The 58,019-nt window shown below is 35.5% G+C and overlaps 6 protein-coding genes across 6 annotated transcripts; 3 read left to right on the top strand and 3 right to left on the bottom strand.

Moving 5' to 3' along the window:
• Positions 1-4,430: 4,430 nt before the first annotated feature.
• Positions 4,431-19,539, bottom strand: LOC107626959 (uncharacterized). Its single transcript, XM_016329841.2, has 3 exons — positions 18,951-19,539; positions 5,348-6,340; positions 4,431-5,251 (listed from the first exon to the last, which is right to left on the bottom strand). The coding sequence occupies exons 1-3, from the start codon at positions 19,537-19,539 to the stop codon at positions 4,431-4,433; spliced, it is 2,403 nt and encodes an 800-aa protein (XP_016185327.2).
• On the top strand, positions 7,464-11,394 carry LOC107626960 (protein FAR1-RELATED SEQUENCE 5-like). The gene is made up of 5 exons (XM_016329842.2): positions 7,464-7,577; positions 8,694-9,439; positions 9,527-9,924; positions 10,265-11,166; positions 11,263-11,394. Exons 1-5 carry the CDS (start codon positions 7,464-7,466, stop codon positions 11,392-11,394), a joined length of 2,292 nt encoding a protein of 763 aa, XP_016185328.2.
• Positions 19,540-20,491: 952 nt separating the features above from the next.
• LOC107625051 (Zinc finger (CCCH-type/C3HC4-type RING finger) family protein) lies at positions 20,492-25,148 on the top strand. Its single transcript, XM_016327588.3, has 4 exons — positions 20,492-20,753; positions 23,328-23,510; positions 23,623-24,452; positions 24,807-25,148. The coding sequence occupies exons 2-4, from the start codon at positions 23,456-23,458 to the stop codon at positions 24,912-24,914; spliced, it is 993 nt and encodes a 330-aa protein (XP_016183074.1). The 5' UTR covers positions 20,492-20,753; positions 23,328-23,455; the 3' UTR covers positions 24,915-25,148.
• A 1,300-nt stretch (positions 25,149-26,448) lies between these two features.
• Positions 26,449-26,895, bottom strand: LOC107628228 (18.1 kDa class I heat shock protein-like). The gene has a single exon (XM_016330997.3). The coding sequence runs from the start codon at positions 26,893-26,895 to the stop codon at positions 26,449-26,451; it is 447 nt and encodes a 148-aa protein (XP_016186483.2).
• Positions 26,896-34,793: 7,898 nt separating this feature from the next.
• On the top strand, positions 34,794-36,414 carry LOC107626962 (uncharacterized). Its single transcript, XM_016329845.2, has 5 exons — positions 34,794-34,959; positions 35,064-35,320; positions 35,438-35,504; positions 35,591-36,116; positions 36,171-36,414. Exons 1-5 carry the CDS (start codon positions 34,794-34,796, stop codon positions 36,412-36,414), a joined length of 1,260 nt encoding a protein of 419 aa, XP_016185331.2.
• Positions 36,415-36,765: 351 nt separating this feature from the next.
• LOC148573172 (uncharacterized) lies at positions 36,766-37,798 on the bottom strand. The gene is made up of 2 exons (XM_088504040.1): positions 37,021-37,798; positions 36,766-36,917 (listed from the first exon to the last, which is right to left on the bottom strand). The coding sequence occupies exons 1-2, from the start codon at positions 37,796-37,798 to the stop codon at positions 36,766-36,768; spliced, it is 930 nt and encodes a 309-aa protein (XP_088360166.1).
• Positions 37,799-58,019: the final 20,221 nt, after the last annotated feature.

The following is a 58,019-nucleotide window of genomic DNA, read 5'->3' as shown; positions in this document are numbered from 1 at the left end:
ACATGGATGTGGTGTCAGTCCCTACCAGAAATCGGACCGTGCGCCAAGCATAGCGCAAAACGGAGGGTCCAATATGCTTAGTGCATCATGGATTGTGCAAAACGCAGGGTCCGATATGTAGCAGCCAACTCGTAGGGTCCGAGTTGATGCATGGCGGACAGGTGGCGCTCAGCCCTTGCTCCCCAGACGGTGCCCCACAAACCGAGTTGCTGAATGCAACAAAAACCCCACCATCCGAGTTTAACCCTTTCACCCTTCACTTAGAACACCAAAACTCCATTGCCATCCTCATTCCTCTGCTCGTGGTGCATGGTGGAGACTGCAGAAAAATGTCAAAAAAAAATAAAACTAAAGATGTGGATCGTCCTGAGCTTCACATTATGCACTATCTCAGTTTGCCAGATTATGTAAGTTTGCTTAATTTTTTTTAATTTTTATAATTATAGTTATTATTGTTAGAAATTAAGTTGTTAATGTTATTGTCAGTAACTAAGCTTAGAAATATACGGCTATGGTATGGAATGAGTAGGATTCATTTTATAATTTTTTTTATTTTTTTTACTATTTTTGTATGAAAATTGTTTTTGTTAGTGGGTTAAATATTATTATTGTTAAGATTGTTGTTCTTGCAGTTTTAAAAAAAGAAACGCAATTTTTTTTATGTGTTTTATAGTTTTTTTTTATATTCTTTAGAATTTCGGACGAAGAAGTGAAATATTAAAATATTTAGCAAAATAAATTATACAATTAAAATTGAATTGTTATTAATATTTGGATATAATTTGTTTTTTGAAAAATTTTATAAATTCATAACTATTTGTAATTGTTATGATATTATCAAATGTTACTGTGAGTAAAATGAATAGTTGGATATAGTAATAAATAAGAGCTGAGTAGCTGAATGGTTATTAGTATTAATTTAAAAAAGTGTTGTAGTTAATTGTAATTATCATTGTTAGTAAAGTTAATTATTATTGTTATTAGAAAATGAGTTCATGAAGATACTGAGGATATGGATTAATATTTTTAAAAATTTTGGAATATGTGTTTAAATTTATTTAAGTAATATGTAAGAGGTAATTATTTATAATGTTGTTATTTAGGGAAATTATTGATATATCGTAAATTATAAAACCAGCAGCATCTCTAATTTACTGATTTTATTGAGAATTGATCTGGAAACTATGTATATGTGTATATTAGGTTTGTATTTGTATCTATTAGTTAATGTTTTTAATAATTCATTTTGGAACTAGTAATTACTTGTTCCAAAATGTCAAAGTAAGTCAAATAATTTAGAACAGATGTTTGGTTTCAAGTAAAATTTGTTGTTGACTTAGTTGTGAAGATTTTGTTAACAAGTGTCTGTAGTTTAAAAATTATTGCTTTGTAGTAGTAAATTAGCAATAGTTTGTTACTTGACTAATAACTTGTTTTTTTTTTTTTTTTTGGTTGTAGAAACTAAGAATGTTGACTTGTGACTATCCACTTCCGCCGGATCGGTACAACGATCGGGTGGAGGACCATTTACGCTTCACTGGATTCTATCATGCGTCTCAAATTGGTGTCGTACAAAATCAGAAAGCACTCGTCAATGCTCTAATTGAACGGTGGCACCCAAATACACATACGTTTCACCTTCCAATTGGTGAGTGTGCCGTAAGTCTTGAAGATGTGGCTCTAATTCTTGGTCTCCCGACGGATGGTCTTCCAGTGACTGGGATGACAATGAGTAGTTTCTCAGCGTTGGAGGCAGAATGTTTGCTTCAATTTGGCGTGGCACCGAGTAAGTCGGAGTGTCGAGGATGCTGCATAAAACTGACTTGGCTTCGGGAACTAAAAGAAAACATGCAGTTGACTGATGAATTAAGTATACAGAGGTATGTGAAGTGCCATATTATGTTGCTCATCGGGACGATCTTGTTTGGGGATAAATCTGGGGCAGGTGTCCACTGGAAGTTTCTTCCCTTACTTCGTGATTTTGCGAGTATTGGACATTATAGTTGGGGTTTGGTATGCCTAGCTCACCTCTACAGGGGGTTGTGCAGGGCATCTCGTTATAACTGTAAGGAAATAGATGGGCCAATAACACTTCTGCTAGGTTGGGCTTGGATCCGACTGCCATATCTATCGCCGGTACCCAGAGAACCCCACAGTTTTCCACTAGCTAACAGGTAATGTTACGTTACAATGTACCCGTAGCTTCATATTTAAAATTCAGTTTAGCTAATTGAATATATGATATTTGGTGGCGTAATTGGGAGCGCGGTGAGCGAAAATATAGATATTTGAAACTAGCTCACTTTAGGAAGGCCTTTGATGAACTGCAGGAAGGCCAGGCGTGTTTTAATTAAACATTTAAGAGATTTGGCATTTTTATGAGACTTTTTTATTGAATTTGATATTCTGGGTTGTATTCATGAGTTTCTTTTATTTTTCACAGTTTCTGTGGGTTGCATATGCTGTGGATCGCGTGGACCCTAACATAATTCCGCCTGAGATCTATATGCAGTCGGTTGTGTGGTCTGCTACTGTTCCGTTGGTGTCATTTGAATGTGTCGAGTGGCATGCTACCGATAGGTTTAGGCGACAGTTCGGTTTAGTTCAGGGAGTACCTCCGCAGGAGCAGACTCTGGGCAAGGCGCATGGAGAAGTCCTGACTGGTCCTAAGAATCTTAACTGGGCCACAACACCGAGTCATTCAAATTGGGTTATGCATTGGACAAACAGGTATCACTACGTTCTTTCTGAGCTTCCCATGCCTTCACAACATCCATTGGAAACTTATATGTTCTGGTACCGGTCAACATATGGAAACCATTTGATCTTGTCGAATCTTGTGGGTCAAGAAAGTGATGAGGATAATCAGGAAATGGGTGAGGGTAATCAGGATGTGGATGAAAGTGGTGAGGATAATCAGGATGTGGATGAAAGTGGTGAGGGTATGGATGAGGATAGTCAGGATGCGGATACTGACAATGAGGAACTGGGGCCACAGTCGGTGCCACCTCCTACTACGAACCCACTTCCACAAGAACAACCTCAGTTCTCAAGCCAGTATGTACCTCAGACACAGTACTCCCCATCATTTCCAATGCCTCAACCATATTGGGGTATGTCACAGCTTGAACCCGGAGAAGGAGGTTCCTTTAGCCAATTGCTTGAGTTCATGGCTGGAGATGCAGCACCACCACAGTATGGCAACCAGCCTGAGTTCTTGGCAGGTAGGTATTCATTGGATGCCAGGCTCCCGTGCCATACCTCATCGGTCGCTTCCGGAGGGTTCGTCTCTGTTGACTCTAGTAGAAGTGTAGGTGGACGCGGAGTTCTTAATAGTCAAAATCCTAACCGTGTTGACATGGAACCACTACATGAAGATGCTAACCCACTAGAGCAAGAGACTAATGCGTATCTAGTAGATGAACCGGATGACGAGGACGATCATGATGAGGACGAAATAGAGGAGTTTGATGAGGATGAGGAATCCCGCAATGATGGTATCATGCTCGATACTTTGCTTTACATGTTTGATTTGGTATTCATTTTGTGTTCATTAGCGGTATCCATGTTGGTTTGAATTGGTATTCATTTTGTGTTCATTAGCGGTTTCCATGTTGGTTTGGATTGGTTTTCATTTTGTGTTCATTAGCGTTATCCATGTTGGTTTGAATTGGTTTTCATTTTTTGTTCATTAGCGGTGTCCATGTTGGTTTGAATTGGTTTTCATTTTGTTAATTTGTATACAGGGAGGTCACAAACTCCGGAGGACAAAGGCAAAGGTTACAATCTGAGGATTGATCCACCACGTCGCAGCGCTAGCCGCTACACGCCATCTGTGTTCAAAAAGGCTGCAAAAAAATGCAAGAACTTCGTGAAAGACGTTAAGTGGGCAATGAGAAAGTAATTGTGGTGTAATACTCTAATTGATGCTTTAGAAAATGTGGATAATGTTTACAATTCGTTGTATGTGTTGTTGATTACGTATGCAGGACTTGTTCTATTTAGGGTTTAGGGTTATTATGCATTAATAATGATCTGGACTATGCTTTGTATTAGTAGATGGTTTGTATAGGGAATTTATGCATTAATAATGATCTGGACTATGATTTGTAATAGTTGATGGTTTGTATTAGAAAATGTGGACTATTATTAATTTGGACTATGGACTATGTATTAGTAGATGGTTTGTATAGGGAATTTATGTATTAATAATTTGGACTATGGACTATATATCAGTACTTATTATGTTTAGAGAATTTATGTATATTTAAACATATTGCAGCGATTAAATATGTGGATTATGTAGTACTTCATTTCATACTATAAAATGCTACAGATGGAGAGTAATGCTACAGCAACAGGTTACATATATCATACTTGCTTAACTCAAATGGACAACAGATAACAAACCAAATATCTATAAGAGTCTACTACTGATCTCTGTTGGCATTTGCACCACGCTGCTGACGGCATCTGCCACGACTGTGTCCCTCAGCTCCACATATCGTACATCGCCTAGGCCGACGTAGCATTCGCGTGTCCATCTCATTCAAGAAGCGCGTCATTTTTGGCCGACCTTTCCCGACGCGTCTCAGGTATAGATTTGGGATGAACCGAGGACCGTTATAAGCAGGCCACGTAGTGGGGTTACCAAGTGGCCTAAACCTTGCTCGGTACACCCGCCGAACTTGGTCCATCTTATACACATCATGAACATACACTTGCCAATCTAGTCGCTGGTTGGCACAACATGCAAACACATGTCGACAGGGGATCCGGTCCACCTGAAACTCACCACAGTCACATCGAAGGCCACGTAGGTCCACCGCAAACTCCAGTCCACTTGGCATCTCACGCACCTCAAAGACCTCATTCCGCCGATCAAAGCAACTAACCTGAATGTTTCCTGATGCAACTTGATTTGCATGCAACTTCGAGGTCACGACATCAGAAAACACATGGCCAGCATTAATCCGGGCTTCCGCCTCTGCTCTTTTTCGGGTAAACAACTCGTTCAGCCTGTAGAATGTTGCCTTCACAAGGGCAGTCACGGGGAGATTGCGTGCGCCCTTCAAAACTGAGTTGATGCATTCCACCAGATTTGTCGTCATATGACCCCATCGATATCCACCATCAAATGCCAACGCGTACTGTTCCCGGGGGATTCGGTTTAACCAGTCAGTGTATGCCTCTCCCCGTTCTCGTAAACGTTGGTAACGCACCTCGTACTCCCGCACCGTCCTCGAATATCCTGCCGGATATAAAGAAATATTTAAAACAATATAGGTCAACACACGAATTGAATGGAAATCTGATACTAAATAAGTTAAACTTTTATGAGTGTTACCTATGTTGACGACCAGTTTCTGTAAATACGGCGCCTTGAATTTTCTCAGAAAATTCGACTCTATATGCCTGATGCAAAACATATGAAAGGCTCTTGGAGGTGACCAAGCCCCGTTACTCCTTTCCACAGCCGCATTTATGGATTCGTGACGGTCGGATATCAGTCCCACACCATCCCGAGTGACAACATGCTGACGGAGGTTACTCAGAAAAAAGTGCCACGCATCTGAAGTCTCCCCCTCGACAATTGCAAATGCAATTGGGACGATGTTGTTGTTACCATCCTGTGACACCGCCACTAGTAGACAACCCTTGTACTTTCCGTATAAGTGAGTCCCATCCACCTGGACAACTGGCTTACAATGTCTGAAAGCTCTAATGCAAGGGTAATAACTCCAAAAGACACGATGCAATACCCGAATATCAGTCACCAAGTCGTCACCTTGGTATGCAGGCATAGTCTCAAAATGAACAACAGCTGACGGCTCCTTCTGACACATGGCTTCAAACCATATAGGCAACGCTTCGTACGATGCCTCCCAACCTCCGAATATTTGTTCAACCGCCTTTTGCTTAGCCAACCATGCTTTCTGATAACTAACAGTGTAGTTGAACTTCGATTGCGCCTCTGCTATAACTGATTTTACCTTTAAGGCGGGGTCAGCTTCAACCAACGGCTTAATTGCTTCTGCAATCGTGGTCGAATCCAGCTTTGAATGATCCTGAGAAATTGTGGCTCTGGTGCATGTGTGACTGCCATTATACCTCCTTATAACCCAACAGTACTTCCGGCTGATCATGCTAACCCGAATAAGCCAATCACACCCTGACCCATACTGTGTACACTTCGCATAAAATGTCAATGGCTCAGACTCATACACCCGGTAATCTACGCTTCTTCGTATAGTATACTCTTTTATCGCTTTAATAACAGCTTCCCTAGAACTGAATTCCATCCCAACGGCAAATTCACCATCTGCAAGAAAAGGAATTTCTGCCACCCGGACAGCCATGCAACCAAATTAGAAAACACACATATTTAAACATTCGAATATATAGGTAACACGAATTTTTACTGCATCAATTACAATAAAACCCTACAAACTATTCATATTTATGTAATACCCTAACGAAAACCTATTCCAGTTCAACTAATCTACTAACAGATACTAATTTTAATTTAACTAATTTACTAGTTATATTTACTTAATTTACTAATAAATTTCTATTTATCCTGACTTAATTTTAATTTAACTGTATTTAACCAATTTAACAAATTTTAATTTAACTCACTTACTCATATTGAGTTAATAACTTTCAACGTACCCAATTTTAACCAAACTAATTTACTCGTTATATTCACTTAATCAAACAATAAATTCCTATTTAAATTGATTTCATTTTAATATATCTAAATTTAACCAACTTAACATTTTTTAATCTATGGAACTTACTTATACGGACTAAACTTAATAACTTCCAACATAACAAATTTTATTTACACTAATTTGCTACTTATTTATTTACTCAATGTACCGATAAATTCCTCCTTATACTGACTTAATTATAATTTAATTACATTTAACCAACTTAACGATTTTTATTGAAACTAATTTACGTATATTTACTTAATAAAATCCAATTTAACCAATTTCATTTTTATTGATCCACTAATAAATTTCAAGCTATAATTATTTAATCTACTAATGTAACTAATAAATAAAGAGAAAGTATGTGGAACCAAAAGGGGATCAGCCAAAAAATAAACAAAACCACATCATGCTTAATTAATTTAATTTTATTTAATTTTTAATATTTGGAATTAATTGCCGTATCAAATTTGAAACCACCCCTTCACTAACAAGTTGCAACAACCCAAAATACACTCCTGGATATACGGAACATCTCATCAAGCCCGAATCAAGGTTTCTCTTCTCCTTGGTGGTGCAATTCATCGTTACTCCAATGGATCATTGACGGCGCAGATTAGAAAACTTCTTATCGCGGCGGCTACGGTGTATGGTTTGGAATTGGTTACATCAGCTACGTTAACCTCATACAGTCCAACAATCAAATACAAGGCTACATTGGATCACTTCCGTTAGAGAGCATCTTTCATGGCGGTTTCACCCACTGAAGGAGGATCGATTAGTACATTGACTAATCCAACTCAAGGCGATGAACAATTCAGTGCGGGTGTTCCAGTCATTCAAGAACAAGAAGGGTGGAAGGTATACTTCATAAGCTTCTACTTGGTTTTTGTAAATTTTGAAACAGGCTGGTAGTTTAAGCATTGTTATTCATGCTAATTAGAATTTTTTTTACTTCAAAAAGATGTGTGATGCAATGTTCTGTGATGGTTTTCATATGACCCATTCATTATATAGTCAGGAATGTTCTTGGCGTGACCAGGTTTCAATGCACTATCTTGGTTTTCATATGACCCATTCACTGTGTTAATGTTTTAATATGATGATAACATGCTTTGATTTCAAACTTCACTTACTTTTTTAGAGTAGGATACATCAATTTGGCACATAAATCCAATATAGTATAACTTAATTAGTTAGTGCAACAAATTTCTACCATATCTTTTCCTTGAGACTCAACAGGATATTATGAACATAAAACTATATATCTGTGAAAATATTTCACCTAGCAGAAAGTTGCTAAAAAAGATATGGTGCATCCAAGCTTCTTATTAGCATAGGAAAATATACTTGAACAACAAGTGAGAGTTTGGCAACAGCAAGTTCATCGATAAACGATTCCAATGATAACACATATCCTGGAGAGAAGGCGTCTAGTGTAGTAAATTTAATAAAACTTTATTAGTATAAAATTATACTGAAGTCTATACCAAGTAGATTGTTTGTATAAAACTTTATTAGTATAAAATTTAATAAAACTTTATTAGTGTAAAACTTTATTAGTATAAAATTATACTGAAGTCTATATCAAATCCTAAAAGAGGAGACTAAATGGAATGAATTTCGATAGCACAACAATGATTGTTTTTGAAATCAGTAAAATTTTCAAAATGTTATGAACTTATATGGTTGAAAATAGTAGAAGGAAAAAAGTAGATTGATGATTGTACACTTTCTATTAGTTCAAATTTCATCTCTAGTTTTATCATATACATATTTCACTGAAATGATTACCAGGTTAATATATAAAGGTGTTTTACCGATTGTAAACATATCAATTCTGTGTAGATATTTTTTTAAAATTCAAAAAGCTCGTTTAATTGAGATATTGTTATAGTATCCTAAGAATATTTGTTAATTACTTACTGTGTTAGGGCCAGTATAATTCGTATTTAATTTTGTGTATTGACGTTACAGTTGCCAGATCATAGTGGCATAGGCGAAGAGGAGATTCCAGTCGTAGGAATGAATTTTGGTTCGTTGCCTCTCGCACAGAAATTTTATGCAAATTATGCAAAGAAAGTTGGGTTCGTTACTAAAATCAGGAACACGAATTTCGACATGACGCGGAAGGAGTCAAAGATACCGGTTAATCAATCTATCTACTGCACGCGAGAAGGTTATCGAGAGTCTAGGGTGAATGCAGCAACTCGAGCAAACAGGATTACAGCCACGAGATGTAGAGCAAGGATGTATGTTGTCCTGGACAAGGAGAATGAATGTTGGGTTGTGTCTAGATTAGAATTGAGGCATTCTCACCCCTGTTCGTCTAAGAAAGCTGTCCACTATCATGAATACCGAGAGCTGACCATGCATGCTAAGTGTGTCATTACGGATAACGACGAGGCTGGAATAAGGCCCAACAAGACGTATCTAGCACTGGCAAACGAGGTTGGTGGGTCCGCAAACCTGGGTTTTTCTGAAAAGGATGTCAGAAATTACATCACATGCAATCTCCGATGCTCCGATGACAATGAGGACTTCCAGGGGATGATGAATTATTTCGTTCGAATGAAGGAGATCAATCCCAACTTCTTTTATGCAATAGATGTTGACGATGCTAATAAATTTAGAAGCGCACTTTGGGTAGATGCTAGGTGCAGGGCTTCTTATGAATACTACGGAGATGTGGTGTCGTTTGACACCACATACAGAAGAAACAGGTCTGTATTTGTATTTGTGAATTGCAAGAGCAGTTATTTCTTAAATTTCTCTTGTTGGCTCACAGTTGTTTTTTGCTCTTTTCACAGGCATGGTCTGCCGTTTGCATCCTTTGTAGGTGTAAACCACCATGGGAAGTCCACTCTTCTTGGCTGCGCTTTACTTGGCAGCGAGGAGATCCCTAGTTTTGAGTGGGTGTTCACGCAGTGGGTGAGATGCGTCGGGACTGCACCAAAGGGGATTATCACTGACCAGTGCAAGGCGATGACTGGTGCTATTAGGAATGTCCTACCTGACACTGTCCACCGATGGTGCATCTGGCACATGAAGAAATCTCAATTCAAGCTTGGTGGATACGCTAGGTACGGAGAACTGAGTGCAATGATGAGTCACATTGTGTGGAATTCTCCTTCGACTGAATCATTCGAGTCTGATTGGGCTAGTTTCATCAAACATTTTAACTTAGGCAAGAACAGATGGTTAGCAGGTAAGTGATTGTTAACTAAATCCCGAATCTGTTGGTTTCTAGTTATCTATTTATTCACCCCATGTTATTAGTCCCACCTTGATTCCGTTCGTATTGTTTTTATCAGAAATGTAGAATAGTTTTCTAGCTCTAACGACAGTGGATGGTCCTTTCAGTATGTAAACAGATGTTTTTTTTCATAGTGTGTACGGATGTTTTTAGAATTTATGTTATCAACGAGTTAGAAGTGAGCCCATCATGTTGTTCATAAGCAGCACTCTTATGCATTTTTTTTTGGCAGACCTTTACGCAAATCGACGGAAGTAGGTTCCAATTTTTTTCAAGAGTCAATTTTGGGCAGGCATGAGGAGTACACAGCGTAGTGAAAGTATGCATGCATTTTATGGTGGATACCTGCATTGCAAGAGTGGGTTGGTTCAGTTCGTCCATGAATATGACAATGTCCTTGGAACCAAAGAGCAAAAGGAGCTAGAAGATGATGCTGCGGACTCGAAAGGGGTCATCCCATGCATAGGGAGCACGGGCATTGAGAGACAATTTCAGCAGGAATACACCAGTAGTATGTTCAGGAGTCTTCAACTGGAGGTAAGAAAAAAAACTGATTGCGTGGTTCGATCAATTGAACAAAACGGAGATACGATTTCTATTACAGTGGACGAACAAAAGGTATTCTGGGGGAAGCCGGTTTATCATACTTTCAGGGTCGACTTTGACCCTTTGAGTCGAAAGGGTCAGTGTGAGTGCAACAAGTTTGAATCCGTTGGTGTTTTGTGTTGCCACACCCTTGCGGTCTGGTCATACTACAGAGTTGACATTGTACCGAGCTGCTATGTTCTTCCTCGTTGGAGTAAGAATCTCATCCGCAAGCACACTTACATCAAGAGTAGCCATGACGTGGCTCGGAGTGATGAAAGCAACAACTTGTTCAGGCATCTGTGTTCAGAGTTCTATAACGTTGCGCAGGAGTTTGTTGCTTGTGATGAGGAAGCAGCTATCTTGCGAGCTGCCATTTGGGATGCAAAGTCCAAGCTGATTGATTACCGTGCCAGCATCCGGAGGACTATTGTTGCTGCGTCTCAGAATACCGTGCCCACACAGAGCACAGGCGGAGCGATTTTGCATGACATACAGGGACCCTCAAGAGTCAAAACCAAAGGACGGCCTAGGGGTAAGAGACTTGGAGCAGAGTTGGACAAGTCAATTAAGAAATCAATGCAAAAAAGGAATAAGAGATCACACCCGGTATGTGTTAGAAGTGGCTAATATGAAATATTTTTTGTCACGCAATGGTGTTTTTTATTAATTTATGTTGTTTTGTTTGTGTTGTGCATCTTGTAGGATGAGGTTGACCTTCCGTCAGATAATGATCATCATGGGCCCCTTAATAAAGGAATTGAGGATTCTACAATGTGGAACTCATCGGATGGTGGCGGATTCATGCACCTGTTGAATTCTTTTAGGCATATATAGATAGGTTTCTTTTTTTTGCTTTTTGGTCTCATTCTTTACATACAGCGTAATAAACTAGGCAATTTAAATCTGCCGTGAAAATGTAGCAAGAGAATTTAAAAAAAAAAGGACACAAATGCATTAATATATCAATGCAGTGCACGCAGTCGGTAATGTACAACGAAATCATACACAAAACCATCCATTTTACAATGAGAAGAAACATCCGAGTCCCTACAATAGACAACATCCACCTAAAATTGTAACTACTGTAGCCTTATCAAGACATTAGTTCGTGCAATGCATTAATTTCCAGCAATTTCACGATTCAAGCATTACAAAACAGTGAGAAACAATTAAAGAACACCTACATTTAGTTAACACCACGCGAGTTAATACACATAACTGCCACTTAAGCATAGACATGACCAGAAGGGTTATGTACAACGATTAGAGTTCAGTCATTATTATCAATGTCCAATGACTTGCTTAATGAACTAGTGACAACACTAACTTGGAAAAACATTGCTTGAGAATCCTGAAATGACTGATATATGAGACCTGCTAACGAGTAACTAACAAAACATGAGCCACTCACTCATCAACGAAATACTAACAAGTTCAAATGCGTTGAACATGACAAAACATAAAACAAATCCAATACCATCCAATTTACAATGAGAAGAAACATCCGAGTCCCTACCTAAGACACCATCCACTTAAAATCACAACCAATGTTGAGGTGATCAGGACCGAAGTCCGCGCAATACATTAATTTCCAGCAACTTTAGAATTCCAGCTGTAGATAGAAAATGATATAAAAATAAGGAACAACTCCATTTAGTTAACACCACGAGAGTTAATGGAAAGCAGTGCCACTTAAGCATAGACATGACCAAAAGGGTTATATACACCGATCAGAGATCACTCAATATTATCAACATGCAATGACTTGCTTAATGAACTAGTGACATCACTAGCTTGGAAAATCATTGCTTGTGAATCCTGAATTAGCTAACTCATGAAACTTACTGACTAATATCTAACTAAACATAAACCACTCAGACATCAACTAAGTATTCACAATTTCAAAGGCTTTTAACATGCCAAAACATAAAACAGATCCAGAACCATCTAATTTACGGAGTAACAGAAACATCCTAATTCCCATCTCAAGCACCATCCACTCAGAGGTTTACTTCCGTTGTCTTCCCCCCTTCCTCGGCTTTCTTGTGGGTAACCCCGCACGCTGCAGCATGCTTTTCGTGCTCGGTGCTGTGAAAGGTGATCTCACAGCCTTAGACTTTTTCCTAGGCTGGTTTCGGCGCACATTATTGCTTTCCAATGCATGCAGTGCCTTGCCAATATCTGAATTATGAGGACCCATCACTATGTCTAGAATGATCTCCTTCCTAAACTCCTGTAGAACGTCCTGCATGGCAATTACGCGTTGGTGGGTAATTTTAATAACGAGAAAGAAATTGACTACAAATGGTTTCAACCTAATTGTTATGACATATTTAAATTCACCTGATCCCAATGCTGCAATGGTTTATCTAAACCCCAAAACTGCATGAACTTGATGATGAAAACACCACAATCACAGCTATATGTACAAACACAGAATATTAAGTTCAACCATGATATCGTTATCAAGTGAAGTGCTACTGATAGAATTTTCTTAGGTGAATTTTTAACTTACCCGTTATCCTGTTGTGGGACGCTAGCATTGAATATAGGCAGGCCGTTCTCCGTGTGCTTGTATGCGGGCATACAGATTTTCGCCATATCTTCAATGAGTCTCCCCTGAAAATTAGCAACACGTTAGGACTCATACTGTTTCAATTACTAAGTCTAACGGCGGAGTAATTGGTTATGGGCCTGGACCTACCGCATATGCATGTATTTTTAGCCTTTCATCGTTAGGCTTTCCTGTATTAATACTATCCAGCACCCACAGCCTTTTTTGAGTAATCTCAAAGGCATACAGCCACCAATGACGATCGATACAGACGGGGGCAAACCACTATGATGGAAGCAGCAATGTAAATTTAAATAATCAAGTTAGTCACCAAATAGATACAGCCAACGAAATCTCAATTAAGCACACGCTAATTCGAATGCCCTTGACATGAAAACTATAAACCAAAATCAGAATCATCCAATTCACAATTAAAAGGAACATCCTATTGCCTATTCACACGAAACATCCTAGTAATAAACACCAGGTTGTAAGCACGTAGACTAAAACATCAAACTTCAAGCGTTAGCTAATACAAGACACATACAGTTTTTTTCATCTAGGCAATTAACTTACCCATTTTCGCAAGGAAGCTGATATCTTGTCAAAAACCATAGAGTCATCACCGAAGTGAGGACCTAGCCCAACATAACTAACGGTGGGTACCTCCCTGAAGGAATCCAAGTTCCTCTTATGCAACACAGTTTCCTGTTAAAAAAGGCACTATTTAGGTTCCAATCTAAAATCATTATCGATAAGAAACCGCAAATTTCTGCATACCAAAATTCCGGGAGGAATACAGTAAAACTCATCCTTAAACCGCAACGAGTCTGAGTCATTAAAGGTTGAACACATCCAATGAACGATCTGAAAAAAAAAGGTTTAATCTTCGTTAGGGTCATCGAGACTATCCAGGATAAATATTAAGAAACATATTCATTATATCAGTGTGTTAGTATGTTATACTTACGTTGCTGTTGACCCAGTGTCGGGGCAGCAGTGAGCAGATGTCCTCTCGGACTAATGATAGATGCTGCCTTCCTTCATAGGACGCCAAAACCTGACTTTGATCCAACGATATATTGGCCGCCCATCGTCGCAGTCGCTCCTCATCATCCTCATCAATCTTTCGCCCTTTGAGAAGTGGATGCACCTTTATAGGAGTACATTGGGTATAATTCTGTTCTGTCCCAGTATTGCCCAGTGAGATTCTCTTGCTTGGTGGGCTAGGAGTCATGCAAGGCATATTGGATGGCATCATGGTCTGCAGTGGCCTTGTATTCTGCAGTTGCTCAAAGTGTTGCCATATTCGTTCACTCTCAGGATCTCGGTTGGACAGAAAATCGGGATTACTGCAAGCAACTTAACCGATGTTAGAGAAATGGCAGTTGTGTACGGATACAATCCATAAATTACTAACAAGTAAAATAAACCACAAAAAGAAATGGTTTTAATTAGGAGACTTGCCCGTCGAACTCCCATTCTTCATGTTTCACTAGCGCAACAGAGAGTGTTCCTGCATCAGGAGCCACAGAGAAAGGTGTTTCATGTGTTCCGTTATCCTGATTGAGGTTGCCTTCTTCTGGTTCGGCACTTGATTTTTTTTGGTCAACTCCCTGGTTATAGAGTCGGCACATCCGCTTGGCAAGAGGCTCATTCTCCTCATCATCATCTGTACTGATTGGGATATCCTTTTCCTCAGATTTCTTTGGAGTCGACGTACATGATCGGTCCTTGTTAGCCCTCCCCTCTTTTGGCGCAATGCCCTTGCTAGGCTGTTTTACATAAAACGAATAATTTGTGTTAAGAAACATCCAAATACATTCACAATACCTTAGTAAACTTAATCAAAACTAGTTGATGATTTAAACCGTATACAACAATACTCGTATACTCACCCTTGGGGTAGTTTTGGATCGTTCTTCGCGCGGTGAACTTCTTGTTGTTGGAGATGAAGATGTTGTGCGTCCCCTTGTACGTATTTCCTTTGATACCTGCTTACTCTCTCCACCGACTGACCTCCTCTGTTTGAAGCAATAGCATGAACCCAAATTAACAATGGCGAAGTCAGCTTGTTAAAGTGCGAAAGCCTAAAAACGTTCTTACCCTTGACGGCAGGGAATGCTTTCGCCCACGCTTCTGTGGTTCTTTTTTCACCGGTTTCCTCCTCGCCTGTGGTGACTGGCTCTTTATGTCATCACCCCCCCCATGTCTAGTCAAAAGGCGCCCCTGAATTAAGAAACAAAGAGAATCAACTATCAGAATCAAACCCCAAAGCACAACCAAACCACAATCCAGTAATAGCAAAATTAAAAAATAAATCTCAAACAAACTGGAATAGCGACATCTGCCTAGCACAACTGACAACAAAGACGCAATAATAGAAAACTTCTGAAGTGGTCGGATATGCAGCTCCGACTTAAATTACTGGATAAATTAACTGATTACGAGATATAAATGAGTACCTCAGATAAAATATATTGCGCCTTCTTTTCAAGTCTCTCTGAGGTCCACGCATTAAGCCACGGCTCCGGCTCATGACAGTTGTCGAGCACACCGTATTGCATCCGCTGAAAATAGAGTATCTAATGCGAGGATGGGCCCAGTTAAAGTTATACACAACAGAAAACCACAGTTAGCATCAGTTAACATTCAAGACTTTGTAAGGCTCGAAATTATTTGTTATATAGCAACGGGACATAGAATTTGTGCCAGTAAACATACAGATAAAATCATACGATGAACCATATAAAATTAGTGAACAGAGAGTCAAGTAATTCAGTAACATATCATTATATGACATACAAATAACAGTACTGGAGTCTAACCTCTCCAAAGTAATGTATATGAAATTAAATTTATACAAGTGATGATATTCATTAAAAAAAAACTAATTTATTAATGGGCATTGTGTCCTACCAGCATGACGAACATGCAGCCTTCACATGTTTTGTTCCCTTTTAGCTTATACTTCTCCACTGCGTTATCGAACCACTTTAGAATTTCCAACGGCCAGTTGAACCTCCGTGGATCAGAAACATCTAACACGGGGTAGATGTGCCATGGAGAAAGTACCTGTTGAGTAGTTGGGCACAGGAACATCTTCATCACCACCAGTATGAAATATCTTCTGAACTCCATCCTATCTGTTTCTGTGGCCATTGGACAGCTATAAACCAAATCCCGGAGCTCGGTTGTTTTCCGTCTATGGAACCGATTTTTGATGGCGACGTGGGATGCATTACTGTCATCAAATGCTGGAAATGGATCCCCTACAAAATATTCATGCGTTATTCCATGTTAATATGTAAGCATAAGCAGAGCTATTTATACGAGGACGCCTACTCAGGAATAGTTAAACAATGTAGCAGAAGTTACCTCCGGATGGAATGCCGAAAACTTTCCCGATTAACTCGGCATTGAGGCGAATGTTGCCGATGTCTAGTATAAAAGTTCTCGGCTTAACTTGGTACGACTCAGCTAGGTGAACCATGATGGGTTGCTTTACCGACCAATTTGGAACAAGCCTCAGGAATCCAAAACCAATCAGATCAATCTCCGCAAGCTTGTCAGCGGAATTATTTTTCGACAGCGTGCTCAACATATCATGGATGTAGCTGGGCGAGCACCGGGACTCTAACAATTTCTGGTAATTGTCACAGTAGCAGTAAGCCAAACGTAATGTATTGACCGAATGGTAAAAACGGAATGATAGACCACATTTTACCTTTTTCCCCATGTTGGATGGGTTTCACTTCAAATCAATCCTGCTGAGGTATCACAAGAAATAGCCCCTCAAAACTGTATATAGGAAAATAGCAACAATTTTACCATCCAAATTACAGTCAATTCAAAAAATAAATGAAGAAAAACAGCTAGTTGATTAGTGATTATTAAAATCTTATTAGAAGTTGATGTGCCTAGAATTATGGATATTCTCTACTAATTAACAATGCCTTCAAGGTATATCCAAACCAACCACCGATGTAGTATATAACTTCAATATTAATGGTGCCACTGATTTATAATGACCAAAATAAATAAAAATCATTCTAGAATATCAATCAATTCTGATTGTGTAAAAAAAAATAAAAAAAAATAATTATTATTGTATTATATCTTCTCACTGATAATAGCTTATATCGACCAAGACATGATGTTTCTTAATGGAAATAAAGTGCAGAACAAATGTTTATTAACATATTTTGTGATAATCAAATAAAATTGAAAACATGACATCTTTCATCTAATCAAGTTGTCACAATATGGAAGTTCTGATTGTGTTGGCATAACTAATAGGAGGAAGAGCACTATTGGATTCATATAACTTCAGGGTCCCTAGTTTGGCAATAATCTCCAATTTTATTAAAGTAAAAATTTTTGGCAACTAGTCATTATTAGAAGGATGCAGAACCAGTGTGAGATTGAATAAAATTTCCCGTACTTCCAAGAACGTGTCAAAATCTGAATTAAAGCAAAAACAATCTATATATTCTATTCCAACACCGAAACTCACATTTAATTTCACACTATATTTTTCAGAATGCAGAACCTTTTAAATCCATTTACTAGTTGCGGCAAGGAAGTCGCATTGTAATCACTAATTTCTGTTCACGCGTAGAGATGGACATATACATAATGAACCAGCTTTTTTAAAAAGTAAAAAAGAACAATCTAATGTTATTTCTTCCACTTTCTTCTTGTTTCAAAACAAACCAGTGAATTTTTTTTTTAATGTAACACATCATTCATTCAAGTAAAAATTATACAATCATAAATAACATCAACAAAACATCCACTCAAATATCCACAATTATTCAAAAACAATGTCACGTAATTTAGCAATATCAAAGAACATCTCATATGAACATCTAGCCTGTAACAACTACAATTGTAATATCCAACCCAATATTAAAAGCTGCATCCAATCTCTACCAAATGCAATAAGCGAGCAAAACATCAACAACAGAAGATTTCTTATTGAAGTCATGTTATACTTTTGAGAGTTTAATTAGAATCAATCCAATTTCAATTAGAAATCAATCAAGGGACCTACTTGTCAAGAGGATTCTACAAGACTCCAGAAACAGGGGACACATGCAGCTGATGTTTTTGCCTAGGACCAGTTATGCCCCAAAATGGTGCCACCTGAGCTGCTCAACCAGTAAAAGAACATCCATTTGATTTGGAACTCACACGCACCACTTCAATAAAACACTGTTTAATTCCCTTTTAGAAACATGCATAGGAAGTCAAAGGGAACATATACCATACCTAACAATTAGTGTGATGCGCGGATTGCTTCCAAGGAGCTTCGGCGGCGCCGGGATAACCCACATGCAAAAGTAGCACGGCGTCGTTCTTCTTCCCGAGTCTGGAGGCGCGACGGTCGGTTCTGCTAGGCGCGGTGTTGTATCGCCTGCAGAAGTCAGGGAAGACGGTTGCTATGGGTTAGCTTCAGTGGGGTCGTGGTGCCCGGAGAAGGGAGGGGAGAGGGTTGCGCGATGTTTCCGGAGGCGTGGCGCGGGTGTGTAGAATTTTGAAATTCTGAGTGGTAAAACGGTGAAAAGATGTAGGGTTTTTTCAGGAATGGGTGAATCTGGTTTACCTGAGTCATATCTGGATGTTGCTGATGACAATTGGGCTATTGGGTCCCATCCCAGATAGCCTTTTGGCTGGATTTTGGCTGATGTGGTTTTGGTTCCCTAGTAATTCTCATAAATAAATATTAACTGATTGGGTATATTTTCAAAGCTAACTTAGCTACTTGGTCCAGCTATCAACATAAATTAATAAAAAATTCTAATCTTTCATATAAATACGGAGAATTACATACCTGCATTGTTATAATCCGGAAACTCTGGAACATGCATGGCTTCCAAATCCAATACTCGCATGAATGATGGCTCCTCAAATGGGACATCGTTTGCCAGTGCAGTTGCCACATCAGACACATCCGGAGCCATAGCTCCGTCACCTTGAACCTCATCTCCATCTGGACCAACAACTTCGTAGTTGCTTTCGAACTCTTCTTCACTATCGCTATTGTAATCCTCCTGTAGAATATTCCGATCGGCCTCAGATTGCTCAAACTCAACATACAACTCGATGAACGAGAGTTGACTCCGATTTTCAATATACATGGAAAACATATCTTGCATGCTCGCTTCATCCGTTACATATTTGGTTTGAAACTGGACGAATCCACCAAACACTTGTATAGGATTTCTGTATAGAATACATGATATCCTTCTTGCTCTCTCAGACTGAATTTTTTCACAGATCACACCTTTGAGCTCTTCAAATGAGATTAAAAAAGGAATCACCAACTCTAACGGATTTTCACAAACAAATTTTACTCCTTCAGATGTTTGTAATAAAATCTGACCAAAATAATAAACCTTCAATAACACTCTATCACTCATTTTTCACAATCACATTATCAAACATATAAACTTGAGTTCTGATTTCTTCGCTCCTTTACTAAACAAAGGAGTAAACAGAGAAGCTAAAACCAGGAGACCGTTGGAGAAGGAGACGAAGAAGATGAGAGAGTTATTGCTCTGATCCGCTTTTCAGCAACTTTTATATAAACTGCCAATCAAATCGGACCATGCGATTACCTTTAATGGATTCAAAAAATTAATTAACAATTCCAAGTCGGACCCTACGATTTGCATAAGACACCACAAAAAAAAAACCACAACACTAGCAAATCGTACCGTGCGATTTGCATCCTCCATAATTTCACCAACTCTTTCTCCTCAAATCGGACCAACCGAGTTGCACTTCAAAAGGGATGCTAAAGCAACTCGTACCATCCGATTTGTTCAACCTGACACTAACCAAAAAGCTGCCCCACATATCTGTATTGCGCTTCCCTGGCTCCATATCCGGATATTACACACACCAAGGCTCCATATCAATAAAAATGAGCCCATTCTATAACATATAATATATAATATATATAAACCTAGATATTAATTTTTGAATATTGGCTATTTTCTTTTTAAAGTTGATTCTTGTGATGTCTTTACACAAAGACAAAATTATAAGATTTTGGTTAATATTATGTTAATTTTTAGTTTGTATATTTTAAGATTTATACTAAAATAAATTCATATTTTTATATGTTTATTTATAATTTATATATTATTTTATTATAATTTGATTATTTCGATTCAACTACAATTAAATCAATTGAATTTCTAAACATGTGAATTATTAGTTAAAACAATTGAATAATCAATTGGGTTATTAAAATGTAGTTAAAAAATATCCAACAGTTAATCGGTGAACCGGCTAAACCAGTAATGGTTCTACCGGTTTGGCCGGTTTTGTTTTTGACAAAATTTAAGCCTTGCCATAACCCTAACAGTAGCAGCATTCATCATCCAGGCAACTTCCTCCCAGTTTGATCCCTCGGCCAGCTCCGGAAGTCGCTGTTACCGGCGCTGTCCCAGCTGCTCACCTCGCCTGCGTCGCTGGCCTCGTCCGTGTCGGTGTGGCCGTTCAGAAGGCGCATAGAGGAAGTTTCTCCTTCCTTCTCTTTCTCTGTGATCGAAGGAAGTTCCGCCGTCGCCGACATCGTTGCTCCATTCGACCTGTCCTCCTGCATCGCTACTCCGTTCAACTCCTGGTAAGACATTTTCACGCTCTCAATTTCTGCATTGAATTTGCTTCATGATTCATGGATTTGATTAGTAATTTTCACTTCTTGTTGATGGTTGCTGGTTGCTGTCTTTCGTGTTGGGTTTATTAAATTTTTTGCTATTGCCTAGTTCTTCATCCTGCTGGTTGCTGTGGTGTTCATTTCTTGATGTTGTGTTGATACATGTTTAATGATTAGTTAATTACTTAAGTTCCTAATAACTAAATTGCTGTTGTATTAGTTATTAAATTTTTTTTGGCTATATTGTTATAGCTCATTGCTGCCTAGTTGTTCTTGCTAATGGTTGTTTTGTTCATTAGGGAGTAAGTGGGTATGAGTAATTAGGGCAATTACATCCCTAAATATGTTTTTGCTGAATTGTTCGAAATTTGGACCAATTTGTGCTTCCCTCCCCTGAATTTTGAAGATAGATATACACTAAGCTTTTTTCACTGCACCAACTTAAACCTCTTCACAAACTTGAAATTATTCTGTTTACATGTTCACTAAAATAAAATTTTCGTTTTTTTAATTTATTTAATCTTATTTTATTCAGGTCATCTTCTATGCTAACTTTTTATTTGTGACTGTCCGTTTTCCTTTTGTTTGTTGGGTACCCATGGAATTAACTGTCTTTGGAGACGTAGGTGAATGAGAAACTTGTTTCTCTTCATGGTTTAGTGCCTCTTGACCTTTTGCTTTTAGTTGAATTGGTTTTAAATATGGCCACCCATTATTATAATAATTTTTTGATGTCTCCTTTTCTTTTTTTTTTTTTTTTAATCTGTCATAGATTAGTCACTTGTGATTATATTGTTTTGTTTGATTCAAACTTAATCTAATATTCTAGTATTTGTAAAGCATGCAAACCCCTTTGGCACATAGCTGCATCTTTGTCTAGAATTGTCATCTTATAAGATCTAATCTTGTAAAATGACTCATGACTTTGAATGTTTTTTTGCCCTCATGTGTATAAAGATATAATCTTTTAAAACAACTCATTACTTTGAATTTTTTTGTTTTGGTGCCTAGCATTTCTTTGGTAAGCATTAGAAACTTTAGCATTACCCACTTTGTTTTCCTCTTGCAATTGTTGTGAGAAATAGCGATTCTTAATTTTTTTTTAAAAGAAGATGAACAACAAAACCTTGCCTTGCATCAAAATTGTGGTCAAGTTGCTATTTTTGTATTTTAATTTGTGCACTGAGAATTAAGAGTCTACTGAAGATTTGTAATCAAAATTTCTTTGACATAAAAGATAAATTGTTTTATACATGTTGCTATTTTCGAAACAAAGCATAGGTAAATGAATTAGTTATGTTCTACAAAACCAACTTCATTGAACCTCATTTGTTGTATTCATTTTTATTTTGTTACTTGCAACTTCTGAGGTTGGTCATGGATAATATGACTTTGAAACTCCGTACTATGTTCCTTTATCAATGACTTTGGGACTGTGGCTTGTACTCTTGATCCCTGTTAGTCACAACAAAATGAATTAAACGCGTGTTATCTGTGTATATGAGCATAGAAGATAAAAATGCATTGCTAAAGAAATGACTTTTGTAGGTTCTCCAGAAAGAAAATATTCTTCGAACTTATGTTTCTTTCATAGCCTTAATGATAGGGAATCCTCTAACCTTCTGATTCTCTTCCCTCATGGATTTTCTTTATATCCTGTCCCTGATAAAAGGATTTGATCTATTGACTCCTCTGATATTTTAGTTGTAAATCCTTCTTCAAATTTCTTACTCCTTCCTCTAACACAAGTTCTTTCCATCTAGACAAACCCATTTGGAAGTCCAAAGCTCCCGCTAAAGTCAAATATTTTAATATTTTATGTGGACAGCTGTGCTTAACAGAATTGATGGCAATGACTTCTTGTAGGTTTGAAGACTAAATAAGGCTATCTCCCTTGATGTGTGTATTATGCATGGGACATCTTTAGAGTCAAATTCACATCTGTTTTTGCATTGCTCGATGGCTAATTTCTTATGGAGCAATTTGTTTAGCATCTTTGATGAATGTTGGGTGTGCCCTGCAACTCTAGATATAATTTTATTGACTAGGTTTGTTGGGTTTGGTACTTGAAAAGAGGCAAAATTATGTGGAATAGTGCAATTTTCCCCACTATTTGGGCTATTTGGTTGGAGTGTAACTCACACGCCTTTAATGACAGATTCTTTGATAAACATGTCTTATAGGATAGGATTAGACACTTAGCATCTATTTGGTGTAAGCTCATGATCTTTTTAGTGGAGTTTCTCTCTCAGACATGTTGAGAGATGATAGGCCTTTGTTTTGTGTTTTGCTTTTGTATAAGGAAACTGTATTCCCCTCCCCCTTTTTGAATCTTTTTCTCTCTTAATGGAATTCTGATTTTATCAATAATAATAACAATTTTATTCTTTCGCCATTGTCTTTTCATGCTTCTGCATGCTACCTTTGATTATTTTCGTTCCAAACTTGTAAGATATTGTAGCTCAGTTTTTGTTTTGCTTTATTTTATCATCTATCACAACCATTATTGAATAAAGTTTCTAACTTGACATTGTCTTGCAGATTGGCTTTCATAAGGGTTCTTCCTTACCAAATAAAGTCAGTGGAACCGGTAACATCCTGAATATTTTCAAAATCAGTTGCTTCTCATTGTGGCACAGCAGCAGAATAGTTGTGGCTGAATTCTCAGTATGGCAGATTCTGATGAAGTGGCAAAATCTGCTGAAAACCAGCAAACAGAGCAAGGTATGCGAGGTTATTTTGTATATTACTTTTTATTCTCTGTCGTTTCATTATCTGCTTCCGTGCTTGTTATAATCCTCAATTATTATTCTTCGCTACTTTTGTGAATTTTCAGTGTGCAGCTTCTTCAGGAAACCAATTAATAAGAAGAATATAAGGAAACGTGCTATTGATAGTGAAGATGAGGGTGATGATTCAAAAAATGAAAACTCTTTGTTGCATGCTCAGAAGAAGGCTCCAAAGCCTGACAATAAGTTGTACTTTTCAACTGGCCCCTCGAAAAGCTCTGTTTCTACTGAACCAAGTGAAGAATCTGAAAAAACCGGTTTCCATTTCGAGTCTTCGAAAGAGATTCAAGTTCAACATGATAGCAAAGCAACAGCAACTCTAGAGACAGAGACCGACTTCTCCAGAGATGCTCGTGCAATCCGTGAACGTGCTCTTAAGCAAGCAGAAGAGAGTTTGAAGGGGAAAGGCACAAGTTCTGAGGATGGCAAACTATATAAGGGAATGAACAGTTACAAAGATTACAAGGCCGGCTTCCGGAGAGAGCAAACAATTGCTAGCGAAAAGGCTGGTGGTTCACATGGTCCTCTCAGGGCTTCGGCTCATATAAGAGTTTCAGCGAGATTTGATTATCAGCCTGATATATGTAAGGATTACAAGGAGACTGGTTACTGTGGGTATGGTGATTCCTGTAAGTTTATGCATGATCGAGGGGATTACAAGTCTGGATGGCAGTTGGAGAAGGAATGGGATGAAGCTGAGAAGGCAAGGAGGATGAGACTGGCTGCGGGTGAAGATGCGGACGAGGAAAGTGCTGATTTAGCTGATAGTGACGATGAAGATGCATTGCCATTTGCATGTTTTATTTGTAGGAAGCCTTTTGCGGATCCTGTTGTAACCAAGTGCAAGCACTACTTCTGCGAGCATTGCGCCTTAAAGGTATTGCAATTGTTGGAACAACAATGTTACGTGTACACAAAAAATAGCTACCAAATTCGTCACTGATATAAAATTATTACATGTTAAAATATAGAATACACATTGAAAATGAGTTAATCAATATATGTAACTGTACATGGATATACAGTGGCTGATTTGGCGGTTAATTTTTTGTGTGCAGTTCGAATATGCATTCTATTCCCATCTTCTATACATGTAAAGTTAAAATTAACATTTTATTTACTTATTCTAGTCTGATCTCACCAGGTTATATATAATTCAACTCCGATAAAATTGTAAAAGTTATCTGATATGTATGAATTCTAACCCTTTTCCCAATGTTTTATTCTGCAGCATCATGCAAAGAACAAGAAGTGTTTTGTCTGCAACCAACCAACTCTCGGCATTTTCAATGTTGCCCATGAGATACGAAAGAAGATGGCTGAGGATAAAGATAAATGACACCCTCTTTACATAAGGCATGATTAAGAGCAACACTCTGTAATGATTTGAAAACAGCATAGGGATTAGGCATGTTGTATTTCGCTGTCTGAATAAATCGTTAGAAATTAGAATGTAGAGGAGTCACGTGTTTTTGCTTCAAGAGACATTGATTCTACATGATGGAGTTCTTGCAATGTATCTGTACTAAATTTTGAATAGATCAACGTGTAGGGGTTGTCTTGTGAGTTAGAATTTTGAGGGGAGTTGTAGTGTAAATGTTCAAAATTGAATTCTACAAAATTTTTATAATATACTTTTAAATTTAATTAACTTGTGTTCGAAAGATGTATTTTTAAAGTATAATAAATTAATAATACAAGATTTTTAAATTTTATATATTTCATATATTAAAAACATTAAAAAATTATTTTATAATTTTTTTTTAAAATATATAGTTAGAACACGTTACTTGTTAGTAATATATTTTTTTGAGAGTAAACGGTCAATTTTTTTTTGTTTTTTAAATTAGTTTTTTAATAATTTTTTTAATCAAATTTGTTTTTAATATGTTATATCAATAAACTCTGATGTCATGAGTAACGGAAGTAACTGTGACCAACTACTGACTTCGTGACCAACTTAAAATCAGCAAACCTCATTCTATTTAGTATTTAGAGAACGAACAATTTAGAAAATGAGCAATTTTTTAAAACCAAAGTTGATAATTTACTCTATTTTCTAATTGAAGCTTGGACGCCACGTTTAGGGTATTAAGGTTTTATAAGATATTAACATTAATCATTTTGGATGTGGTACGAAACGTAACCACTCTGAAACAATTTAAGGACTAATTTTAGTACGTATAAACTCAACTTTAATATGCTAATTTACAATTATGATGAAACTATTGGCACTCTAAACTTACAATTAGAAATCTAACTGACCCAATCATATCCAATTATAAGTCTTGTGGTTTTGTAGAAATAAAAATTAAGAAAAGAGAAGGTAAGTGAACTTAACAGGGAATCATATAAATGACAAAATACTCCAAAAGTATATCTGGTTTGATAAATTGAACCAAACGTTTAATGAATATACTTATATATATTTGGTTTATTTTGCATTTTTAAAAATTCATCAGAAAATTGTAATATTTCAAGATTTAATAGCTACTTACTGTATGTATTGCAATAACAAAATGAGCAAATAAAGGCAACTTTAACGAGGGTGTGCATTTTAAATACAACCAATTCACTTTAATCAATCCATTAGAAGAGTTCATTAAGCCTCATACAGGGATTGCAACACCAACCAATAAGGATCTTCCAAACTATGTTATACACATGAATACATTTCAACTAAAAAATAAACACAAAGCCACACACAGCCACACACAAACACCAACACATTTTAGTATAAAATTAGTCGAAGATAAATATGTTACCATAATCTTACTTCGACCCAAAATTAATTCTATAAAATTACTTTCATTCAAATTACAGTTTAACAAACCATCCAAACACATACTAAAACTTTTGATCAAACAAACATTCTAAGCTTTGCAACAAACAAAACGCCCAATCCCTTTATTATTGTTATTAGCACCAACACCTTGATGTTCTTGTTCTATGTGAACCACTTTCTTGTGGCTCTTGTGCTTCTTCTTACTCTCATCCTTAGCCACTGTTATCGACAACACCCCATCACGCATTGATGCCTTAATATCATCGACTTTCGAATTCTCCGGCAACCTCAACTCCCTCGAAAACACCCCACTTGTCCCTACTCTCTCCCTGCAATGCCACGTCAGCTTCTTTTTCTCTTCTTCTTCTTCTTCTTCATGTTCTTGTGCTTTTCTCTCTGCTCTGACGCATATTACTCTGTCTTGGCGTAATTCGAGGTTCACATCCTCCTTGGTGAAACCCGGAAGATCGATTTCGAAGATGTGGGAATTACGTGTCTCCTTCCAATCCATTTGGGTGTTGGATTCAAACCCCATTATGTCTGAGAAAAAGCTTGAATCGTATAGCCCATTTTGGCTAAGTAGTTTTTGAAACAGGGACATTTTGTTTCTTCTTCTTTTAATTTTCTTTCTCTGTTGATTTGGGTTTCTTTAGAGTGGGGATCGTATGCTTCTGAACTATATAAGAGTGAAGTGTGAAAGTCGCATGTTTCTTGAAAATTCTGGATTTCAATAGCTTTCTCCCGAACCCCAACACACAGTGATTGCCGGAATAAAAAATAAAAATAATTTTTTCTATACTAAAAATCAACCATTAAATAAATTAATATATATTTTATATATAAATATATATAATATTTAATTTATTTTTAAAATTTATTCTATATTTTAATATATATATAGGGATGGTTAATTTACAGTAATACTTAGTGCTTAGTATATATTTGTTATTTAGTTTAGACCAATATTTATTCAATAATAATTTATAATTATATTTATTGAGATTTATACATATAAAGCACCTAATTTTTATTTATATTTATAAAGTACAAATACTTCGTTGAGTTGTCGTGTTTGCGTATCAGACACATTTTGTATATGACATTTATCGATATCGTCTAACACGCGTGTTTGTCGTGTTCAACCATGTCTTAATAAAAAATAAAATTTTTCTTTGGACAGGCTTAAACACCATCACATATCAGCATGTCCAACTTTATTCTTAACATGTATTTTTAAAATGAATTTAGAAATAATATATATTATTATATATTAAAATAACAAATATTTTAAATACTTTTATATAATTAAAAAAAATATTAAAAACAGTTAAAAAGTACAGATATTTTAATACCAATAAAATATAAAAAATTTATTGCATTGTAATTTATCTAAAAATTACTTTATATTTTATTTATATGTCGTGTCCTCGTGTTTTATAAGATTTTAAAATTTGTGTGTCCGCATGTTCTATGTCGTGTCGTCTCCCGTGTTCGTATCAATGTCCGTGCATCATAGATTTATATTTATCAAAATTTATATATATATAAATTAACATAATTTATATTTATATTTATTAAAATTTATAATTTATATACATAAATTAACAAAATTTATTTTTTTAAAATAATTTAATATTTATGTTAATTAATTATTAATTAAAATTATTAAAAATTATTGATCTTTAAATTCTTTTTAATAATTAATTTTTTATACTAATCTAATCTAAATATGATGAACCAAAATATAAGTATGTTACAGTTTTGATGATTAGAGAATGAGTTAGGTAAAAGTCAACTGCGATGTTGTGGAGAGATTTCTGGGACTTACTAGAAAATTTGAGAGAGGGAAAGAAACTTCGCCATGGAAACAGGAAAAATATTTAATGATGAAATAGTTTATATATTAATCTAATCTAAATATCTAGCTAATATGATATGAATTTTGATATTCCATTTTTTTATAAAGTATTATTTTATCTTCGATTTTTTTATTAATTTTAACTTAGTGTCTAATATTTTAAACATTCTATTTCAGTTTTAAAATTTTTTAAATATCTTATTTCAATTCTAAATAAGTTTTAAACAGGTTCAATGTTGTTTCACTATTAAATTTTGATACAAACAATTCACATATTGAAGAGCCAATAACATTCGATTTCAATATGTGTAAATAAAATTGATACACTAACGATCACTAATATAAAAAATTTTTCTTTGGTTTTCAAGCGTTAATGATTCATTGTTAGAATTTGAAATTTTGTAAAAAAAAATCGAGAAGTGTTATAAAAAAATTTTGATTATATTTTTTTAACATATAGAAGATGATATGACTTAACTAATAATGTTATTAAACATCTATTTTACTTTATGTTAACTATTAGTGTCAAATTTAATGGTAGAACACTAAAATTACATTAAATTTATTTAAAAATTTTTAGGATAAAAATAAAACGTTTAAAACGTTAGAAATTAAATTAAAATTTGACTTAAATATTGATAACTAAAATAATATTTTATCCTTTTTTTTTTCTCTATGCTTTAACTTTTTTTTTCCTCATAATATTTTTCACTCTCATTTTTCTATGCATTATTCGTCATTAAAATATCAATTATACATTTAATAATCAATAAATATATTTAGTTAGAATAACGGATAAAAAGTGAGTTGAGTATAATTTAAAAAAATTGATGAAGATAATAAGTTTTTCATATGTTCTTAAAAAATTGACGAAGATAAGTTTAACAATATTAGAATTATTTATTTTTAATCTTTGTTCTAATTTCTAAACTAAAATACACATCTATAACAGTTGGAAGAGGTGGGCCAGTTATCTCTCATTTATTATTTGTAGATGATCTTTTGATTTATGTTGAAACTGAGGTGAAACAGATTGACATTATAAAAGACATACCGAATAGATTTTTTAAGGTTTTAAGGCTAAAAATTAGTGAAAGTAAAACTTGGCTCATTTTTTTGCAAATGGAGAAGTTCATGGTGTAACACCATAAAATGGAGCCACACCAAAAATGTTCACTGCTATGGGTGTCAGGAGAAAAACTTAGCTTTCGTTTTTTATTCTCTAGTATTTCGTTTTTTTTTTTGTTTTAGATTAAACAAAATGTAACTTCCGTTTTGCATTTGAATTTTTTTGTTTTATGAGAAAAGCAAAAACGCAACTTACGTTTGTTAGAAAAGTTTTATTAATTTTTTTTAAAAAAAGTAAAACGTAGACTACGATTTGTCAGATGGACTGTTCAAATTTTTTTAAAAGAAGAGAAAACGCAGGTTGCGTTTTATTTGGGCCTAATTTTTTTTTTGAAATGTACAAAACGCAGCTTACGTTTTGTATGCGAAATAATATTTTAATAAAGAGCCTTACATATAAATAGCTAACACAGTTAATTCCAACTCGCACCTCACTTCTCTTCTTCACTTCTACTCCCATTCTCTTTTCTTGTATCTGATGCTTGTGAGATTTTTTGGTTATTAGAAGGGTAAAAAAAGTGAGAATATTATAACGGTGAGATTATATCGAATACACACGAAGGAGTGAGTTTTGTTTGTGAATGTCCATTTTCATTTGCTATTCCATACAGCACGAGTTTTATAGAGTTGCAAAATGGTCTTTGTGTGAACATACAAAGTCACATTTCGAAAAGGGTGAGCAACATTTTGTATAGGAATCCTATGCAAGTATTTGGTGGATTGATACAGTTTCAAATAATGTCCATCACTGACGATGCAAGCATGCAGCAGATGTTCTATATTTATCGACAAATCCGATTTCACGTGCCGGTGATAGAGCTGTACGTTGAGTTTGAACAGCAGTCGGGGATGGGTACGGTCGGCGACGAGGTCAATGTTGATGAGCTCGGGGATATAGATTGGGAAGAAGAAAATAATGACAGCGAAGAGGAATTCGAAGCTAACTATGAAGTCGATGACGAAAATGATGACGGAGACTTGGCAGGCAATTCGGCGGTGCAGAATGAGGCGGATGTCATTGTAAGCCACCACCCGTTTGGTGTGCCGTCTTTTATGCGGACTCTAGATCTCGAAGCCATGCATGCCCCGGAATTTCCTGAGTATGCGAATACGGGTATGTTATGATTATTAACTCAAGTGTCCTATAGTGCTTAATTTATTTACCTTGTTTGACTGATGGTGGTGCGCATGTCGTAGGTGAAGGCAACGTTGCGGCAGAAGATGGCGAGTTTAGTGTCGGAATGGAATTTGGTTCGAGAGAGTCGGTGATATCTACAATCAAAAGCTACACTAATAATAATAACAAAAACAACAATAACAATAAAAAACAATACCTTCGCGCAAGTGGAATACCGACGTCGCCGAGCTGATCGCGGGGTATAGGTGCCAGGAGCGGCATACGCTCCCACGCCCAAACAAAAAGCAGTATCAGTGGGCCGTCCATCTCTTTACAGTTGTATCGTGAAGCACGACACAACGATCTGTATAAGTGCGCCAGACTGGCTGCCCCCCAACTGTATTCTGAAATCCGGTGGAAATCTCGAAGTAGCGGTAGAAACTTCGAATTCAATAAAGTGGTCGACTTATCCGGAAACACTACTGTTCCGAGCACGCAGAAAATGTGCGCCCGGACGTACCGCTCAACAGACTCTTGAGTGTCACAAGGCTCAGTGTCTCTGCACCTTCAGACCCATGCGAGATTAACCTTCCCTAACACGTGATCTTGTGGACCGGGCTCCCGACCAAAACAGGCAATGCAGTTCTCCACCAAAAACTGGTGACTGCTATCTGATCTACCGGTAACAGCCTCCGCATTAATCGAGAGACCAAGAATATAGCTCACATCTTCCAACGTCACTGTCACTTCACCGACCGGAAGATGAAACGTGTGAGTCTCCGGCCTCCAGCGTTCTACCAAGGCACTCAGTAGTGCAGCATGACCTCTCATTTCGCCTACTCGCAAAACATGTTGAAACCCAGTTAATGCTAGTGCCTCTGCCGCTACCTCGTTAAAAGTATCTGGCGGATCGAGTTTTCTGGGCAACAAATTCCTGATAGCCTGCAATAAATAAAATGATAATTATTAAATTCTAAATAATAATCATAAATTATTAAAAAATGATAATAAATTATTAAAAAATAATAAATATTTATTTACTATTAGAAAATAATAATAATTATTATACAATATTCTATTATGGGTAACATTAATAATAATAATAATAATAATAATAATAATAATAATAATAATAATAATAATAATAATAATAATAATAATAATAATAATAATAATAATAACTATTTCATGACTACCGTATGATAAAACACAACTATTTTTCATATAATAGACATGATAATAATAATAATGCCGGTATGATAAAACACAACTACTATTCATATCATAATAATAATAATAATAATAATAATAATAATAATAATAATAATAATAATAATAATAATAATAATAAATTTATAAGTTAAAATATATCACTACAGAACATAAAAATAAAAATATTTATTTATCATAAACTTAAATAAAAAATTACTCACCAATTGAGGATGATTCAAATATTCAATAATGTGTTCTTCTGGTAAAGTAAAATTACGAACCATTTTTCTTTTTTTACTAAATAAAATCCCAAACCTTCACTAATTCTTCCTCTTTACAAACTCACTCCCTTTCACCCTTAACCCCACCCTTTTACTCTCAAAACTCACTCACAGCATGTAACATGAAAGGGAAGCATGTAACACAAAAGGGAAGCTGAAACTCTCATGGCCTGCGTTTTGATTTTTATAGGCAGGCTCCACCACCACTCTCCTTCACACGTGTCGCACATGCAGCTGAGGAGACTGCCAAACGCAGGTTGCGTTTTGCTGTGCACCTGCCAAACGCATCTTACGTTTTAGAGGTTCGAGGTATTGGCATGCAAAGAGCACAGAGACACGTTTCGAAATTGGGTTCTCCTCCCATGCCAAACGCAAGCTGCGTTTTGCAGAGCATGCAGCTTTTTTAAAATCATCTCAGTCAAAACGTAACCTGCGTTTTGCAGGTTACTGAATTCACCAGTTCCACATCTGTGGATTACTCACCATGATATAATATTGCTGCACATCACGTTTTTCACTTCCATAAATAAATTAATTTCTGGCAAAACTTCAGAAAGTTTTTTCAACAATATTAAAATACAAACCAAGTGACTGAGTGAGGAAATTAAAAGGAGATGCAAATTTCAAAAAAAATAGTTGCTTGGACATATATTTAGGGGTACTTATAACCAATTAAAGGAGAGGCAAATACGACTTTAAATATGTCTTTGAAAGAGTGAAGGGTTTGTTTATAGTGGTGAAAGAATAATGTGGTCCTTTAAAGACACCTTAAAATAATTCTAATAGTGTGATTATAGTTTAATCGGTACAAATACAGTTTGAATTTATATTGTCACCAAAAATTTCTAATAATTGCAAAGGAACCTCAATCATTAACGAAAACTATAATGATTTGGATGCAATTAGGGAAGGACAAAAATGTAGACTTTTTTGGCAACATGAATTATTTTTTTTATTCACTAGAGATGGTGCAAGGGCCAATTTAGACATGGAAGGTTTGTTTTGAGTTAGTATGCATTGGGTCAATAATATATGGATGTTAAAAAAAAAATCAAACTAGTTAGTATAGATGGTTCAATATCATGAATATATATATATATAAGAAAAAAACAAAAAATGAGTGACTTGAAGGAGATGTACATCGGCTGATTTTTTTTATATGATTTAGCATTGTGAGTTATGCTTGGTTATGATCATTAGAGGTGAATTATATTGTTATGACGACGTTGCTTTTAGGAATTTGGGGTAGAAGAAATCGGACAGTTCGATTTCAAGTAGAGAGAGAAAAGAACACAAATTGGACGGTCCGATTTGTGTGAGGGAGATATTTCGTTTGCATGAAATCGGACCCATCGATTTCTGGTTGTCCAAATTTTGTAAATCGAAGGGTGAACTAATCGGACCCACCGATTTTTGGTGGCCAAATTTTTTTTTAATCCGGGTGTGCACCAATTGGACCCAGTGATTTGTGATGCGCAAAAAAATTCGAAATGATAGGACGCGGTCGGTCCGTTCGATTTGAGTGTAAGTTCATATATAAATAGGAAAAAAATCACAGAAGCCCCATTTACCCCATTTCTTCATCGCCGATCTCAGCTCATGTTCTTCCTCCTCTTCTCTCATTCTTCTCCTTGATTCTTGCAGAATAAATTTTAGTGAGATTGAGAATAGTCAAGTACGTATAGGTTTATGGATGATAGAGTTGTGTTGAAGATTTATTGTTACAGGCAGATTTTATTACAAACATATGAGGGAGTTTAGTTTGTGTGAAAATCCATTAGATGTTATTCCGTTCACATTGTCATTTGAGAAATTGAAAGGTGTGATTTGTGAGAAGATAGATTCTCAAAATCTAGGAGAGTATCGTGTATTTTGTACAGGTATCATTTATCCTTGTTTGGTGGGTTCGTTCAATTTCAAACCAAATACGTGACAGATGAAGCGAGTATGCATAAAATATTTTCAATGTATATGGAAAATCGCCACCGAATGTCATGCATCGAGTTGTATATTGAGTTCGAGCAATCTGAAGCGGACCATAACATTGAATTGGAAGATTATAATAGTGAAAGCGAGGATGAATTTGAAAGTAACTATGAGATCGTTAGTCCAGGTGAAGACGAAGATGAAGCTGACGGCGCCATGAACGCAGATGTGGCGGAAGTTACAAATGCACTAGCAAACCCGTATCTGTTTCAGGAGCCTTCTTTCATGCGGTCGTTGGATTTGGAGGCTATGCACGCACTGGAGTTTCTCCAATATATGAATGCAGGTGCGTAAAGAAAGATATTTTTGTGATACTCTGAAGTAGCAGATCAATAAATCAGATGAGTAATATATGTGATATGTGGATAGTCATTTGTGACCATAGCATTTGATTATTTTATTAGTTAATTGTTCTTTATTATGAATTATATTTAGTTGTGCTTTACGTAGATAGAATAGCGAAAAATAGACTATTATGATCATTAAAGTGTGTTTATTAATTGAGTTGTAATAAATGATTTATTACTGAGCACATAATAAAGGATTTATTACTTATGATGTATGCAGCGCTTCTTGTTGTGGCGGATGATTTGTTCATGATGGGGATGGAATTCAGTTCAAGAGAGGCAGTAATCAAGGCAATGAAAGATTATACCATCCGGAGAGGTGTAGACTATCGGGTATATGAGTTGGAACCGACGATATTCTATGCTAAATGTTCACAATATGGCGGTGGTTGTGATTGGCTGATTAGGGTTACCAAAATGTAGAAGAAGTACTGTTGGGAGATAAGGAGGTACAATAGTAGTCACACTTGTACCAGGTCTACTATTTCTCAAGACCATTCGAAGATGGATTCCAAGACAGTTGCAGAAGCAATTAAGCCGTTGGTAGAGGTTGACCCGTCTATAAAGGTGAAATCAGTCATTGCTAAAGTCCAGTCAAAGTTTAACTACACCATCAGTTATCGCAAGGCTTGGTTAGCAAAACAGAAGGCAATGGAGTCAATTTTCGGAGGTTGGGAAGCATCGTATGAAGCGTTGCCCATATGGTTTGATGAGGCCATGTGTCACAAGGAGCCATTAGCAGTGGTTCACTTTGAAACAATGCCTGCGTACCAGGGGATGATTTGGTTCCTGATATACGTGTACTACATAGAGTCTTCTGGAGTTATTACCCTTGTATAAGGGCCTTTAGACACTGCAAGCCAGTGGTACAGGTGGACGGGACTCATTTGTATGGAAAATACAAGGGTTGTTTATTGGTTGCAGTCTTACAAGATGGTAATAACAACATCGTACCTATTGTATTGGCCATAGTGGAGAGAGAGACTTCTGATGCATGGTACTTTTTTCTAAGTAACTTGCATCAACATGTGGTGACACATGATGGTGTGGGACTTATCTCTGATCGTCACGATTCTATTAGGTCAGCTATTGATCGGAGTAATGGGGCTTAGTCTCCTCCTAGAGCTTTCCATATATTTTGTATCCAGCATATTGAGTCGAACTTCTTGAGGAAGTTTAAGGCACCTTACTTGCAGAAGCTTATCGTCAACATTGGTAAGTTTGAATACAATGAAGTTTGAATTTATTGTAAGTACGATTGAATAGAATGGTTTTCAAAGTTGATTATTTCTTTTTCATAGGATATTCGAGGACGATTAGGGAGTACCAGATGCGCTATGAACGATTAAAAGAATGGAGTGAGGCTTACACCAACTGGCTTGATCGGATCTCGCGTGAGCAGTATGCTTTAGCATTTGATGGTGGATACCGATGGGGTCATATGACCACCAATCTTGTGGAGTGCATCAACTCCGTCTTAAAGGGTGCACGCAATCTCCCGGTCACTGTGCTTATTAAGGCTACACTTTACAGATTGAATGAGTTGTTCACTAGGAAAAGAGCCGAGGCTGAGGCTCGAATTAATGCTGGACTTGTGTTCTCTGAGATGGTGACCTCCAAGTTGCATGCAAATCAACAAGCATCGGGAAACATACAGGTTAGCTGTTTTGATATTGAAAATGAAGTCTTTGAAGTACGTGAGATGCCTAGTTGGGTTAAGTACACAGTTGACCTACGCCAACATCGGTGCGACTGTGGTGAATTCCAAGTTGACCGAATTCTGTGTCGACATGTGTTTATTTATTGTGCAAATCAGCGATTGGATTGGTAAGTGTATGTTCATGATGTATACAAGATGGACCAAGTTTGAAGAGTATACAGGACTAGGTTTAGACCACTAGGAAATCCTGCAATGTGGCCTGCTTATCATGGACCTCGATTCATTGGCAACCCGTTCCTCAGACGGGTAGCCAAAGGTCGGCCTAAGATGACCCGCTTCTTGAATGAGATGGACACTTGTATGTTGCGTCGCCCTAGGCGATGCAAGCAATGCGGTGCCGAGGGCCATAGTCGTAGTAGATGTCGTCAAAGTGTTGGTCTAAGTGCAGGTCCAGCCGAAGAGTAGTGGTTACTTTTGTTACATTTCATTTGAATTTACATTAATGTACGACATTGACATTTGAATTTACATTTTTGTGCTTGTATTTATTTCAAACCTAATTAACATACTCCATAATTAAATAGCAATAACAACCTAGTTAACAAAATAGTTACAACATAATTATTAAATAGTAATAACAACCTAACTAATATAGTCCATACAATTAATCCATACAACTTAATTAACATACTCAATAATTAAATAGCCTATACAAGTAATCCATACAACTTAATTAACATAGTCCATTATAAAAGAGTTACAACAACTTAGCTAACACAAACAATCCATGCAATTTAAATAACAACATCAAATACTTTATTTTCTCGTTGCCCACTTCACATCTTTGTATAACTTTTTGCACTTCTTGGCAATCCTGTTAAAAGCGGATGGTGTATACCAATTCGCACTCTGACGTGGAGGATCAACTCTAAGGTTGTAAGCTTTACTTTTTTCACTTGTGGCCGTACCTATTGAAACACAACATTATGTAATACAAATAGAAGTTCATCATGAATCTACCAATAGAAATTCATTATCAAATTGAAATTCTTTAAAAACAGTTTATTTTACCTGCACTAGGCGCTGGATCATCGTCGCAGTCTTCATCAACAGCATCGTCCTCATCCTCATCCTCATCCTCGTCCTCGTCCTCGTCCTCGTCCTCATCCTCATCCTCATCCTCACTCTCATCCTCTGGATGGTCTACTAGGTAGTCATCAGTCTCATCATCAACTGCCCTATTATTCTCTTGAATCAGAGTCATGGGAATACGTCTAGGATTTCCACTCTGTATAATTCCTCCCACCGCTTCAGCACTCCTACTCGAGTCAACAGACATTCTGGCTCCAGAATTATCAGAGGAAGTGCGAACCTGAGGTCTCGAATCCAATGACCTCCTAACAGGCGTAATACCACCCGGATGTGCTTGATGGTCAGTGGGAATATCAACATAATTACCTGAATGTGAATGACCCAGCCCCGGTAACATGAAACCAAGCAGCTGATTGAATGAAGGTTGCTCCCCTGTATCAAACTGTGGACCACCCCAATACTGTTGATGTACCGGGACTGACGCTGAAAAATAATCAGACGGATGCGTGTCAGGAACATATGGTGCAACATACTCAACCCCCTGTTGTGGCGGTTGCGGTAGCGGTGATGGTGGAGGTGCCGGTGCCGGTTTCGGTGGTGGTGGAGGACCTTCTGGATTCTCTTGAAATACAAGGTTGGACAATTGCAAGTGGGCATCGAATGCTCCTCGGTACCAATGCATGTAAATTTCCAATTGATAATGTAAAGGCACCAAGTCATCAACAAGAACGTGACTATACCGATTGGTCCAATGCATCACCCAAAAAGAATGGGTATCGGCCCAATCCTGATTCTTAGGCCCAGTTAGAACTTCACCGTGTGATGCACCTAGATCCCGCTCTTGATTAGGAACACCCTGTCTCAAGCCAAATTGCCTTCTGACTCTGTCGGATGCATGCCACTCGATGCATTCAAAAGATATAAGCGGCACTGTGGCACTCCAAATAACCGAATTATGACGGATGTCTAAGGGAATCACGTCTTGGTCAATGTCTCCAATGCCATAAGCCTGCCAAACAAACTGGACACATCAAAATAGTCAGATGATTACAGAATAATTAATTCACTGACCAAGCTAAATTCGGTACTAGTATTTTACAACATACATGTCCTTGTAGATCATCCAACAACCTCCTGTAGTGCGCAAGTGTTTTATATCGGTAGGCATATTTTTCACGATCCCAGTTACACCACCTGGCGTCAGACAATCCATTAGTTAACTTATTTTTTGGAAAGCAAAATACAATTTCTAGAACTTCTTTCAATGCATACTTTAATCAAAATTACCTGTTTGCAATCGGAAACACTCAGGGATTGCCGAGAATCGGCGCTAGAAATGGTAGCCGGATCTAAGCCCAAGTAAGCAATAGTGTCAACGGACCGTCCATTTTCTTGCAGTCGACACGAGTTGCCCTACACAGTGATCTATACAAGTGTGCCAGGCATAGTGAACCCTAACTAAACTGTATGATCACACCGAAGTTACAGAGCAAAGGCAGAAATTTCCAATCCACCGCTGCACCCGACTTATCTCCAAACAAAATTGTTCCAAATAACAACATTATGTGACACTTTACATACATCTGAATGTGAACATCATTATTCAACACTATACGATCTTTCAAACCCCTAAACCACGTTAATTTTATAAAGCTTCCTCTACAGTCCGTCTTCCTCGGTGCAATCCCAAACTAGTGCAAGCACTCGGCCTGCAATGCCTCAAAACTACTCATGGTCGGTCCTGTAACTGGAAGACCATTTGTCGGCAGACCGAGAATTATTGCCACATCCTCCAAGGTCATGGCACACTCACGAACCAGAAAATGAAATGTGTGAGTCTCAAGCCGCCATCTCTCAATCAGAGCATTAATCATTGCTGACTAACATTGAATAACTCTAATATGAGAAACATAATAAAATACAGTCTCGCGTAAGTGTGACTCAACAATTTGGTTGTATGGATCCAGTGGCTTTAAGTGATCACATATCAACTTCCGTGAACCCTACAATATCACATTTTCGTTATAAGTACCAGTATAATATAACTATATTAACAAAAACACAATTATCCTTACATGTCATTCTCCTTCTTCTTTCATTCATTCACATTCATTCTTTCTTTCATTTTATTTTAACCAATAATCATAAAAAAAACCCAATTCAACCGTAGAACTTACCTTACCATATCATACATACATACATACATACATACATACATACATGATTAATTCATTAATTCCTATTTTAATTTCTATTTCTAACCACCTAACAATAAAATCATGCACATCACACACACATGATTAATCTCTACTTAGTGCCATTATAATATATATTACTAATAAAATCTAATATTATCACTATTATTATTATTATTAAAACAAATTATTAAAAAACAAAAACTTACATAATTTGGATGTCCACGATAATTAACAATATGGAGCTCTGGTTGATTTACTTCTTTGATTTTTGGTCTTGGCATTTTCTTTCAATTTTTTTGGAGGTTTGTTGTGGTCCAACAATGGTGGATAATGAGGAAAGTGGTGGGGTTGGGAGCATGAAGAAAGGGATATGAGAGTGAAAGAGATATCTGCTGGGAGGGGGGAAACAATCGTGTTTTGGATATAGTGTCACGAAGCCAACCAAGGAAGCCATCTGCATGCGTGAACGTGGACGGGATCCGCAAATCGAACCCACCGATTTGTGCACCATCCGATTTGTGAAATCGGTAACGTCCGATTTCCGTCCTCCTAATCGGTCCGTCTGATTACTTCTACACAGCCCCCACAGTTCGGTGAAACACCATAAACCCCCATATCGCTGCTATACTCCATCAATCCCTCCATATCAAAATTAAAATTCTCGATGTACAACGGCCAATAAGAGAGATTCAATGGAGTTTTCAAAGTGAAGCTCGGCGACACCATGCAATAATATAAGCTCATTAATTTTAATATGATAATGAAGTATGTGTAACTCAACGTTATGAAGGTTTGAGGGGTTAATACAGTAATGTGATGGCGTTAGTTTTTGAAAGTTAGGAAAAAAAATCAGACCGTCCGATTTCTTTGCGGCAGAAAGGAGTACACAAATCGGACGGTCCGATTTGTGCGTGAAGAAAAATTTTGAACATGGTAATCGGACCGTCCGATTACCTACAACTGAAATATTTAATTCGTATGTTACTAAAATCGGATGGTTCGATTTGATGCATGCTAAATATTTGAATTCAAATGTGACCAAAATCGGACGGTCCGATTTTATTTCCTTATAAAATTTAACCTATTAAGATGCGGTCGGACCATCTGAGTTCTGGTTTTATATATACCTAAACATTAGCTGAAGTTTCCATTTCTTCTTCGTCTCTCAAATCTCTCTTCTGAAACCGCTTTAATTCTTTCTTCCTCTTCATTGTTTCGACAGTAACTTCTTCTTCATTGTTTGAATAGCAACTTTTCCAAGTTTGAGAGCGTTTGATATGAATATATCATAATGGATGATAGAGTGTTGTTAAAAGTTTATTATCATGGTCAGATTTTGTTACAAACAGCTGAAGGAGTAAAATTTGTGTGTGAAAATTTGTTGGATATTATTATTCCATTTACGTTGTCGTTTGAAGAATTAAAAGGTGTAATTTGTGAGAAAATGGATTCTCAAATATCTAAGAGAGTATCGTGCATTTTGTACAAGTACTCTATATCTGTATTTGGTGGGTTTATTCAGTTTCAAACCAAATATGTAACCGATGAAGCGAGCATGCAAGATATGTTTTCAGTGTACATGGAAACTTGCACACAGATATCGTTCATCGAGCTGTATATTGAGTTCGAACAGTCTGAAGCAGCCCGAAATATTGAGTTGGAAAATTATAATAGTGATAGTGAGGAGGAGTTCGAAAGTAATTATGAATGCCTTGATTCGGGTGGAGACGAAGATCAGGCCGACGACACTATGCAGGCAAATGTGGCGGAGGTAGCAAATTCACTAGTAAACCAGCAGACTACTTTCATGCACTCATTGGATTTAGATGGCATGCATACACCAGAATTTCCTCAGTATATGAATGCAGGTATGTAGTTTTGATACAATGTATGATAGATTAATATGACAGATTAATTAGGTAGCATGACCAACATGTGATAAGTAAAAATGGCAATTGATTGTGTAAGGTTTTTTTATTTAGTAATTAGCATTTAATTATTTGGTTGTTTTTTTATTATTTGTTTATGTATATTTTATAATTTGTTATATATTGTGGTTTATAAGTTATTATTACTTATTTATATTTATATTTTGAAAAACGACAAATGTTGATAGATTTTATATTTATATTTATATTATTAGTTATTTATATTTATATTTATTTTATTACTTATTTATATTTATATGTATAATTTATAATTATTAATCAAAATACATATTTTGTGGTGTGAATATAGCAGAGCTTCTTGTTGTAGCGGATGGTGAGTTAATTGTGGGGATGGAATTCAGTTCTAGGGAGGCAGTGATTAAGGCGATGAAAGATTATAAAATCCGCCGAGGTGTAGATTATCGGGTGTACTAGTTGGAACCAACAACATTCTATGCTAAATGTACACAATACGGTGCTGGTTGTGACTGGCTGATCAGGGTTAGTAAAATGTGCAAAAAGTACTGCTGGGACCTAGGAGATAAGGAGGTACAATGATAGTCACACGTGTACTAGAGCAACCATTTCTCAAGATCATTCGAAATTGGGTTCCAACACAATTGCAGAAGCAATTAAGCCCTTGGTAGAAGTTGACCCATCTATAAAGGTGAAATCAGTCATTAAGGAAGTACAGTCGAAGTTTAACTACACCGTAAGTTATCGCAAAGCATGGTCAGCAAAGTAGAAGGTAGTGGAGTCAATTTTATGAAGCTTTGCCAATATGGTTTGAGGCCATGTGTCACAAAGAGACATCGGCGGTCGTTCACTTTGAAACAATGCCTGCGTACCAGGGTGATGACTTGGTTCCTAACATCCGTGTCTTACATCGAGTCTTCTGGAGTTATTACCCTTGTATCAGAGCATTCAGACATTGCAAGCCAATAGTGTAGGTAGACAGAACTCATTTGTGTGGAAAATATAAAGATTGTTTGTTGGTTGCAGTTTCTCAGGACGACAACAACAATATCGTGCCCATTGCATTTGCGATAGTGGAGAGAGAGACATCTGAGCCGTGGCATTTTTTTCTCAGTAACTTACGACAGCATGTAGTGACACGTGACGGTGTGAGCCTTATCTCTGATCGACATGAGTCCATCAACTCAGCTATTGCTCGGAGTAACGGAGCCTGGTCTCTTCCTAGAGCTTTCCACATATTTTGTATTAGGCATATAGAGTCAAACTTCTTGAGAAAGTTCAAGGCTCTGTACTTACAGATGCTTATCGTCAACATAGGTAAATTTGAATTCAAATAATTTGTTATTGTCTTAGATTCTATTATAATGCATGATTTTACAAGGAGGCCTTTTGTGTATTATAGGATATTTGAGGACAATTTGCGAGTACGAGATACGTTATCAGCGATTGCGCGAAACGCGGTAAGGCGTACAGTAACTGGCTAAACCGGATCCCACATGAACATTAAGCCTTGGCATTTGATGGTAGTTACCGATGGGGTCACCTGACAACCAATCTAGTAGAGTGCATCAATTCAATTTTGAAAGGAGCACGCAATGATCCCGCCGAAGTTACGGAGCGACGGCAGAAATTTCCAGTGCACTGCTGCCCCAGACTTGTCCCCAAACAGAATGGCCCCAAACATTATATGGCACTTTATGTACCTCTGAACCTGAATATCATTATCTAAGACTAAATGATCCTTCAGTCTCCTAAACCAGGTCAACTTTACAAAGCTTCCTCTACAATCTGTCCTCCTGGATGCAACACAAAAATGATGGAGGCATTCGACCTCTAATGCCTCATAACTACTCAGAGTCGGTCCTATAACTGGAAGACCATTTGTCGAAAGGCCAAGAATTATCACCACATCCTCCAATGTCACGACACACTCACCAATTGAAAAATGGAACGTATGAGTCTCGGGCCGCCATCTCTTGATCAGAGCATTAACCAATGCCGACTGACATTGGACAACTCCGATATGGGAAACATGATAAAACCCGATCTCCCACAAATGCCCCTCCACAATTGGATTATATGGATCCAGTGGCAAATAATGATCACATATTAACATCCGTGAACCCTACAAAACGTAGACATATATCACATTAATCAAATATAACCATAGTTAATTAGCATACAATATTTAACATTTTTCCATTCTCATTATCACATAAGCAATATAACATAATTAATAAACCTTAAATAAATCTAAAATATACATCTATTTATTATCATTACATCCATTAAAACTATATTTTCTAATATCTAATTCCTATTTATTTCTTAATAATAATTTCCATTCGTTTAGTTATAACATCATAACTAGAATTATAAACTTAAATAAATTTAAAATTAAATATAATTATTATTATTCGAGGACATTAAAAATATATATTCTAATATCTAAATCCTATTTGGTTTATAATAATAATTATTAATGATTAATTTATATTTATATAACTGTTTCCTCATTATTATTATTATTATTATTATTATTATTATTATTATTATTATTATTATTATTATTATTATTATTATTATGACTGTACATGCACAAATTATTTTTAATAATCATACATAATCTATTCTATTAACTAACTTATAACTTACTGTTCCTAACGTAATTATTAACTACCTAAACTAGACTAAATTAATAAACTAAACCTAAACTAACGGTCACCAGAAATAATAATAATAATATATACCTCAGTCAGCCAAATAATCTATGTTACTTACTTCACTAATTATACTTAAACAACTTTAACACTTTAACTAACTAACAACATACACTAATTAAATATTCAAATAACATGTTTATAATAACAATTAACTTAATTATTGTTATTTACATTGAAATAAATAATTTAGTAAAAGAAAACATACATAATTAGAATGATCAAGGTAATTAACAATGTGTAATTCTGGACGATTAACATCTTTACTCTTGATTTCCTTGGCATTATTGATTTTTGTCTCCCTTCCTTGCACTTCTTGATTTCTGCTGGAGTTTCAATGGAAGAAAGGGAAGGAAGAATGTGGGGTTTGAAAGGGATTGAAGGTTGGAGGGTGAGGGATAAACGAAGTGGGGTATTTGGGATGGATGGCTGGGGTTTTACCGCATTGAAAAAGGGTCCATTGGCTGGTATCTGCATGTGCGACGCGTGGCCATCGGTACGTAAATTGGACGGTCCGATTTGTGTACCCTCCAAGCCAGGAATCAGACTGTCCGATTACTCTCCCCTAAATCGGACCGTCTGATTTCTTCTACGCAGCTCCCACACCCCGGTGAAACACGCAAAACCCCAATAATGAGGGTATACACCATACCTAGCATCATATTAAAATTAAAAAAGTGAATAATATATTGAATAAATAATATATATCTAATATATTAATTCTTTTAAATATATTAATTATATCTTTTTAATAAACCAACAAAAAAATTATTTTTATGCAAGTTACATGTTTAAAGTATTTAAAGTGTCTTTAATATAGAAGAGTTATAAATTTGTAAGATATTTCACTTTAAAATAAAAAAAATTGCATTCATATTGTGTTTTGATCTTAGGCTCCTCATTAGTCAGGTCAAATTAGATTTAGATCAAGAGGTACGTTTACAACTGATGAGAGCAAGAATGTTATACGTTACCAACATTCTAGAATATAACACAAATTACGCTCTTATTATTTCACTAGTCAAGAGATGGAGATCCGAGTGTTACACGTTCCATTTTCCTTGTGAAGAGTGCATTATGACATTAGAAGATGTTGCACTACACCTTGGTTTATGAGTAAATGGGGAGTTTGTCTCTGGAGTTACTAGTTTAAATGTTGATCGACGTGAATAATTGTACTTCGATAATTTCGGAGTTAAAGTCGAGGATTCGGATTTTTTTGGTCACAAAATAAAATTCACGTCTCTCCGACGTATTTTAAGGCTCGGATTTATATACTCATGATGTTGGGTGTTTGTCTATTATCAGACAAGTAAGGAAACTTAGTCCATGAAAAGTATCTTTCATTAGTAATAGATTTAGACTACTGTGAGAATTTAAGTTAGGATGCATGCTTCACCAGTTTATACTAGGGATTATGTCGAGCTTCACGCGACAGGATAAATCAAATCCGTGGTTGCACTATTTTGCTACAATCATGGGCATGGCTTAGGCTTACGTGGAAATGTCTAGTGCCTCATTCACTTTTTTCATTTCCATTAGCACAAAGGTTTGTATGATAGTAATATTATTTATCTTTTAAATTATATTTTAATATTGAAATACCGACTTAACATATTTTACACAATTGGGTGGGATGGGAGCATCCTCGACGTTGAAAACTCCATAACATAGTTGCCATTAGGACTTGCATAGACCACATATCCATGAATAAGGTAAAATTAAAAGTAAATTTACTTTATTATACGGTGTGAGTCATATGGTGTTATGTAATCTGGTATTGCTTTGATATGATAGTTTAAATGACGACTTTATCAAGATGCGCCTGCGGCGATATTATGCTTGCCATTGAGCGGGGTTCTGCTTATGGGTGCCCAATAAGTTGCTTTGAAATGGTCGAGTGACATCAGACTGACTGGGTGATGCATCAATTTGGTTGGTCTACACGTGAGCCTGAAGACCTAGTGGATCTCAAAACTAGCCACAATAGAGACTTAAAGGGTCATAACTATGAGAATTGGATTGACATTCATTTTGTCTAGATTATGGCTTGGGACATGCGATCATCGATGGTTGAAGATCCTACTCCTCACTACAAACCTTTTGAATATATATTGATTGGTATCGTCACCACGAGCCACATGTGTACTTGCACGACCCAAGACTTGATCAAGTTCCTGAGCTACGACAACATTTTAATACTGTTTCACACATTCAATCGGCGTGGAGTTTATGTCATTCGACTACCATCACCATCAACACGAGGCTCAATAGTATCCCTAACCGCAAGCTTTAAGAACTTCGTAGATAGTGGTCAACTTCAAAGATAGGTCACAAACAATTGGTCGGACTTTGCACTTGATGTTTTATGGCAATTTATTGACGTAAGCACATCATCTTTGACTCGCTCTAACTTCTGTTTTCACTTTGGAGGAGAGTCTTCTAGCACGTGACCAGATTTGACTCTTAAGCTTGGCTTGTGAAATCCATCTCGTGATGACAGTGGTGTTTACAGACCACAAGTTCAGGAAGACATCTTACATACATCTCATGTATTTTCGTTATATTAAGCATGATCTTAATGTTTGTTCCGTGTAAAAGATGCCTTAACTTTTTTTCGTGTAAGAGATCTCGAGTTGGAAGGGGTGTATGCCTCCCTTTCTCTTCTTCCAAACAACTCTGTAAATCAATGGTATGTTGATCTAACCAAGGCAGTGATGGGTAGATTTTGTGCACCCTTTAACACAAAGTTAGTACATTCTACTAAATTTGCGATCATGTGCCCATAACGGCGACCCCTGTCAAAGGCCTGGCTCCATCGATCAAGCTTAATCTCATCAACCCATTCTTTGAAGCATTTGCCATTTTGTTTCAACTTCTGATATTGTATATTATACTAACGCTCATTCTTTGCTTACCCTAAAAGAAACACAAACTTAAGCAAGAAATGTTTTATTAATAAATTATATAAATATTATCAAGTCTGAAATATCGTAACATACCTATACTTATGATAAACTAGTCCAAATCCTTCCTCTTAAACTTATGCAAGAAGTTAGCTACAATATGCATAATGCAATACCTTAGAAAGGCTTTTCGTGGCCCTCATCGTCCGTTACTCTGTCTAATTGCTTTTTTAATAGACTCATGTCGATCAGATATGATGGCAACTCCGTCTTCGGTGACAACATACTTGCAAAGGTAATATAGGAAAAAGTACCAAGAATTTGCAGTTTCATTCTCAACAATTACATAAGCAATTGGCATTATGTTCTGATTTTCATATTGAACAACCGCAATTAGCAAAGTCCCCTTGTATTTACCATACAAGTGTGTGCCGTCAACTTGGACCAGTGGTTTGCAATATTTGAAGGCCTTCCTGCATGGGCCGAAAGTTCAAAACACACAGTTAAATAGGTAGACATTTGAAATTATCTCATTTCCATTGTAAGTTTCAACACCATTAAACTCCACATGTGCACCTTTATCCACTTTACACAATGTTCCAAGTCACACCAGTAATTCTTGGTAAGAGGTCTCCCAATTATCATAAGCTTTTTCAACGACGCGTTGTTTTACAAGCCAGACTTTGCGATTAGTGGGGGTGTAATTGAAATGGCTTTGAATTTCTATAATTATGAGCTTGACTTTCATCGACGGGTTAGTTGTTATCATAGGCTCTATGTGTGCAGTTACCATGCTAGAATCAAGTTTATAGTGGTTTTGGGACAACCTAGATTGCGTATAACTGTGAGGTCCATCATAATTTTTAACCTCCCAAAAAACTTATTTTTTCTGTATGACACCCTAATGAGCCACTAGCAAGATTCTCCAAACTGTTAGCACCTACAATAATAAGTAGTTGTGGGTGACTCTTTCACAATGTAATCTACCGATTTTTTTATATTGTATGCCTTAAGTCTAGCAATCACAGTTTCTTTATTCATGAACATCTTACCAAGAACTAATTTATCATTATTCACAATGAAATGATCAATGTTTAAATCCTTAGAAAACTCAAGTGCATGCAAAGCATCAAGGTCTAGTACACGCATAAATGCTAGATAGTCATTGATATTTAATGTTAGGCAATGTGCAGTTCGGCACCCCATCATCCTCGTCTTCTCCATCATTATGGAACCATTCATTTTGACAATATTCTTCTGATGTATAATCATTAGAGCCATCATCATTTTCAAAATCTAATCCTACTCTTTCAAATTCATGATGCTTAGACTCTTCATGCATCTTCGTTAACAAAACAAAAAGGGGTTAATACTAATAATAATATTATATTAAAATTGTATATCTTAATTTTTGTTATTATTAGGATACATTTCTAATGCACAGGTCTTCAATTCAAGGCAAGTGTAGAACATACTTTATACGTAACAACAACAACAATAACAATAATATTAATAATAATTTAAACATTAACAATATTAATAATAGATATATGTTATTGAGTAAGAACTGCTTCTATTGTCACTTACATCTTCAAAATCAATATATCACTCAAGTATAAAAAATTTGTTTGAAAATGACTAAAACTACATAACATTGTTCGCACATCATTGTCATTATTTGTTATAACTTCTCGAAAACTAATATTTCCATTGTTAAAACATAATGAAAGTCTAAACCTTACATTGACTACTCTCCTTTCAACATTTAGATACTGACAAATTAACATTTTCAATGCTTCAAACAAGATGATTTCATGAATACTTAAGAAGATTAGATTTTTGCATCTAAAAATTAGGGCAATTTACCCATTTAAAATAAATGGAGAAAAAGTTTACTCAATTACAACAATTGAGAATTAGTTACTTGCATGTCCTGATTCATTCTTCTATAATCCGTAGTAACCTTTCACGTTTTACAACTAACACAAACCGTGGTAAGCTCCAACGGTTTATGAAAGAAGCATCATAAACATAAATCGTGGTAACCTTCCACGGATTATGAAGTGAACATTGGGAGGCGTAAACCATGGTAACCTCTCACGGTTTATGAAGAGATCAGTTTGGGCATAAACCGTGGTAACCTCCCACGATTTTTGAATACATATATATATATATATATATATATATATATATATATATATATACACATCGACCAAGAGGTTAGTTATACTATCTTGGTCGTATCAATATTTTTGCATTGGATACTCGATATGTGTCAAAGTTTTGTGCATGTTATATATCTTCCTTAGTTATACTATCACTACTACATAATTGACTTTTACTAACATTTTAACAAATGTTAAATATACCCTATGTTACTAAAGAGTTTTACAAACATTCTTCTAAAGATTTAATAACATTTAATAAAAATGTTACAATAGATCTTCTATAGTAATATTATGAAAAATGTCACAATAGACCTTTCTTAGTATCACTTAAAGAAATGTTACAATAGATATTTTTTGTAACACTTAAAAAAATGTTACTATAAATATTTTTTGTAGCACTTAAAAAATGTTATAATAGATATTTTATGTAACACTTAAAAAATGTCACAATAAGTCTTTCTAACAACACTTTAAAAGTTACAATAGATATTCTATAGAAATACTCTAATAAATGTTACAAAAGATTTTTTTTGCTAACAATAAAAAAATATTATAATAGATCTTTAGTAACATTTAAATGCACAAAATATTAAATTTAAATATTTATCTTCAATTACATATTTTACACCCACTTTACAAATTAAATTCAAGATATTTAAATACTAAAATTGGTCTAATAAGTCAATTTTCCTACCACAATTATTATTTAATTCAACTTGATTTTTATTACATGTGCTAATCAACACTCATACTTCATGTATGGAATACAAAATTAAAACAAAACTAATTAGAATCATTACAGGGATTACAGTGAACTTGGTAACATATATGATTGGAGTGATGCACCTTTCAAGCTCAACCTCAGCCAATATTGTCACTGACTTTATGGGAACCTCATTTCTCCTATGTTTTCTTGAAAGTTTTCCAACAGATTCTTCCTTGACAAATACAATATAATTGGAATCTTTGCTGCAATCCAAACACTGATTTTTTAGTTAAGGTCCATATAAAATAACAAGACATAAAAATTCCTATAAATCCAGCAATTATAGGAATTCAAATTTTAAGCATAAAAAACTTGTGTTTAATTGCTGCACCTATTTTTTAATGAACTGACCATTTTCTATAAAATAAATTTAATTTGACTAAATTGTTGACAAAAAAAAAAGAAATCCTTAATCAATAAAAATTCATGAAATTTTTGGGATCTTAGCAAGTAAAACCAAGTTTTACCAGACACGAAGACCATTTTATGTGTCGTGTTCACGTTGCTCAAACATATACTACTTCATCAAATAGTATTTTTGCTACACTTCATCAAAGTATTAGCATTGCAAGACTAAGTAAAAAAGTACCTATGCAGCTGAATTCATCAACAAAAGCATGATCCTTTGGGCTAGAATCATCGAGGAAGGGATTTATTGAAGTCAAAGAATAGCCATGAATTTCGTCGTAAATCATGCGTTGAACAGGATTGCTTAGCACCTGCACACTGCAATAGTCAATTTGCAATGCAGAAAACATAGGGTAAAGTTTCAATGAACATAATTTAAGATATTCAAAATGAAAACTACAGCATAGATTTCATTGATGAATGTGCAGAAATTTCCTCAACCCATTTTCATTTTTTACCAGCAGCGGCACTCTCAATTCTCAAACCCCCTTTTCATTTTCATTAATCTTCTCTATCTTTCTCTGTTTTGAAATTTTTACTCAAATCAAATGGCGCTCTTCATGCTTCATCCTTATTATACTGTAAATCCCAATTGTCTCTTTTAATATCCCTCCCTTCAAACTTGGCACCCTCTTCCTCTCTTATCTGCTCATTCTTATTGCCCTCTCTCTTTCTCTGTCCCTTTTCTTCAAAGAGAGCCACCTTCAGAGATGGAAACTCGTGCCACCGCAAAGAGGAATGTCATGACCGCAAACCTCACTGAGAATCAACCTCTCAAGAGGAAGCGCGTTGTGTTGGGTGAACTTACCAATTTTCCTACTGAAAATTTGAATACTCAAATACCAAAATCTAAATGCCTCAATAATGCCAAGCCCAAGAAAGCTTCTGTCACCGACAAGAACATCAAGGTTGTCTTGAACTTATAAATTATATAGAGACTATATTTTAGATGTAAAACTTGTAATAATCAATTGTGGTTTTGTAATGTGACTTGTTAGGATTTGGATTTTAAACACATCCTTTCAAGGAAGCTGTTTCTTCATGTTCATAAATCCAGCAACAATTAAGCATGTTCATAAAAATTCAATCATTGTTTTTTAAATGAAAAAGTATAATTTTGTGATACATACACTTTGAACCCCCCTTCCCAATTAACAATGCATTTTCATATAATACAATTTATTAACAATGCATAGGCCATATGTCCCATGGGCTATGGCACATACATTTCTGTTTATGTCAAAATTAATATAGAAAATGATGGTGACCAGATTAAACATGGAGTAAATTTGAGAACTTGTAAAATAAAAATTTCATAAGCTGAAGAGAACTTATTCAAATACCTGGCAAACCTTGTTGAAGAAAGTCCAATTGTGTTTGCTAGAGGAATTTAGTGATGAAGAACGTCATTTTCTTATACAACTGTCAGAGGCAAGTATTTGATTAGCCACTCTATGATATCCTATGGCTCTATAGTATCAATTTAGAACACCCAACAAGAGAATAAATTAGATTTAGAGCAAACAACAGCACTAATTTTTTTTAGCAGCAATTCTTTTAGTTATCATAAGGTAATGAACAAGCAAAAGCAGTGCACCTCCACCACTTGCATGTACTTGAGGTTAAGGTCAATCATTATTCTACTTGCATACTGGATCTAAATGCAGCTAAATAGCAGCAAAGCATAAATAATATTAGATGTATGTTTGGAAATGCAAACAAAGGAGATATGGACCCCATACAAACTAAACAAAAGATGAAACTTTAGATATCAAAGCCAAGAATATAGGAATAGACTTACATCCATCAGCAGGCCCATTAGCAGCAAAAGGAGCTTTCTTCCCTTTTTCGGGACAATCCCTTGCCAAATATGTCATGCCACCACATATTTTACAACAACCACTCTAGTATAAACAATTACTTAATATAGATTAGATAAGTTGATTCAAGTGTTTGGCTAATACATCATGATATATTGGACAAGGCAAACAAGAAAGAGAAACAATAATACCTTAGGATAGATACCATGAGCATTTTGAGGGCAGTTTTTACTCAAGTGTCTTTGCTGTTTACAGACAAAGCACTCTGCAAACTTTTTCCCTCCTGCATCACCATTGAAACACTTCATCTCATAAGAAAACAAATTAGAACACAACCAAAAGCTTAACAAAAAAGAAGTCATTCTAATATTCTATCAAAGGCTTTAGGTAACAATGTTTCATTGTTCAGTAAAGTAGAAAGCCCAAGAGGATGATTATAAATTTGTAGTAAACTGCTGAATAAGAATTCCAATTCATGGAGTGGCTAAATTTTCTTCAAAAGCACCCTACCAAGGCACACCAATAGCCTCTGTCCCATGCTCCAATTCTCGTCGTTTTCGCTAACCGTAGCATCAATTTTGCCTTAGCAATAACTTCAAAGGTTACTATATCACTATATTCATGTAGAGTAATCAAAATTTTTCTCATTATAAATTATGAGGATATATAATTATTGATTCAAGAAAAATAGAACGCAAACCTGGAGAGTCCAACTTTCCTTCTTTTCTTCTAACTTCATCACCAAGTTGACACTTTTCAAGGGCCTATGTATAATATGATAATGTAAATGTGTTAATATGCTTGAGTTAAAAGTATTATAAGTCAAATAATTTGGAATTTTGGATACTGAATCTTTTTAACAAACTAAATCTTATTTTGCATCAAATTAATTACTATTCTATACAACAATTTCCTCGAGCCTAGAAATGATGGAATCTATTTGAGTTTTTCCAATTGGCAATATCAAATAAAACAGAAATTAGAAATTAGAATCCAAGTTTAGTAAGAAAAAGCAACTAGAAAACAGAGGATATGAAAACCTAATAATATATGATTTTTAACAACTTGATCAGCAAATAAACAACTTAATCAAAACCTAAATTCAAAATCTAACTACTAAATAACCAATTAAAAACCTAAATCAACTAATAGTTATACATCAAATTAATTATTACGTAAAGATTAAAGAGGATTGAAGGAGAAAAATACTAATTGAACAAGAGAACTAGAACTTACCAGGCTGTGGGACGAGCAGCCGATGGAACCGGTGAGAAGACGATGGCGCGAGAGGATGAACCAGAGGCAAAACGACGGTGTGAGAGGATGAACCAGAGGCGAGACAACACGAGTTGGAGTGAGAGTGAGAACACGCGATTGTGGTTTCGATTCACGAACCGTGAGATCGATGAGGCGGAGCGAGAGCTTGAAGAGACGGAACAAGAGATGATTGAGGAGGAACCAGAGGTGCAGCTTTGAGAGTGAGAGTGAGAACGATGCGGGAAACGGGGAGAAAATGAAAATACTCACCACTTTGTATATTTGGTAACGTTTGTATCTGATTTTTATTTTCTTTTTTTAAAAAAAAAGTGTTTTTGCTAACAATTATTTTACAAGTGTTGCTAACAATATATTTTTATTAGTATAACTAATATTTTAAAAAGTGTTAGTTAAAAAATGTTAGTAAATGTCTAAATTCTAGTAGTGTATCTTCATTTAAAATAATATAGGACTACATGTTTGTTGGCGTTATCTTTAGGAATATCAAATAAAAGTAAATAGAGTAAAGTATCGTTTTTGTCCCTAACGTTTGGGGTAAATCCTATTTGTGTCCCTAACGTTTAAATCGTCCTATTTGTATCCCTAACGTTTGTAAAAGTGATTCAATGTTATCCTATCATCAATTACACATCATGAGCGCTTTAGTTTGAGTTTTAAAAATTTCTTCTTGAAGTTAGAATACAAATGTCTGGGATAGAATCGATGATCTACTCCGAAAAATAGCTCATCAAATGTTGAAACTAATTCCTACAACATTTACATAATTCACTTTTCTAGGGACATAAATTGAATCTAAACACAAATAGTGGGTATATATTAAGATCGAACACATCCAAGTGAGACCTAATTGAGAATGAATACATCCAAGTGAGAATAATTGAAAAGTATAATCTGATTTGTTAGTATAATTGATAGTAGGATAACATTGAATCACTTTTATAAATATTAAGGATACAAATAGGACGATTTAAATGTTAGGGACACAAATAGAACTTACCCCAAACGTTGGGGACAAAGACGATACTTTACTCAAGTAAATAAGAGGATAATATGATCAAGAAATGATTTCACGTTAATTAATGTCATTATGTAATACTGGTATTTGAAGAATCAGACTATTACCATTAAGAGAGGGGAGCTATTAGCACGTTTATTATATTGATTTGTTTGTCTATTATTATTATTATTATTATTATTATTATTATTATTATTATTATTAGAGAAAATTTAAAACAAAGATGAAAAATGACAAATGTGAATTTTCAATTATGAATAAAGAATATATAAGCTCAAGTTCTATGTTTATACTATTTTTTTAAAAATTATATTTAATCATATTAATATTACAAGTATGAGGAGGAGTACATGAATCCTATATTTTAAAATTTAATGAGTCAAAAATGCTTTTGTCTTCCATTTGTTGCAGCGGACTAGGATTATATATATATATATATATATACCGTGGAATTATGTATATATATAGGTACTCAAAAACTATGGGAGGTTACTATAGTTTATGCCCAAACTGATCTCTTCATAAATCGTGGGAGGTTACCACGGTTTACGCCTCCCAATGTTCACTTCATAATCCATGGAAGTTACCATGGTTTATGTTTATGATGCTTCTTTCATAACCGTTGGAGTTTACCACGGTTTATGTGTTAGTTGTAAAACGTGGAATGTTACCATGGATTATATAAAAATGAATTAGGACATGCAAGTAACCAATTTTCAATTGTTGTAATTGAGTAAATTTTTCTTCCATTTATTTTAAATAGGTAAATTGTCCTAAAAATTATATTTTAAAATTCATTTTTAAAATTTTTTTAATGTTAAGAACTTTCTTTTGATGCTCAAGAGCTAAAACTACAAAAAAGAAAAGAAAAGGGGAACCGAAAAACATAAAGAAGGAAAGAGACAAGGAGGCTTCAAGTTTAAGATGATGAAGAAATGAAATGAAAAATATAAGTGCACAAAATATAAATAATTGAAGTAGGTATTTATAGCAAAAAAAAATTACATTATAATTTATTATTTAAATTTTTGAATTAATTTTTTTATACAGTACATCAATTAATACTAATACTGTATAAAAATTGATTTATCATCTTGTGATATTAGTGATAGACAATTCAATATGAGATGTTATAATATAAAAAGAAAATCTATTAACATAAATACATAGAGTAAGTTAGATGTCACAACTAATTCACTCGGGTTACAATGAACAACTATGTAATATATTTTTTTTTTAGGAATAGAATACTTGTAAATTGAGATAAAATAAAATACTACATTCTTCATGTAGTGTTTCATGGACAAATAAATGGAAGTGAAACCAAGGTTCAAAAAACTGGACCGGTCATTGAACCGCTCTAGTCACTGATTTATTAGTTTATTGGTCTAACCGATCCAACCGTAATTTAACCGAAAAAATTATATTAGAATAAAATAATAAATAAATTATAAATAAATATCTTAAAATATAATTATAGTCTAATATAAATCTTAAAATATCTTTTAAATTTAAAACATTACATGAAATGTATTCAACCAAATCCATATGATCTTATCAAAATACAATCTCAAAAGTTAAATAATAAAAAGAAATATCTAAATATCATGAAGATTTATCAATCATGAAAATCTGCAAGAACTTGTAGCATATTTGCTTCAGTGGGATCATCTTCACCTTTATTTCCACCCTCTTGAATATATGAATCAAGAGATGCAGCATAAAAACCATTACTACCACCGCCACTTTGATATAAATCAGCATTGATATCACCTAATAAAATATGCATATTATTATTATATTAAAAACTAACAATATTTTAACAAATCATCATCAAATAAACTATAATACTCACGCAATAAGTCATCCACATTACTAAGAAGATCAAGCTCTTTCTCTACAACCTCTTTTGTCACCGAAAAGTCAACTAAATTGATGCTTTCATAATCAATTGGATCATATTGTATCTTTTGCTTTTCTTTTTGTTTTTCCTTCCTAAAAAATTAAATACAATATATGAAAAATTAATAATTTACACATTTGTTATCATAAAGTACATATGAAATAATATGACATAAACAATGTCATTCAGTCTATCATGTTCCAACTTATTTCTTCTTTTTGTATGAATACGTTCAAAAGGACTCCAATTCCTCTCACACCCAGAAGAAGCAAATACTTGGCTAAGAATGTGAACAACTATCTTTTGTAAACATGGAGCAAAACTACCGAACAACGTCCACCATTCATCTACCAATTATAAAACCATAACATATTAGTAGATATCAATAAAGTAAATGAAAGCATAAAATAAGTTATTATTAAACAAATATTCTTACCAGGCTTAAGTTTTGTTGCAGCTCGAATAGCTTTTGGTCTATCGAAGCTTTCATTCCGATCTCTATATAAATGTATTTCTTTCATTGCCTCAACTGAATCTAAATTGTTACACTTGCAATACAAGGTAACAAGATTAAGTAAATCTCGCATAACATCAGGTGCTTCTTTATAATTTTCACCAAAAAAGAAAGCAATACTCAGGAAGTAAGCTGCAGCATGAATATCTTTCTTCAAATGCTTGTCCCATCCTGAGTTGATAATATCTGTGTATGGTTGATATGCAGTCTTGTTTTACTTAAACATCTCTTTAATTGCATCTTCTGCCCTTATCATTTCTTCATATACACATCCCAAAGATGGTTTATCATCAACATCAATAATCCTTAGCAATTTAATCAAAGGGCCCACAATGTTACATATAGTAAAACAATCATCCCAAAATTTGCTATCCAAAATAATAGCACTCACTGTCCTACCATTAGCACTCCTTCCTAATTTGTGACTAATAAAGAATGAATCTACAACCAATGCTTGCAACTTTGCTTTATGATCAAATATGCTCTTCAATGGGATAAAGACAGTTGCAAAACGAGTTGCACCAAGGCGTACAATTTTTTTTCAAGTAAGTCTTTTTCTAAGCCAAGATAAGAAAACTATATGATTATACATAAATATTGTAATCTTTGAAGCACTGATGCAAGGTTATAAATACGCGACATACTGCTTATATCTTTTAGAATAAGATTAAGGCAATGAGTAGCACATGGTAACCAATAGATATTCTCATATTTCTGATTGATAAGCCTACCAATAGCAACATAATTGGCCGCATTATCAGTCACAACATGCACAATATCATTAGGGACAATCCATTCAATCACCTCAAAAAACAAGTGACACAATATTGAAGCATTTTTTTTACCATACTTGAAGCATCTATAGATTTCACAAAGCACAAATCTTTAGAACAATACACCAAGAAATTAATCAATGTTCTTTGTCTTTGATTTGTCCAACCATTAGCCATAAGGGTACATCCGATTTCTCTCCATGCACTCCTATAACTATCAACTAGCATTTGATATTCTCTTTTAAGAATAGCTAACAAGTAAACCCTTAATTTATCATAAGAAGGACCTTATAAGCAGGTCCAATATCAACAACACCATCCAGCATATCTTGAAAAAATGGTGACATCACTGCATTAAAGGGAATTCTACAATCCAAAAGCTACCGAGCAAACCGTTTATCAACCTCGTATATCGCCTCTTTATTTTGCAAAACACTTTTAAGACTTGGTTGAGCACCTGGAGTTGTTCTTGGTGCAAACATAGGAGGAATCACTTTGGCTTTCTTTTTTGGATCGCCTCCAACCACTTGCTGACTCGAAGTACGCTGCTGTTCTTCTTGAGTTATTGCTTCATCAATTGCATCCTTTATCTCATCACCACCCTC

This window comes from Arachis ipaensis, chromosome B2 (genome assembly GCF_059453495.1).
Source record: "Arachis ipaensis isolate K30076 ecotype BB chromosome B2, ASM5945349v1, whole genome shotgun sequence".
NCBI lineage: Eukaryota > Viridiplantae > Streptophyta > Magnoliopsida > Fabales > Fabaceae > Arachis > Arachis ipaensis.
This window is presented reverse-complemented; position numbering and strand designations above follow the sequence as displayed.

What these genes read in the sequence shown, in the direction of transcription:
- LOC107626960 (XM_016329842.2), top strand. Translation starts at nt 7,464, where the DNA reads ATGGCGGTTTCACCCACTGAAGGAGGATCGATTAGTACATTGACTAAT. An exon ending in AAGAACAAGAAGGGTGGAAG is followed by an intron (nt 7,578 to 8,693) that starts GTATACTTCATA and finishes TTGACGTTACAG; the next exon opens with TTGCCAGATCATAGTGGCAT. An exon ending in CAAGAACAGATGGTTAGCAG is followed by an intron (nt 9,925 to 10,264) that starts GTAAGTGATTGT and finishes AATTTTGGGCAG; the next exon opens with GCATGAGGAGTACACAGCGT.
- LOC107626959 (XM_016329841.2), bottom strand. Translation starts at nt 19,539, where the DNA reads ATGAGTGATAGAGTGTTATTGAAGGTTTATTATTTTGGTCAGATTTTA. An exon ending in TCCGGATTATAACAATGCAG is followed by an intron (nt 6,341 to 18,950) that starts GTATGTAATTCT and finishes TCCGGGTGGCAG; the next exon opens with AAATTCCTTTTCTTGCAGAT. An exon ending in GAAACTGGTCGTCAACATAG is followed by an intron (nt 5,252 to 5,347) that starts GTAACACTCATA and finishes TATATCCGGCAG; the next exon opens with GATATTCGAGGACGGTGCGG.
- LOC107625051 (XM_016327588.3), top strand. Translation starts at nt 23,456, where the DNA reads ATGGCAGATTCTGATGAAGTGGCAAAATCTGCTGAAAACCAGCAAACA. An exon ending in AAACCAGCAAACAGAGCAAG is followed by an intron (nt 23,511 to 23,622) that starts GTATGCGAGGTT and finishes GTGAATTTTCAG; the next exon opens with TGTGCAGCTTCTTCAGGAAA. An exon ending in GCGAGCATTGCGCCTTAAAG is followed by an intron (nt 24,453 to 24,806) that starts GTATTGCAATTG and finishes TTTATTCTGCAG; the next exon opens with CATCATGCAAAGAACAAGAA.
- LOC107628228 (XM_016330997.3), bottom strand. Translation starts at nt 26,895, where the DNA reads ATGGGGTTTGAATCCAACACCCAAATGGATTGGAAGGAGACACGTAAT.
- LOC107626962 (XM_016329845.2), top strand. Translation starts at nt 34,794, where the DNA reads ATGGATTCCAAGACAGTTGCAGAAGCAATTAAGCCGTTGGTAGAGGTT. An exon ending in GAAGCTTATCGTCAACATTG is followed by an intron (nt 35,505 to 35,590) that starts GTAAGTTTGAAT and finishes TCTTTTTCATAG; the next exon opens with GATATTCGAGGACGATTAGG. An exon ending in GCAAATCAGCGATTGGATTG is followed by an intron (nt 36,117 to 36,170) that starts GTAAGTGTATGT and finishes AAGAGTATACAG; the next exon opens with GACTAGGTTTAGACCACTAG.
- LOC148573172 (XM_088504040.1), bottom strand. Translation starts at nt 37,798, where the DNA reads ATGCATTGGACCAATCGGTATAGTCACGTTCTTGTTGATGACTTGGTG. An exon ending in TGATCCAGCGCCTAGTGCAG is followed by an intron (nt 36,918 to 37,020) that starts GTAAAATAAACT and finishes GTGTTTCAATAG; the next exon opens with GTACGGCCACAAGTGAAAAA.